Consider the following 71,603-nt stretch of genomic DNA (forward strand, 5'->3'; position numbering starts at 1 on the left):
GCATGTGGGAACAGATACAAAGTCCCGTAGGCAGACATTATATGAGGAGAGAATCCTTAGAACACACAGCTCCAAACAGAATGTCTCCACCAAATCCCTCCCCTCAGGGATCAGAGAACCTGCAGAAGAGGAGACAGAACGCGTGGAAGAGCCAGAGAAGATGAAATCACCAGAAGGCCTGCTAACTCAGTTGAGCAGGCCTCATACTGACTCACAGACACTGAGGCAGCAAGCCCATGTCTTCACTGGTCCGAACCAGATCCTGTGTGTGTGGTATATACGGACTCAGGAAGCTAACCTGAAGGATACACGTATTTTTCTGGGACCCTGAGTGTGTGAATGAGTGGGTCTCTGATTCTTGTGCCCTTCTCCTTCTTTTGGGTTGTCTTTTCCAGCCTTGATGTGATGGTTGTTTGGGTTTTTAATATTATTATATTTTATTTTGTCATGTTTGACTGTTAACTCCTAGAAGCCCGTTCATTTCAAATGAGAAACAGAAAGGGAGAGGAGACAGAGGGGAGAAGTGGGCAGGGACTGGGACCAGCAGAGGAAAGGAAGACTGTAATCTGGATATACTATATGAGAACAAAGAAAAATCTATTTTCAGCAAAAGGAAAAATATTAGGAGGAGGGGGAAGAAGAGGAAGAGGTGGTGGCGGTGGTGGTGAAGAGACTGATGAGGAAACATGGAAGCTTCAGGGTGCCGAGAACGGTGAGCTGTTTCTCAGCACATACAGGCTCAGGGTTGACTCGTTTGTTTTCAGGAGACATGGGTAGGTTCAAAGACGAATTCACCCCTTCATGTACCCACATAAAAACAGGAGATTATAGTGAGTCCGCTGTAAATATTTAGCAAACAATCTCTGGAATTGAAGCTAACCTAAAGGATACATGTGAGTGAGAGGCTTCCTTCACACCTGAGATATATCAGAAAAACTCCCAGGATCCACTGACTGCTGCCTGACAGCTCAACGACAGTCTTTAAAGTGCCACGGAAAAGAAGAATTATGGTTTGTCATTGTGACGCAACGTGGGATCATCTGGGAAGAGAGTCTCATTGCAGAGCAGAGGCGATTGGCCTGCGGAGGATTATCAGGTGGGAAGATCAGTCCACAGTGGGTGGCATCAATCCCTAGGAAGAGAATCTTGAACTGTTTAGAGAAAGCTAGCTCAGCTCTGGGGTGATTTCTTATGCTCTTCTTGTGACTACGGGTGTCATGTGACCTGTTGTCTAGAGCTCCTGCCTGTGGCTTCCCTGCCATGATGGATTTTTAACCTGGATCTGTGAGCTAAATAAGCCATTTCTCCCCTAACTTGCTTTCGCCAAAATATTTGACCATGGCATTAGGAACGAAACTAGGATAGAAAGGAGTGAGCTGTCACTCACCTTTCAGAATGTCAGATGAATGTGTTAGTGATGACCAAGAACATCCACAGAACACTACAGTGTGTGCTCAAAGTGACTTATGAGTGTGTACAAGGACGACATTCTCTATCACATAGCCCTGCACTTTAGGCATAAGTTCTGGCAAAGTACATGAAAAAGATGGCCGTGGCCAAGCCCTAGCTCAAACACCCATGCACAGGCCGTCCTGCTTGAATAATATATTAAGCAGGAAAGAGCTGAGGCACAACAGTGGGACTTGGTGAGTCCTTCTGTAAATAAATGTTTACTTTCAGGCTGAGAAAAAGCCATTTCTTCCTAACCATCTGGATCTCTCCAAGATCTCTCTCATTCTGCTTGTAATGTTATTTGATGAAATGTTAGAAGTATGCGTTTTCGACTTGGTGTTTGCCTAACCTGCTTGTTTTCTCAGATCTTCATCCTCTGACTCTCTTCCCACCCAATTTGTTCTCATGTTTTACCTGGGTGAAGTCACATGCTCCACACGTGATGACTGTAAACAGCAGGCCATTACAGCCAATCTCCTAAAAACTGCCCAGAGCATGTCAGGTAGGATTGGGATGGCACAGCACTTGAGGCAAGTCCTGACTTTTCTAAGTACTTCTATGTCCTGTTTGCCTGTGACCTTGAGTCAGCCACTTACTTTAACTAATTTTTAATCTTGCTTTTGTAAAATAATACCAAACCCAAACCAAATATTTATAAAAGTCATTTAATTCCACAATAAAATATTTGGAAGGTGAGTGCACAGGTGAGGAGAACTTTCACTTAATATTCTCTATATTGGAGTGGAGCCAGGTGGCTCCACAGCCTTCAGTGCCTGGCCCGCCAGGAAGGAGTGATCTCCCAGAAGTGCTTTCACTCACGTCTAAGCACAGAGGTGAGATCTTCACCTTCTCTCTGGAGGGGAACATCTAGGCCTACACTGGGGGATATGATAAGTGGAGCTGCTGGGACAGAAGTCTTCCTGCTGCCATTTGCACCAGGGAGCCAGGCAGCTAGACGGCCTTCTGTGCACAGACCCTGCCAGAAAAGAGTTGGTCTCCCAGGAGAATGGACACAGGCTTACAGGCCCACAGGAGGGACAAGCTCCAGCCAAAGATTGGAAGACCAACTAATACCAGAGATAACCAGATGGTGAAAGGCAAGTGCAAGAACCCAATCAACAGGCTACTCGGCAACATCAGAACACAGTTCTTCCACCACAGCAAGTCCTGGATACCCCAACACACTGGAAAAGCAAGAGTTGTATTTAAAATCGTATCTTATGATGCTGATAGAGGACTTCAAGAAGGACATAAATAACTCCCTTAAAGAAATACAGGAGAACAGGGGTTAATAGGTAGAAGCCCTTAAAGAGGAAACACAAAAATCCCTTAAAGAATTATAGGAAAACACAAAGAAACAAGTGAAGGAACTGAACAAAACCATCCAGGATCTAAAAATGGAGGTAAAAACAATGAAGAAATGACAAAGGAAGACAACTCTGGAGATAGAAAACCTTGGGAAGAAATCAGGAGGTCATAGATGCAAGCATCACTAACAGAATACAAGAGAAAGAAGAAAGAATCTCAGATGCTGAAGATACCATAGAAAGCACTGACTCTACAGTCAAAGAAAATGCAAAATGCAAAAGATTTGTAACCCAAAACATCCAGGAAATCCAGGACACAATGAGAAGACCAAACCTAAGGATTATAAGTATAGAAGAGGGCAAAGATTTCCAACCTTAAGGACTGAGTAAATAGCTTCAACGATATTATAGAAGAAAACTTCCCTAACCTAAAGAAAGAGATGCCCATGAACATACAAGAAGCCTACAGAACTCCAAACAGACTGGACCAGAAGAGAAAGACCTCCCGTCACATAATAATCAAAACACCAAATGCATTAAACAAAGAAAGAATATTAAAAGCAGTAAGGGGAAAAGGTCAAGTAACTTATAAAGGCAGACCTATCAGAATTACACCAGACTTCTCACTGGAGATGATGAAAGCTAGAAGATCCTGGGCAGACCTCATACAGACCCTAAGGGAACACAAATGCCAGCCCAGACTACTATACCCAGCAAAACTCTCAATCATCATAGATGGAGAAATCAAAATATTCCATGATAAAACCAAATGTATGCAATATCTTTCCACAGATCTAGCCCTACAAAGGATAATAGATGGAAAATACCAACCCAAGGAGGGAAACTACACACTAGAAAAAGCAAGAAAGTAATCTTCCAACAAACACAAAAGAAGATACCCACACAAACATGAAAATAACACCAAAAGTAACAGGAAGCAACAATCACTATATCCTTAACATCAATGGACTCAATTCCCCAATAAAAAGGCATAGACTGACAGAAGTATTTTTCATGTAAATCTTCAATTTTATTAAAAAAATGTTTTTAATTCCTCTTCCAATTAATTTAGTAATGCTTTTATGTCTACCATTTTATCTGTATTATTTTCCATGATAATCTTCAATTTTAACATGTTTTTCTATATATTTCTTCAATTTTATCAGAAATATTTTCCATGTAAATCTTCAATTCTATCAGAAAATGTTTATAATTCTGCTTTTAATCAACTTAGAAATATTTTATGCCTACCATTTTATCTGTATAATTTTCCATGAAATATTATGGCAATTTTAACATCTTTTTCTACATATTTCAATTTTATCAGATATTTTCCATGTAAATCTTCAGTTTTATCATAAAGTGTTAGCTGAGCAGTAGTGGTGCACGCCTGTAATCCCAGCACTTGGGAGGCAGAGGCAGGTGGATTTCTGAGTTCAAGGCCAGCCTGGTCTACAGAGTGAGTTCCAGGACAGCCAGGGCTATACAGAGAAACCCTGTCTCAAATAAATAAATAAATAAATAAATAAATAAATAAATAAATAAATAAATAAATAAATAAAATAAATATAAAATGTTTATAATTCCACTTTCAATCAACTTAGACATATTTTTATGCCTACCATTTTATGTGTAATTTTCCATGATAATCTTCTATTTTAACATGTTATTCTATATTTTTCTACAATTTTATCAGAAATATTTTCCACATTAATCTTCAATTCATCATAAAATGTTTCTATTGCCTTTTTCAATTAATTTAGCAATCTTCTTTATGTCTATCATCTTACTCTCTAATTTTCCATGAAAATTGTCAATTTTAATGTGTTCTTTATATTTTTTCAATTTTGTCAGAACCATTTTCCATTTAAATCTTCAATGTTATCATAAAATATTTTTACTTTTTTCAATAAAAAAAGAAAGAAAGCCGGGCGGTAGTGGCACATGCCTGTAATCCCAGCACTCTGGGAGGCAGAGGCAAGTAGATTTCTGAGTTCAAGGCCAGCCTGGTCTACAGAGTGAGTTCCAGGACAGCCAGGGCTACACAGAGAAACCCTGTCTCAGAAAAAAAAAATCCAAAAAAAACAAAAAAAAAAACCCCAAAACAACAACAACAACAAAAAACCAAAACCAAGTTTTCTGAAATAGAATCAGTTAGAGGACCCAAACTTCTAATGTTAAAACTTTCTACAAGACAGAGCTGCTCTGACACAGAACAGACATCTAACAGAATGGAATCCAAAGCTATGCCATCTGATTCTTGTTGAGATTGACAGAGTCATCTACTAAAGAAAGCAATATTATTTTGTGGTAGTTGACCTCAGTTGCCAACTTGCTTGGCATACAAAAGGTGACAGGTTCTTGCAGATGTATCTGGGATAAGGTTTCCAGAGATGAGCTGAAGGGATGCATCTTCTCCTGAACATAGGCAGCATCATCCTACGGGCTATGGTCCCAGAATGGATATAAAAGGAAAAGGGAGGCAGCCAGCTGAGCTCAGACGTCCCTCCTGCTTCCTGATGCTCTGAGAAGTCGCCCTATCCCCGCTGCCGTTCATTCTTGTCCCCTCCTTCCCCAGCCTGAAAGACTGTAGCTCCTGAACCATGAGCCAAATTAAGGATTTCCTTGCTTAAGTTGTTTCCTGTCAGAGGCTGGTGTCACAGGAAGCAATACCTTTAACAAATGCTGCAGGATAACTGTGCACCCACAGAAAAGCATGAGGTCGAGCTCTCTGCTCACAGGGAATAGTAACACCACAAAAATTCATCGAAGACATTCAAGAGTCAACGCTATAAAATGTAGGGGAAAAATAGACATGATTCTTCACACTGTAGGAAATGATATTTTACATACAACACCAACTACATAGACAAAACAAGAATAACTTGAATCGTATCAAAACAAAAAATTTATGCCACAATGGGTAACCATCAAGACACTAACAGATAATGTATAGGATGGGAGAAATATTTAACTGGCACATCTCTGAAAAGGAATTTATGCCTAAAATACATCTTAAAAGCCACATCTCAATAGCTAAACACACACACACACTCACACACACACTCACACACACACACACAATCTAATTAAAGCATGAATGAAGGAGTTAAATAGACATCTCTTGACTACAGGCAATAAATGGCTAAGGAGGATATCAAAAGATGCTCATCATTAGTTATTAAAAAATTAGTTAAATGGTTTAAAGGCTTAAACCATAAAAAAAAATTCTCTAAATTTGGAAATTTTTTTACCATCAACTGCAGTGAGTTAGTCGACCGCATTCGATTTCTACAATATTTTGCTGGGGAAAATAATCCCAGTATGAAAATCTAGAGTTTCATGTCCCTAAAGCCCAAGTCTGTCCTGCTCTGTGATACTCCTGCTGCAGTATCATTGATAGCATAGTAACTGGACACTTGTAATACAGACCAAGTTGTGAGAAGACAGGGCTATTTTTATGCAGGAGTTGTCAGTTTAGTGGGATGGCTGAGACTCTGCTCCTTCTAGGCTGGAATCTAGGCCCACACCAGCCACCAGCTAGGACCCTGGGTAATGTGTACCTGCTTCTGATTGAGAGAAAGCCACCAGGCTTTTCATCCAGGGAAACCTGGCAATAGTCCAGACCTAGCCATTTCTAGCCAGACAAGTATGTTGTGATTGAAGGTACCTTAGAAAACCAATAATAATAATAATAATAATAATAATAATAAATCACTTCTAGAGGAAGTCTCCATGAAGAGAAAGTTTAGATCAAAGTCAAGAGCCAGAGAGATGACTCAGAGGGATCATACCTGCTGAGTAAGTGTGGGTACCTGACTTCAGATTCCCAGAGCCTCCATAAAGGCCAGACACATTAACGTCAACCTGCAATCCCGGTGTTCCTAGGATGAGCTGGGAGGAGGAGGCAAGAGAATTCTGGGAAGCATATTTTGCCTGGTGTACACAACAGAGACCCTGCCTCAAACATCGTAGATAGACAGCAAGATGCTCACAGACAAGTGCTGGTCTTCCCCGACTTCCACAAGTGTTCTACGGTGTACACATGCTTAGATCACACATGAAATCACACATCATACAAAGAGAAAAAGAAGGACAGCTATGGAGATAGCTCAGTGAGTAAAAACACTCACCACCAAGCCCCACAGCTTGCTCCAACTAAGGACAGCCATAGGAGGAGGCGAGAAACAATTCCTGCAAGTTGCCCTTTGGCACACAGGTACACAGTTCACAGGCACACATGCAGTCCAAGGTTTGACCCCGAGCCAGAAAACCAGTAATAAATATACCTAAAACCTGAAATAAAAGCCAAGTTTGAACATCGGTGTCCAATCAGTAACCATGGGATCAGAGTCACTTCTACGACCAGTTTCTCAGCTACAGGTTCTGTAACAACATGCCCTGCATCTTCTCAAAATAATCCAATTCAGGTAGGGTCCTGAAGAAACTGGTAAGTTTTCAAAAGCAAAAGTGAGAGAGATCATGTTGGAGAGACTTTAGCAGGACCGGAGGCATTAGTATGCCTCTGAAGTGTATGTAAACTGTCCGGTTTCGTTGATTCCTCTGGTAAATATTTGAGCACCTGCTCCATCCAGGTCAACACTCGACTACAGGCTCTGATGAGGGCGGGGCTGTGCCCTCAGTTGCTTAGTAACCCTGACTTCCTCTCAAGCGCTTGAATGGATTGTGTGACTTAATAGGTGAGTGGAACTGTGCTAAGTAAGCTCTGGGAACAAGAGGAGACACGCAGACCACAAACAGGAAAACTGCAGGTGTAGTTGAATGAGATAGATCATTTACTGATGGCTTACAGTAGCTAACCTTTGTGCTAAATCTGGAAGGAGGGCATACGACAATGCCCTTCCCAATTCTGCTGCCCTTAATCTTTGTAATTTATAGCTTGCAAATGGGACAATATAGACTTTGAAATGAGGTTGGGGTGGATTAACCAGTGTGATCAACATCATCAGAAGGGTCCCAGTTGGGGGAAGAAGAAGGAGGAGGAGGAAGAGGAGAAAGAGGAGGAAGAGGAAGAAAAGGAAGAAGAGGAGGAGGAAGAAGAGGAGGAAGAGGAGGAGGAAGAGGAAGAAAGAGAAGGAGGAGGAAGAGAAGGAGAAGAAGAAGAAGAAGAAGAAGAAGAAGAAGAAGAAGAAGAAGAAGAAGAAGAAGAAGAAGAAGAAGCAGCAGCAGCAACCAAGTTCTGTCAGAAATACAAGTATGAGGGGAGGGGAAGGAGGGAGGCAGAGAGGGAGGGAGAATGAGGATTTGGTGATGATCCACTGTTGGCCTTAAAGATGGAAGAACAAGTCCAGCGTGAACAACCTAGACACCCTGGAACAGCAACTGAACAGGTTTCCTGCTTCAGATTCCGAAGACCAGCTGACACCCTGATTTTAGCCCATTTTGGATATTTTATTTCCACAATTGCACAAATATTTTTTCCCTTTTTACTATTTTAAGCCACTACACCTCTGGTATTACAATGGGCTTCACTTCCCTTGTCATGTTTTGGGTTTCCCCAAACCTGTGAACTAGTTAGTATCCCTTTACCAGCTGAGTCTCACAGAGAAAAACAGAAAATAGCTCAGAGAGGGTTATTTTCAGTATTGCTTACATGTAGGAATAATAATACATTGACTGTACTGGGTTAAGTAAAGTAAATAAAACGGATTTTGTTCTCTTTATGTGGGTCTGTGCATGTGAGAGCAGGTGCCCTCCAGTCCTCTGGAGCTGGAATGACGGGCAGTTGTGAGTGGCCCATTGTGGGTGGTAGAAACTGAAGTGTATCCTCCTGACCAAAGAGCAGCCTCTCCAACCCTCGTTTACCTGTGTGTGTGTGTGTGTGTGCCCCTTGTGTCCTCCAGATGAGGTCAGGAGGTCAGAGGGAGCCAGTTCTCCACATTCACCCGGGTTTCCAGAGATAAAATGCAGGTCATCAGATTGGACAGCAGGTGCCTTTGCCAGCTGAGCCTTGTCACCAGCTGAACTTTAACTTTCAGTGTGGTGCTACAAACGTACATTGCACATGCGCCTTGCATAGATTCCTAATGGATAGTGCTCACCAAACTCTTATTCTCAGTAGTTTTTCTCATTCCTCATTTGACTTTTTAAAATAAATTCATTAACTAATACAGAAAAGGTATGATGTAATATTTTGATTAGTGGATTCATTTAAAATGTTCAATTCTTAATTTTATGTGCACTAGCATGTGCCTGCATGTATGTCCATGCTCCACTTTCAAGGGGCCCTCGGCTCTCCTGGGGCTGGGGTTGCGGATGGTCGTGAGCCACCCCGTGGGTGCTGGGATCCTCTGCAAAACACCAAGTGCAAAACACCTCAGAGCAGCTTTCCAGCCCCGTCAGTTCATGTACACGACATTTAATGTTTATTAACATCGGGCTAATCATTCTAACTCCTCAAACATATTTTTTTTTTCTGGTGAAAAACATTAAAACTCCTCTCTTCTAGTTTGTTTAGTGGGGTCTTAAGTGTGTGACAGAACCTGTTCTCATGACTTCATCTTTGTTTGTTTGTTTTTAAATAAGAAGTATCTATTCTGGGCTGGAAAGTCAGTTTAGCAGTTACAGTGCTTGCTGCCTGAGTTCAGTTCCCAGCGCTCAGGAGTGGCTCACACCTGCCTCTAACTCCAGCTCCAGGGAACCCAACGTGCATTCCAGGTGCCAAGGGCACGGCATTCGTGTGCACAACCCTCCCCCCAACACACCTACAACAAAATGAGAATAAAGCTTAAAAATTATTAATAAATTAAAAACAAATACATAAAAGCATTTTAAAGTTTAGCATGTTTTTGCTCGATGTGGTGGCACATTTCTTCAATCTCAGCATCGGGTGGGCAGAGGCTGGTGATCTCAGAGTTCTGAGCCAGCCTGATCTACATAATGAGTTCGAAGCCAGCCAGGACTACAAAATGAAACTCAGTATAAAGAAAAGGGAGGAGGAGGTGGGTAGGAGATGGAAGAGAGAAATTTACTTTGGAGAAATAACAGAGAAAGAGCAGAAGGCACGGGGTATCCAGCTAACCTTAAGATTTTCTGTGAACTTTTCTTATTTTGGGAAAATTCAGTATCTCCAAGTCCAAACTTTTAAAAGACAAGTCTGATAGGTAGCATTGGTAGCATTTAAACGACGCCTTGACTTGCAAAACGCTCCAACAGCGTCGGGGGAGTCTTCGTTAATTAGCCATCTGCTTTTTTCCCTAAGTGTTTCAGAAAAGAAATCTCAGACTTCGGGGTTCTATTTCATAAATGTGGTTTTGGAAAAGTTATGCCTCATTTAAAAAATAGCCTTGGAAATGGAAGTGCAAATATTGTTTTAAGAAACCTTTCGAGGTTGTCACGTTAACTACGTGGATTTATTGTTTTTTTCTGTGTGCAGACGGCAGCTTCCGAGGCACCCTCGGCCGCGCCCTCCTCGCGGAGGTGGGTCGCTGTCAGCTGATGTTTACGTCCGGTAGGGGTGGATCCGCCCCTGCAGACACACCCCCGTCTTCTGCGTTGGTCGCACAGCCCTAAACTTTCCGGTTTTAACCCTGGGGAAGGCCAGCCGCCTCCAGTTAACTCCAACCCGCCCACATCCCCGCTCCTAAACAAACTTCGCCCGGGACAGTCCCGGAGCCTGGAGCCGCCTCGGTGCGCGCGCCCGCGCAGCCCCCTCGGCCGCGCGCCCGCCCCCTCGGGCGGAGACGCGCAGGGGCAAGCGCGCGGCCGCGAGCCCCGGGCGCCATTTTGGATTCTGTAACTGGGCCGCTGCTCACCGAGGGCGTCTCGGGCGGCGACGAGGAGGTGCCGGGGCGAAGGACGCAGACTGCGCGGGACAGAGAAGGGAAGCTTTCCCCCCGGGCAGCCGGAGCCGCAAAGGTGGAGCCGCGTCGGCGCCCGCCACGGGACCAGCGTCTCGGATGCGGGCGGAGCGCGGGGGGCCGCGACGGCGGGAGCGCGGAGACGGGGCCCCGAGAGGCCTCATGTGAGAGCCGCGGGAGCCGCCGCCGCCGCCCGCGCAGCCCGGGGTGGTGTGTGGGGGAAGCCGCCCCCGGCAGCAGGTATGGCGGAGGTTCGGGGCCGCAGCCCGGAGTCGGGCGGGGAGGTCGGCGGCGGCCGGGGGCGCGCGCGCGGGGCGCGACGGGAACGCCCCGCCCGGGCCTCGGTACTTGTCAACAAGGCGTGGCGCGCGCTCGGCGGCCGCGCGTGGCGGGGCTGGGTGACGGGCTCCTCCGAGCCCTCGGCGGCGCCGGTGCTGGCAGCTGGGAAACCCGGGGGCCGGGGCAGGGCGTCGGAACGCGTCTGAGAAAGCCGGGGCCAGGGAAGCGCGCAGGGGAAAACTTGGTGAACTTGGGTGCAGCCGCTTGGGTCGCGCTGCAGACCTCCACCCAGAAGCAGCCCGGTCCGGGCATCTCCGAGCCGCGAGGTGAGAGCGGGCGGCGTTTTGTTGGTGATGGTGCCTATTCTACTTGCCCAGATTTTTTTTTTTTTTTTTTTTTGCTTACACGAAAAGGCTGGTTTCTAAAATGTCCCTGAATCCTTTATAAAAATGTCTGTAACTCTAAAACTCTCACCCACCCCGTGTTATCTGTGTGCGGGCTCCCGGTTATGTCTGTCCGTGTGTCCAGTCCCAGTTAGTCTATTTCCACTGTGCTCTCACCATTCTGGGAGTTAATCTCTCTCATACTGTCCGATTTTTGTTATTTCAGTCAAACAATGTGTGTTAGGTTTCCCTCTATGAAAAGCAAAGCTGAAGGGCATATGCAAATATAATGCCAGAACGGACTTTTAAAGCTTAAGTACAAGTGTTTTTTCTTTTTAATTTTTGCATGTCCAGAAGACGTAAATGTCTAAGACAGTAAGGAAAGTTTGGCTCTTCGTTTCAGTTTAAGGAAATGTTTGATTGGCTCACTAATTCTTGGTGATGCTCAAGTCCGTCATTACTTTGCCTATTGGACACTTGATATGAACACTAGCAAAAGTTCTTGCCACCATAATTTCTTTGGGTTCTTGAAACACTGCAATAAATCAAAACTGCCAGAGCCCAGGTTTTCTGTGCTTAGAAAATCTCATTGATATTTAGTGTCCTGTTTTGATACACCACACTCCTCCTGCTCAGAAAGGGCACTTTCACTTCCACTAGAAGCAGCATAAAACCTTTTGCTGCAAATTAGTCATGTGCTAGTGAATGCTCTGAATTGTTCAGCTTTGTTCAGCAGAGCTTCATTTGTAGATAGTTAAAAACACTGGAAACTTTGAGTTAAAAAGACAAACAAGGAAAAGCAATATTTAAAATGTTATTAGGTATTTATTCACCAATGTTTTTGTTTTTTTTTAACACCCGATAGTACACAGCACATTTTAACATTTGGTCTGTTCATTTTCTAATAGTGATATTAATTTCATAATGCTTATGATAATCCATAGAATTTTTAGCTATTCATAAACTAATAAGTACTAATATATACTTTATTGATCCATGTATTCAGTTTATATTTAGATCAAGTATAATCATATACCTGATCTTCCTTAGTGTTGCTTTTACATTGTCTGATTTCCTCTTCCCAAACTTGAAGGTGGATTGAAATATACTTTATTTCGATAGGACTGTTTTGGAAGGCAGAAGCAGTGGCTCTCTGATTCCCAGGCTGGCCAGGCTCACATAGTGAGCCTGTCTCACATAAAATTGTATAAACTTAGGGTCCTCAAAGTGTCATTTAAGTATTAAGGCTGCCATCCTTGTTTTGGTTTTGAATCTGTGCACTTGACTGTAAAATGAAGTGTTTAATCTTTATGTTCTGGCTTTAGAAGATCTCTCCAGATACAGCAGAACATCCTGGCATAAGGTCTGGAAGATTCTTTCTTGAATCGCTATCTAGAATTCTGAGTAGTTTAGTCTGTCCTTAAAGTTTGAGTCCTAAGTAGCAGACTCTTTGTTCTTTGACCTAAATTGAAATGCTAAAATTAAAGTTAAGCCTTCAGGATAAGTTAAAGTTGGAAAATGGGTCATAATGACACACTTACCCCTAGAAAGACCTTTTTTTTTTTTAATTTAAAAAAATGGCACTTTTGATCATTCTAACTTTTCTCTGAGCACACTTAAAAATCTAGTCATAGATTCATAAATAAGCTTGAATGTTCCATAAAGCCATCTTGTCATCTGTCATTTTGTTTTCTGAATTCTCCTTTTACTCAAGACTATGCCCTTTTGTGTGTGTGTGCAAACAGTCAGATGCAGGAGCACAAAGGAGACAGTTCCTCTTTCAAGGTCTCCTGGACTGACAGTGTAGGGTTGTGCCTCTGCCATCTGCTCCTACTCTCCAGCCCTCAGCCTCAGCCTGCCTTTGCCAGCCTCTGGATGAGGAGGTCTGTACACATGCAGGTCCTTCATACCACAGAGGGACTGGATTCTTACGGCGTGATTTGTCCCAAGTCGTTTGGAGTTGAGCCATTCTTTCGAGTCTTGTTTGGACCAGTGCCTTACTAGAATTGCTCTCTAAACAATCATTGTAGATCCTAGACTAAATGGTAGTGCCAAGGAGTGGTCCAGGTTAGTATAGAGTGTACTGGAAATCGAGTAGCAAATCAAAATATGTCCTTTGGAACTTTGATGACATGAAATAACTCTATACAGTGTAGAAAGAAAAAGCATATTGGGGAAAATAACTGGCGCTCGTGTGACCCCACTGCCCATTGTCAGCTCTGACACATAAGTTAGTGATGCTCTTGCCAGTGTGCATCTCTACACCACTGCTCCTTATTTGAAAGAGAAATTAAATTGTTCTTCGCATTCTGGGGACAATCACTTCTTTGTGTGATGGCTTTCATACTAGGCAGAGAGGTCAAGAACCCTGTATCTAAAGATCACCATTTGGCAAACTGAAGCATCTGACAGTCTTGTAATTTTCCAAAGCCATGGTGGTACTTTGAAGTGTAGCTAGGATTCAGACCGAGAGCGCTTATGCTACTGTTTGTCATGAACATGTCATCTTTCCAAGAAGCAAATGGCATGAAGTGGGTAAGAATATGTAGAAAACCATGGAGGTATCATACAGAAAATTGGCAGGAAAAGCAGTGACAGCAACGTGTTGGGAGAAGAAACCATGCCCCAGCTGAAACAGCAGCGCTCAGGTAGACTGCTGTAGTCAGTCAGTGTTTCTGCTGCAGCAGGCTGAGCTCAGGCCTAAGGTATTTCAGGCCAGGGCTTTACCACTGGGCTGTACTCTGTCCAGGTTTACTTACATTAAGCAGAGGTTGGGTATGCGCAGCAGTAACGCCACATACCACAGCTGTTCAGTGCAGGTCTGTTGACCTCTCATCCTCTGTGGAGGATCATGCGGACCTTCGTCTACTTCAGATTTGACAGAAAAATTGGATACTATCACTGTAGCTCTCCTTTATAGTTGACTACAAGTTTTGAGTTACAAATTCATGGTTGACTTGAGTTATATGTAGTTTTAAATGTAAATGTTTAAAATCACCTAAGTATTCATATCCACCAGCAGTTTTCATTGTATTTTTTTATATTCTCCTTGAATTGTTGGTTGAGGTTTTCGTGCGTATTTCTGTCTAAATCCACACACATTTATCAGTGACAGAAGATGAATTTGATTAAAAGTTAAGTAGGATGGGGAAATGATGGATTGTTTTGACTAGGATGAAACGAGGAGGCCGAGATAGTGACCAGGACTCAGCTGAGGAAGGCACTGCCGAGCAGCCTAAGAGACCCAGGACAACACGCGCGTCCGCACAGCCTTGTGACTGGGGTAACCTTCTGCAGGACATCGTCCTCCACGTTTTTAAGTATTTGCCTCTTCTTGATCGGGCTCACGCTTCACAAGTATGCCGGAATTGGAACCAGGTATTTCACATGCCTGACTTGTGGAGATGTTTTGAATTTGAACTGAATCAGCCAGCTACATCTTACTTGAAAGCTACACATCCAGAGCTGATCAAACAGATTATTAAAAGGCATTCAAATCATCTACAGTATGTCAGCTTCAAGGTAATACCTTAAATCCTTCTGTTAAAAAATAACAGCATTTGTACTGACTTTAATGTCATAACCAATACAACTTTTTATGTCCTTAAAGTATTTAACTTTTCAGCAAAGTGCTTAAAGTTTTAAAATTATTGCATGCTTTAAAAATTCTTTACAAATAGTTTTTGTATTTCCCAGAACTAAAATAGTCCTTTAATTTCTTAATTAAAGCAGCCACTAAGTGAGCCTAAGTAAGTGACTGAAGTTTTAAGTTAATGGTGAATGGTTGGCAACAAATTTAAGGAAAGAGAAATGTACAACAAACATTAGGGCAGTGGGTCTCCACCTGCGGCCAGACTCTTTTGTGTGTGTGTGGGGGGGTCAGTTACTTTTTGAAGTAACAATAAAATAATTTTATGGTTGGGGTCATCACCACATGAGGAACTATACCAAAGTCTCATAGCCTTAGGAGGGATGAGGACCCCTGCGTCAGGGGTGGTTTGGTTTGGGGGTGTTGTTTGTTTTGTTTGTTAGTTTTGGTGGTGGTGTTTTGAGACAGGGTTTCTCTGTGTAGCTCTGGCTGCTCTGGAACTCACTCCGTAGACCAGGCTGGCCTAAAACTCAATTACCTGCCTCTGCCTCCCGCTGCCACCACTGCCAGCAAGGGTTGCTGGCTTTGGTACATTTTTATTTAAAAAACCAACAAAAGCACTGAAGATGATATAGAGACTAATTAGTTTGAGTGTATTTTAGAAGGAAACAGGAGGATTTGTGGAAAAATACAAGAGACCTGTTTGCTTCATTTCGGTGTTACAAGGGACACCTAAGTCTCAAAAGTGATGAGATGGGTGAAGGAAGGTGGGGACATCTTATGATCCAATAGTATTAATCACTGTAGCTTGTGTGAGAACAAAGGTTCCTCACATTTTATTTTAGAGATGATGAAAGAAGTATGGGATGCTTGCTGAATCCTTAACATTCTTTTCTAATAGGATTTCTAAATGATAATTATTGTTAAATGATAAAAATAGGCCTGGTGATTCACTCATGTAACTCTAGGACTTGGGAGTCTGAGGCGAGAGACTTAACAATTTAAGGCCTTCCTGCGCTATATATATATATATATATATATATATATATATATGGCCTTCTCTCTTAAAAATGTTAAACATAAAAACCAGAAAGCTGTTGTAAAGGACAAGGCTTGCCCCCATTTGCCTCTCTGTCCTGTTTGCTAAAGGGGCCAGGGTAAATCTGTACCAAGCAGTGGTCCTGACCTAGAACTTCATGCTAGCTAGATGCTATCCTCCTTGTAAGATAGGAGAGCTTGGTGATAGATGTGGTTGAATAGATTGTGGTCAGAAAAGTACTAGGTCATTAGGAATAGGATTGCTAATCACAGCCAAAGACAAAATAGTTATCAGAATATCACCTGTTAAGACCAGCCTGGGCTACAGAGTGAGTTCAAGGCTAGCCAGAGATACTTAGCATAAAGGACCCTGTTTCAAGAGGAAAATAAAGATGCCTAGTTAATTCTGAGTTTATTTTCTTCACCGGTAACGATTAGTGTAGATGTATCCCAGACATACTTATTAATACAAAGTATTGTTTTGTTTACCTGATATTCCAGTTGGGTATATTATTTGTTTGATAAGGGGTAGGACTCAAATGTTGTGGAACTCTTTACCCTCTTCTGAGGAGGAAACCTGAAGTGTTTTCCCTTTGATTTTGGTCATGTTTGAGTTGCCTTAGAGTATTGTAATGGCAAATGCTATAGAGAGGAGATTGTAAAGATCATTCCTACATATAGTAGGTCAGCTGGGTCCTGGGTGTTCCTTTAGAGTTCTGTGACACGACAGGTGTGTCCAACATATGTAACTCATAAAACCAGTTGTGCTGAAGTTTAACATTTCTTGTTACAGATTTATTTGTGTGAGGAAGTAATTTCTAATTTAGAGAGCAGAGACACGTTGCAGGGGTTATTCTGGCCTCCTGGTAATATTTAAGTGGTCACTATCAGCTGAAAAAAACCTTATAGTCAGATTTATTAGTCTAAAACAGTGCTTTTCAAAGTGTTCAGTAGACTCACCAAGGGCAGTGAGTGTAAAGGCAGACCGGGCTCAGCCCCACTCAGAGTTTCTTAGTTACATGGAGTAGGCATAAGAACTTCAGTGTCTTCACTACCTGGATGATTTTCATGTGATCTGGGAATTTCACTTTGTACAATTGGTACATTAGTTTTACCTGCAATAGTACTTAAGAGCTCCTTTGAGAATTAATAAAACACAAATTAAGAAAAAGAGTAATGGTATTATATTTTAACATTTTTAGTCTAGAGAAAAACTAGTGTTTCCCCTTCCAAGGGTTGGTATTTAGTCATGTTATTTTCTTCAGGAAATATTTCAGCAGGAAATATGTAAGAGCAGCTGCTACTATTTTGGTTCAGATTAGTTAGACACCCTTATTTGACTCTATATTTATCTTTCTATTAAAAACATTAGAGAATTTCAGGTTGTGCGGTTCATCTGAAAATTCTCAACAAATAGATACTGGTTTCTGTTACCCTGAAACAATTCATCATAGACTGTGTTTACATGTATTATTTGACTTAACTAAGTACAAATTATTAGTTAAAGACAATTGATTGATTTTATACAGTTACTTTGAAATAAGTCAAATTAGTTGTCTTTCAGCACCAAATACATACATACATACATACATATGTGTGTGTGTGTATATATATATATGTGTGTATATATATATTATAATGAACACAATCTTGAAAATTAGACTGAGGTTAAGGAGGAGGAATGATTGAAAATCAGTGTCCTTTAAGTGATAGTGCACTGAATTAGTATATTTCTTGCTTTTATAAAATTAAGATACTCAGAGAAATGTGAGTGTATATGTGGATAAGCTGTGTTTTCTTTTAAGGTGGACAGCAGCAAGGAATCAGCTGAAGCAGCTTGTGATATCTTATCGCAGCTCGTGAATTGCTCTCTGAAAACACTCGGGCTCATTTCCACTGCACGGCCAAGCTTTATGGACCTCCCGAAGGTATCTGCGGTCTGTTTACTCCCTTCCTTTGCAGAGGAATCCAGTGAAGGGCAGCGTTGGTAGTGGGCAGTGAGACGGAGAGGGCAGCAAAGCAGTGTGTGCAGTGGACGTCTGGGGGTGGTTTACAGTCTTGATAAATAGCATTTAGAATATGATTTTAAGGAGTTTTTAGTGTGTGTGTGTGTGTGTTTCCCTGTAAGTATGTGCATCTCATGTCTGATGCCTGCAGAGGCCGGAAAAAGGTGTTATATCCCCAGGAACTGGAGTTAGTGGCAGTTGGGAGTGAGCATGTAAGTGCTGGGAAGCAAACCTCAGTCCTCTGCAAGTGCTTCCGTGGCTGGGCATTCCAGCAGCAGTGAAACCAGCTGTCAGGCAGTTCCTCGTTCCTCCTGGGCAGAGACTCGACGGCAGATTGTCTAGTAGAGGAAGTGCTAAAAGAAAGAAGGGAAACTGAGACTAGCCATGTCAGAAAAAGAGAACCCGGGCGCTGCTGCTTTCTAGACTTTCAGATCAGGTGGCCGACAGCACCAGTGCTGGGCAGGGAGAGCTGCTTAGTATGTGAATACTCTGGCTGGCGCGTTCAACAGGACTTTAAGCAAAGTTAAGGTCTATAGAGTTTGGATTATCTACCATTTAATTATTCTTATGAGGATTTAACTAGTGTTTGTGTTAGTCCTAAACGTAAAGAGCAGTCTACCATGCAACTAATCTTGTATGTAAAAAACTTTTTTTTTTGTTACATTTAGTTGGTGTGTGTGTGTGTGTGTGTGTGTGTGTGTGTGTGTGTGTGTGTATGTGTGTGGCAGTCAGGGCAGCTGACAGGAGTCGGTTCTCTTTTTCTGCCTTGTGGGTTCCAGGGTTTGAACTTGATTTGTAAAACTTGGCGGTAATTGCCCTTACCCTACAACTGTTGTCTTTGAAACAGAAAAATTATCAGAATCCCTTCTGAGAAAAGCCAGGAAGCCAGGAAGCTACTCTCTGGTTTGCTGATGCTCAGGAGGTTATCATCCAGTAGTGGTGTGGTGTGTGTGTGTGTGTGTGTGTGTGTGTGTGTGTGTGTGTGTGTGTGTGTGTGTGTTACTGAGAATCTCATCTGTGGCTTTACAAGTGTCCTAACCACTGAACTGCATCTCCAGATCGGCTAATTGCTATTGAAAAAGGATTTTTTGAAAGTATGCCACAAAGTAAAATATGTAGGTTAAAGAAAAAAGCTTCATTTTTACTTTAGGTATATAGTGTTTTTTGCCTACATCTAGGTATATGTACCATATATGTGCCTGATGCCTATGGAGGCCAGAAGCACATTGGATCCCTAGAACTGGAGTTGCAGACAGTTGTGAGCTGCTGTGTGTCTGCTGGGAACTGATCCTGAGTCCTCTGGAAGAGCAGCCGATGTTCTTACCTGATAAGCCGTTTCTCCTGCTCCAAATATGTAGACTCAGCTTCATTTTACTAGAGTGACTCAGGAAATAATATCAAGTGTGAATTGTAACTAGTAGACAGTTGTTCGAATTGAATAGCAGAACCCAATACAATATTTTGAGTTTAAAACCTCTTAGTTTCAGTAATCTTGTACATTTTGAGATAGATTTTTTTCTCATGAGCAAAGAAGAAAAATGGAAAAGAGAATCTGTTTAATGTACCTAAGTCAGTTGTCTCTTAGATCTGGCTGTGCACAGATTTGGACTCTTACTCCTGTTCTAAATTTGGCTGAGGCCAAGTCTTCTGTGGACAGTCCAGAGGATTCCAGTAAACATAGCTGTTGAAGGCATCATGCTAAGAAACTGAGTTTACACAATGTAGGGCCATCTTCTTCAAGCCTAGTGGGAAATGAAACACTCTGATTGTTATCTTTTTTTTTAATCTCCCATTATTTTTAAAATTTGGCTGGGTAATGGTGGCACACCTTTAATTCCAGCACTTGGAAGGCAGAGTCAGGAAGATCTCTGTGAGTTTGAGACCAGCCTAGACTACAGAGAGTTCTAGGACAGTCAGGGCTACATGGAGGAGACCCTGACTTGAAAAAATAACAAATATTTATATAGACCAGACCATTATAAAGTATGTTGAACATAATTTGATTTTTTTATTATCTGGATTCTCATTTTCATATATGCAGTGCTAATTTAAGAACTATTGGTGTAGCTGCCTTAGGTGCTTATTGTCCTTTTTATTGTTTGCTTTTTAGAAAAGATTGAAATAAGATAGTCCTATATTTTGGCTATTCTGAACAGAAGAGAAAATAGAAGAAATGTATGTGACCTACATCAGGACAGAGAGGAAAGAAGTTAGTATATAGTCAGGGGCTCACTAATAAAGAACAATGATCATGGAAGATTCAGTTGTTTGATTTAAAGATGTATGATATTAATGCTTATGCTTCTTAAGCACAATTTTAGAAATCACTTGTTTAGACACAGTGAAGAAGCAGCAAGTGTAGGATTTTGACCAGGGAGGTAGTAGTTCCTTATATTTGGTTGTCTGTTACCATGGCTTCTTCCTCTGATTGATACTGCTGTGGAGACTTCACAAAGGCAGGTAGGCTGAGGGTGACTCTGTAGATGGTGATGAAACTTGGTCTTTCTTTTCTTCCCTGAATAATTCGCCCATCTCTGTTCTGATTCAGAGCTGTGTGCTTTAAATATGCTGTAATTCTTGTTTCTGTAGAATTCCCTTTATCAGATCTGTGTTTAGTAGATTATAAGTAAAATACATTAAAATCAAGACTTAAAAATTTTTTTAAAGATTCAATGTTTTAATTTGGGATTTTTCAATGGATTCTGGTTGTTTTAAAGTCTTTGTATGTGCTTCCATGGTCCATTTGAGTTACAGCTCTGAGTTGACTGACATAATCTTGATGGTTGTCCAGTAGTTTCTGGGTTGGTGCTCTTTCTTATGTGACACAGTGTCCATGACATTAGCTTCCAGATATTGTGAGGTGTGTGAGACTCAGTCTGGGTTAAGGGTTCCTCTTTGATCTCTGAAGTTGCTGGGATTTAGGAGTATTCTCAGTTTTTTGAAGTGACCCTTTCTTCCACAGGTACAAAGGCTTTTTCTCAGAGATGGAAATTGCTCTCCTCTTTAACTGTACTTTGGTGACCTCATGCAGGGGTGCTGCCTTTTAACAGTTATAAAATTCTTTAGGGTGCAGACAGACATGCATGGTAAGGAAACCTTGTAACATGTTATTTCTGAAGAACTGAAACAGTGTTTTAATCTTTTGTCTTTCAGTCTCACTTTATCTCTGCACTGACAGTTGTGTTTGTAAACTCCAAATCCCTATCCTCACTAAAGATAGACGACACCCCAGTAGATGACCCATCCCTTAAAGTCCTAGTGGCCAACAACAGTGACACACTCAAGCTGCTAAAAATGAGCAGCTGTCCTCATGTTTCTCCAGCAGGTATGTCATGTTTTTACCAGACATATTTTAGTAACTATATTGTTTCTCAAGTTAAGAAATTTGTTTATTTAATAGTTCTGCAAATGAACTTGTAAATGAATTAGCAAAACAATTTCTTCTTCAAAAAATTTCAGTGTTCTAACGACAGTAGCGTAATATCTGCAGTAGTCTAGCCTAGACTGACTTTCATCCTATTGTCTAGTCATTTTCTGTGGCAGATTGAGCATCGCATCTGTTTGAAAATGGATAAATAACATAAGAAGAGAGGAAGGTTTATTAGCTAGCTGTGGGGGCAGAGTGTTTGACGGTTTAAGGATGGATAAGTATCTCTTGGCTCCATTTGAAAGTCCTAGTCCTGTGGTTGGGAAGGTCCGCTACAGGACCATGCTTCATGGATCTTCTGCAGCTTTGAAGGCTAGGTGAAGTGGAGCCAAGATCAGGCCTCAGGGAAAGTTGCACAGCCTCCTAAAGCAGCACTAAGAGCTGTGACCAAATGTTCGAGCATGAGTTTATGGAGACATTTCACATCCAAACCACAAGTGATGCTGTGAGCTCTGCTTGACCTTGGTGAGATAAAATAGAATTCTGCTAACATTAATTGAGTTGTAGGTGTCTTGGGTCAGAACAGTGACAAAGTTACTTCTTACATAGAGGTGTGCTTAAGTATGGTTGCCTTTTTGAGAGAGAATGCTCTTTAAAACTTAAATTGCAGAAATAACATTGCAAGAGGTCTTTCCAACTACTTTATGTAGAATTTTCTAAGTGTTAGTACATTGAACAGATTGAGGTTTTTTAAATTACCAGTGATTTGTACTGAAAAGTATAAATGCGTCCTCATACTCGTGCGATGGCTCATTGCTGACTCCTCCACTGTTGAAATCCCTCCGTCTTCAGCTGTGTTGTCCAGCAGTTTGTTAGTGCTTGTTTGTTTGATTTTCTTAGTATCACAAAGGATTGGAATTCCCTGAAATGGTGTCTACATCATGATCACTGAATCTTAGAACATCTTCATTACTTGCCTGTCATGCCACCCAGTCTAAGCAGCCACTGAACTCCTTGCTTGTTCTCGCAGACCGCCCACAGAAGGAGGGTGTGGTTCTGGGACGAGCTAGGCACACTGCCTGCCATGTCACCTGTGCCTCTGCCTCTGCCTCTTCTGCATAGTCACTGAAAGGATTGCAGACTAGAAGTGGAGAAGACACCTTGGCAGTTATTTTCTATCTGACCTTAATCACATTTTATTGTCTGCTGTGAGTAAGATCTGTCTTCCTCAGGTTCATAGAGTACAAGGTCCTTTGTCCCTAACCTCCACCCATCTGTGCGCCCTTCACTCTCATGTCCTAGGAGCTGTGACTTGTTTTGACCTCCAGTCAGCACTGTGCCTTGTGAAATAGTCTGTACATTTTTTTAACCTGCTCATCAATGTATCATCATCATAAAACTTTTATGGAAAAAGAATTTATGAGCCAGGTGTGGTGGTACATACCTTTAATCTCAGCACTTGGGGGGCAGAGGCAGGTGGATCTGAGAGTTTGAGGACAGCCTTGTCTACAGAGGAAGTTCCAGGACAGCCAGGGTGAGATTATACAGAGAAACCCTGCCTCAAACAAAGAGAGAGAGAGAGAGAGAGAGAGAGAGAGAGAGAGAGAATGAGAGAATATGTGTGTACTATCTAATTCACAATTCGTGTGACAATTTATTGACTTTTAGTGTGCTGATAAAATAGCGCCTACATCATCACTCTGAATCTTCATTATGACAAAAGGAAGCATGCCTGCCACACTGCCCAGTTCTAAGCAACCACTATTGCATTTTCTGTCCCTGTAATTTGTCTGTATTGGGTAGTTCCTACACATGGAATTGTGTTCTCTCTGTGTGTGTGTGTGTGTGTGTGTGTGTGTGTCTGGTTTCTGCTACTTAGCTTGTTTTCAAGGTTGCTGGTGCTGTATGAGCCATTAGCATTTCATTCCTTCTTGTTGCTGTGTAAAAGCCGTTTGTCTACCTGGTCATCGGTTGCTGGATATCTGGGTTGCTTTTTACCTTTCGAGTATAACAGATAGTGCTTGTGTGGAAATCCATGTAGTTGTGTGGACATACGGTCCTCTTGGTGTCTAGCTAATGTTGGGGTTGCCAGGTCGCACAGTGGCTCTTCACTCACGGGAGCTGTGCTGCACGCCACACACTGGCTCCGGGAGAGTCAGGTTACCAGAGCAACAGGAAGTGGCAAATCATGAAACAAAGACGGGCTCCGGGAGTTCCAAAGGAAGATGTTAGGGAGGATTTTCCAGAACAAAACTGAGTAAACTCAAACGTAGAATGAGGGTAAGAGAAGTGCCCTGGCATATCCCTCCATCGTCACTAATGCTTCTTATCTTTCTCATCCTACCCACCCCAGCTAGTGTGGACTAGTGTATCATTGTGGTTTTGATTTGCACGCACACAGCCCATTGCAGCCTCACTGTCACCCTTGCAGGGCCTCTGCCACTCTTGGAACTCACTGGATAAGCCAGGTTATCTGTCAACCCATGGTGAGCCTCCTGCCTCAGCTTCCCAATTTCCAGGATTACAGGCATGCACCATCATCCCTAGATGCATTTTCTTCATGATTTTGTCGCTGTTTTGGGCAGGGTCTCAGTATGTAGCCCTGGCTGGCCTTGAGCTCTCTGTGGCCTCCCTCCCTCTGCTTCCTGAGTGCTGGGATCTGTGGCATGTGCTCTCGTGCTGTTTGATGATTTTTTTCCCATGTCTTAATGGACATTTGTCTATTTTCTTTGGAGAAATACCAATTTGGATTTTTGCCTATATTTTTCCTGCTGCTCATTTTTAAAATTGTTTGTCTTTTATTTATTGGTTTGTGTTTGTCACTGTGCGGTTATCTATGTAATGCCTATAACTGGTGCATTAGCCTGTACTTACATCTGCTTATCAGATCTATAGTTTTGTGAGGCAGAGTTTTAGGTAGGTCTCAGGTGGCCTCTGGGATTAGTGTCTGTCAGTCTGGACTCTATCAGGAAGCCCCAGGGAACCATCACTTCCACTGTCTGTCATATGGGGGTGAGTTTGTGTTGGTGAGGTGCATGTGCCAGCATCTCTTTTCTCTCTCAGGTTTGTGTGTGTGGGGGGGTGGCTGTTAGGGTCTCTTGCTTAGTTTTCTATTTTGACGATTTTTATGTTTGAAAAAATAACTTATCTAATACTTGCTTAACTTAAAGCTAGCAGTTAGCATCTTAAGTCCCATTTGTGCTCTGACTCTGACTTCCTTTTCCTCAACTAGAGAAGAGTAAACTTGAGTCTAAAACAGCTCATGTGCTTAGATTAGAACTGATTTATCATCTAAGGCGAGTTGTGTCATACCATAATACAGTGATAGGCGTGGTATCCCTTGCCATATCCACAGACAGTGGAATGTAAGATCTTTGGGGGAAGAGGGCATTTTGAGAGTTATGATGGTGGCAGCTCCTTTAGTAGTTTCTTTTGTTCACATCTTTAAAATTTTCTGAATATTTTCTCTTTGTATTAAGATTTTTGATGTTGCAGAGATGTGGTTAATTAGGTTATTTTACATGGCTAGGGCATATTTCAAAGTATGTATGCATCTAGAATAGAAATGTGTTGTGGCTAATTAACACACTCTTATTCAATTTTGTCTGAGTCTTATTTTGTGGGTCACTTTGTCTCTTTTCTGATTATATTGCCTGTTTTTGTCCATTCCTGTAAATTTTGCTTTATTGGTGTCTTGCTTTAAATAATATTTATATGCATGAACTCAGAGTCTCCTTTTATATTCTAGCTTTGCCATCTTTAGATAACATAACTTTAGTTTTTTCAAAGCCTGTTTTTAATGATGGTTCTTAAATGCTTTAACCTCCCTTGTAGCCCACCAGGGTTAGTAGGAAAGAAAGGATAACAGAGGAAGTGGAGCTGTTTAGAAAGGTTCTTTGGAGCAACTCCTGACTGTGTTGTCTGGAAGTCAGCAGTTCAGTTCACAGGTCGGCAGGCAGCGAGCGGCAGCTCCATCCACTCGCAAAGACTTCATGGGCTCAGCAGCAGTCCAGCTGGGTGGAGTCGGGTTAGTTCAGGAGGAGTTGTCGGCTGTGCCTCTCCCAGGAAAGTGAAGATGAGCAGAGACACAGACTCACAAGCACAGCACAGCTAGCTGTACAACAACCACGTTCTGTCAGTGTCACCCTCCAAACAGCCGCGTCCTCCACGCTCTGGCCTCTGCACGTGCATCCAATCAGCTGGAGTTCTTGGACGCAGCAGTAAACGTCAGCCCACCACTAGAAGTTTGTTGGTGTGTTTCTCTTTGGAGTCCCGACAAATGTAGCTCAAGTATGCAATGTAAGGCGGATCAGTACATGCATGATTTTAGCAAAGGATCCTTCACGTGTCCCTTCACGTGCTTGCTTCTCTCTCCTCTGTCTGCTTCAGTGAAACATTCCTTCACACGTCTGCCTGAGCCTTTCACCCCGTGTCCACTTTAATGAAAATTCCTTCACATGTTTGCCCCAGTAAAACACCAACTGACTTTCCGAAAAACTCTTAAGTTCCCACTTCAGAGTTGTCTCTATTTGAACTAGAAATACTATTTATATTTAGCTCCTTAGATTTTGAGTATTTGTGGTAGACGTATTTAATGCCTAGCATAGCTTGTGAAATATATAGTAATGAAAATGTGTGTTCTGTTAGCCCTGCTCCTTTCTAAATTATAAGAAATGGATTGAGTGGTCTGTTTGTTGGCTAGTTTGGACACTTCTGGGGCAGAATTTTCCTATAAAGGTACTTTGAAGATCAAATATTGATCTTTGGTAAAGTCATCTGTTACTGTGATAATAGTTTGGACAAGCATGTCTTGAGGTTGGGAGCGTTTAAGAAATTGTTTTTCTTAGAGCTCAAAGATCTTAACATCTTTGCTAATCTAGTGCCTTTGATTCATTTAAGAGTGATAATTTCACATATTCCACAAATTTGATAAGCTTATTTCATACTGATAGTAAACTATAACCGTTTGATAGAACTTTTCTTACTTTGTAAATATTTTGTTTCATTTATATGGTTCTATCTGATCCCTTCTTTATATTATAATTACATTTTGAATTTCAGAAACTATCCTCTAGTCTCTGTTCTAGTTAAACACAAATTTTTTCTAAATCTGTGAGTTTAGGGGAATTTTTTTTTTTTTTTTTATGATGTGGCATCTGGCACTCCAAAAGACTGAGTTTGAAGCCAACCTTGGGCTACAGAGTGAGTTCTGGAGAGGGAAAAACAGAGTGACACCATAAATTTCTAGGATAAATCTTACTTTGTTATAGCTTATTTTGAAAATGACAGTTATAATTTTCTTGAGTTATAAATGAGCAACAAGAATATCAAATTTGTTTTATAAGATAAATAGTATAAATGAGTCTAACAATCACAACTGAATTTTAAAAATTGCATTAATTGGTGAAAGGGAAATGTGGCTGTTTTCTAGGATATGCACTTGATGAAACAGTTGAACAGATAAGTTTTACTGTGATTTATGAATAATTGTTTTTGTTTGTTTTCCCCAGGGATTCTGTGTGTGGCTGATCAGTGTCATGGCCTCCGAGAACTGGCCCTGAACTACCACTTGCTAAGTGACGAGTTGTTGCTCGCACTGTCTTCAGAAAAGCACGTTCGCTTAGAACATTTGCGCATTGATGTCGTCAGTGAGAACCCCGGACAGACACACTTCCACACTATTCAGAAGAGCAGCTGGGATGCCTTCATCAAACACTCACCCAAAGTCAACCTAGTGATGTATTTCTTTTTATATGAAGAGGAATTTGACCCCTTCTTTCGTTATGAAATACCTGCTACTCATCTTTACTTTGGGAGATCAGTCAGCAAAGATGTGCTTGGCCGTGTGGGCATGACCTGCCCAAGACTGGTGGAACTGGTGGTGTGTGCCAATGGCTTGCGGCCCCTTGATGAAGAGTTAATTCGCATTGCAGAACGTTGCAAAAATTTGTCAGCTATTGGGCTGGGGGAATGTGAAGTCTCATGTAGTGCCTTTGTTGAGTTTGTGAAGATGTGTGGGGGCCGCTTGTCTCAGTTATCCATTATGGAAGAAGTGTTGATTCCTGACCAAAAGTATAGTTTGGAGCAGATTCATTGGGAAGTGTCTAAGCATCTCGGCAGGGTGTGGTTTCCAGACATGATGCCTACCTGGTGAGGGACTGCGGGACTCGCATGCTGGCTGGGCAGCACCTCCATTTAGAAACGTGTTCTGATGGAAGTTTATCTGCTCTAGAGCTGATGCAATGCTACTGTTTTGTGGCACAGAAATTTGATATCTTCGGTGAGCATATATAATGAATGATGTTTGTCGGAAGACCTACAGTTTGGTTCAGATAACTCCTTTTTTTGTAGCCTAATAGCAATCAAATGTTTAAAATTTAAAATGTGGTTTCATATTTGAAAGTAATATCCAATTATGAAAATGAGATAATTCATAGTCTAAAGGAAACAACCTGTAATTGTAATATCTCAGAAGTGTACTAATAGATTTTCTGAAATGTTCTCTATGCATTTTTTAAAAAAATGTAAACTTAACATTTTAGGGTCTTCAGTTATATATACACCTGTTATAAGGTGTTTAATATAGCTCAGGAAAGTGAGCATTTTGTGAGAGAAATGTATGATAGTGCTCATAAGACGCTGGTTGAATGTTTTCAAACGTTATGAAGCTGTTTTAAAAATAAAGATATAAATATCACAGTACTTAGAACACTGATAAATGTTGCAGTGGTTATTAAGGAGGGCACACAGAGCCAGGATCAAATCTAGACAAACCCGTGGAGTAGGAGAGAGGTAGCACTTAGCTTTGTACAAACTTTAGGTTTCTTGTATAATATGCTAAACCACATGCATTCTTTTCTGTTATGTTACTAATGTCCATGGTGCCTGAGGCATTGTATGTAAAGGAATGCTTTAATCTCTTTAAGTCTTTATTTAAACTATTAATAATTTAAATGAAAATTTTACTTAAAGGCCAAATTGAAATTATTAAAAGTAGAATTTTATAAATTATTTATGAACAGTTTCATGAAAGAATATTAATCTCCAGTGAACTTTATTGATGGCTCGTGCTTTAGGTTTGGAATTGCATAACTACAATAAATAGCAACTTTAAAGATCAAAGAGTATCTGTACAGTTCAGAAACACTAAATTTAAAGGAAGATATATATCATAATAATTTGAGTGAATGTTACTCAGTGAACTGGAACATTTTAATAGGAAAATACAGTTTTGTGATTGTCAATTTGGTTAAAACTGGTATTTTATATTATTTAAGTTATGTAACTTTTCATATTACTTTCATAAGAATAAAGGTAAATTCTAGACTTTGTAGAGTATAAAATATTAAGTTTTGGTTATATATAGTTTTGGGTTTTTTGTTTTGTTTTGTTTAAGATAGTCTATGAGCTTGGATTCTGGGCACCATTGTAGTGTTAACAGAAGTTTCTCCTCCCTGAGAGACAGTAGAAGTGACTTACCCTGCAGAGTGCTTCCGCGCCTGGAACCGCTTCTGAGACTTTTACAAAGTGCCCTGATATACGGACACTAACCGTCTAAAAATAGATAAGCTCACTTACTGAGACTAAAACAGAATTTGGCTTTCTACACAGTTTATGCTATTCAAAAGTGATGGTATTTCCAGGCCCGAAGGAAAAGACCCACCAGAGTCCACATTAAAGGCAACTGTTGGATATTTCACTCTTACTAAATAGTAAGAAGCTTTGTCTGCTTGTGCTAGTTGGCTAGGGTTTGTTTTTTGTTTTTTTTTTTTAATGTTTTTGAACAACATTGAAAAATGGATTTGATGATATATAGTCAGTTTTACTAACCAAAGCTTTATTTGAAAACTTACTTTTTGTACAAATTAAATTACATGCTTGAATACTTTAAGTCACTTTATAAGCAAAATGCATAGCACTTAATTTGTTTATACTGTAAAATATATGTTAAATGGTTTTATCAATTTGAGAATAAAGATAGTTATTAATGCGGTTGTATTTTTATACCTTTAGAGAACTAATCAAACATACATTACAAAGCTATGACTTCAGTTTCAGAGCCATTATTTGGTAGTCTTTTAAGCAGTGGTGGACTTTTAGTGTTTTAAAAAGTAGTTTGAAGATGCGAAACTAGGCACATTGATTCTGTTCCGGTGCTCTAATACCTGTGAAGCTTACCATGAAATGTAAATTCTTTTATGATTAAAAATAAGGAATAGGTTCTTTATGTATTCAGAATGAAAGCTGTACTCAGGAATGTGACTCTCAGGTTCTAGAGGTGGCTTGGGTTAAAAGCTGTGAATACTCTGAGCAGTTCTCAGCATGCATTCCAAGACTGCTTGTAACTCCAGTTCCAGAAGATCTGATGCCTTTGACGGCCGTGGACCTGCATTCATTTACACATATATACCTAGACATCCACACATAATTAAAACATAAGGGTAGATACTTTACAAAACATCGAGTTTCCTAAGCAAATCTTTATTAGAAATCTTTAGCCTAGCAAGTCATTTCAGAAATCTCTATATAGGTCAGAATAGTTTTAAAACAATAGAAATTAATTATCTTAAATAGGTTTCAGGAAACAGATCCAATTTGCTATAATTGGTAATCTAGGCTATCTTTTTAAAGTTACTGCAATCTGTTTGCAAAACTTTATATTTGAGGCAGTATTAGCAAAAAGAAAGAAAAATATGACCTGTTTGCTGGCCTTAAACTCTCCTTTAAGAAAAAAAGCATTTTTCTTAGAGAGTAAAAGCTTATCCTCAGAATTAATAATCAGCTCACCAAAATGTAAATCTCTAAATAATTCCAACAAGGAAGAAACTCTTGAAGGCACTTGGAAGCTACCTGGACATTAAAGGGTAAATAGAATGTGTTTCTTTTCAAAAGTTGGCTGGGTGTAGTGGAACAGACTTTAACCTATTTAGAAGGCTACGCCAGGAGAATTGCATGTTCAGGGCCCAAGTGAGCTATTCTAAAAGGCCAGCCTGGCAACTTAGACCTTGTTTCACAGTTAAAAAGGATTGTGGGATATAATAGTTGAGTGGGAAAATGCTTCCCTTCCTTATGTGTGTGTGTGTGTGTAAGAGAGAGAGAGAGAGAGAGAGAGCACGAGAGCACTCCCTTCTATTTTCATGTCTTCCCACCTTTACCCCTTGGGATCTACAAAGCTTAATTAGACATGCTTGCGTGAACTGGGTGGGAGACTTTGGAAACATGGGCAATTTAGGATCAGCAGCACCAGCAGAGAAACTGACTTCTCTTCCCCAGTGTACAGGCTGCCAGTAGTTTGTGAAGGGTGTGGCCTCCTGAGCCCCACGCCCATCCATGACGTAAGGTTTACAACCCCTTGTAGGGCAGATAAACACAGGCTGAGCTGCTGTGAGTTCCAGAGTGCAGTCGCCAAGGCCTGTCCAGATGGCAGCATGTCATGGCGCCCTGTACCACCCCTGGCACTTAGGATATTTCTGCTGTCTCTTCCATGCTCACTGCGCCTCAGAGGGAGTGATGATCGACGTCGTGTTTAGAGCTGAGCACTAAACTGTTAACTCTTAGAGCTTGGACCCAGATATTAGAGTCTTTGGGTTTTTTTTCCTTTTGATTTGTCTAGAGAGCCACTATTGAGTGGAAGTCTGAGTATTTGGTAGTTATTTCTCCTTTAGCGGTGTGCTTTCATCCTCCACAGTAAAGTACCTGCCAGTGAGCCAGAGAATGGGTGACGATGGTGCACTTATTCTGAAGCCCTAATATCCTAGCTCTAAGTGTGTATAAATAGTACAAATTTATAACTTGAACTGACATAGAAATAGAAACACACCATAACTCGTGGCAACCGAGCTCAATCTGTCGATCTCTTTGATAAAAAGCAGGAGGTAGAAACTGGCCAGGCAGCTTAGGGCGGAAGACCTCAAAGGTAAAGGTTTTCTTGGCTTAAAATCTGAAAAACGTGCTTCGCCCTCTGCACGGTTTCTTCTCTGCCAAAGCCAGAGATGGCAAAAGGGAGACCCACCTTTCTCCCTTAATGGGCATGCGTGTCTGGGATCTGTAGAGCAGTTCCTTTGGACTGACTGATGGCGGAGCCAATGGGCTCAATCGTTCCCCATGCTCTGGTGTCGGCTTTAAACCCACAAAAGCCCCTAGACTAGTAGTTCATGTTATCCCAGTCTACTCTGCCACACACGAACTCCCTCTTTTAAGCTCCCACTGATCTGAATGTGTAGTGAAACCCCTTGCCTACGAGTTGCATTCTTTTGGGTTACATACAAGAACCTGGGAGCCCCTGACACAGGAAGATTTCTGTGACATGAGCTTCAGGTGCCTGGAGTTTCAGTCAGACACCCCATTCTGCTCACGGCGCTTTGACTTCCCATCTACTGTGTGAAAGATGTTTTGGATCACCTGCACCTCAGCAGCGTTGCCTTACCTGGTAAGTCCATTTCACAGCTTGATAAACCCTTGGGAAGTCATGTGACTTGTGCCTCTGCCATCACCACCTGACTATACGGCTTTCACAAGACCCTCTCACTAACATTCTCCACAAGGAAACAGAATGCTTTTCCTTTAAATTTATTTTTTTAACTCGTTCACTTCACATCCTGCTCACTGTCTCCATCTCAGGCACCCTCTCCCCAAATCCTTCCCATCCCCCATCCCCTTCTTTTATGAGCGGGTGGGGCCCCTCTATCCTCCCCTCATCTCCTCAAGGCTAGATGCTTTGCCTTCCACTGAGGCCAGACAAGGCAGCCCAGCTAGAAGAATGTATCCCATGGACAGACAATAGCTTTTGGGATAGCCTCCCCACCCCCCTGCTCTTTAACACAGTAGAATCTTATTTTAGAAGTCAAGTTCCTTGCGCGGGCCCCACACCTCCCTTGCTACAAACCAAAGTCTGTGATTTCGGTATGATATTCTTGGAACAAAAATCTCAGCTTGTCACCTCGGGGCAGCTGGGAAATTCTTTTTCCACAGTAACTCAGTATGGTAGTGTTGCCTGCGTTTAGCCACTAGATAATAGTAACATGAAGATTCACTCTAACACCACATCCTGAAGACAGAGGTCAGAGGCAGCATTGTTGGGTTGGTCCTGCCTCTTGTTATGGTGAACAGATAAAATTGGAGGCACTGGAGGATGGGTCCTCCCCTCCGTGAAGACAAGTCTACCTCTTCAGGGCAGGTGGGACCCTGTAGTGTGTGATCGGCCAGTCATCTGGGGTCACCTTGACTTTGTGGGGTTTATACTTTTAAACAATAAAAGTAAATTACAAGACAAATAAGATCAAACACAAAGTCTAATCCCTGGTTGGTTTTTTTTTTTTTTTTGAGTTTTTTTGGTTTGTTTGTTTTTGTTTTTGATTAGACCGAACAGAAACAACACAACACTGGTAACATTTGGTGCATAGATCTGGTCTAAAGGCCACAATCTGAAAGGCATCCATCCAGTGCGTCCTGAGTGAGAACGCAATTCCAGGTCACTTTACCTCGCTAAGCCCTGACATTGGGGCCAGCCGATACCTAAGATGAGGCTTCTTAAGACACTTCAACAGTAGTGTACTAACCTCTCAAGGAGCAGCCGGCTACTAGGTGGAAATCAATACCTGGCATGTTTCCCTACTAAAAGACCTTTCCATTACTGTGCTAGTGTTAAATAGAGAAAACAAACAAAAAGAGTTCAACTGATCAAAATACAGGCCCCCGAGAGCCTGTCTGATGCCCCTAACAGCAACACAGCGAACTGACAAAGGTCCTTGACAAAATTCGGTCCTTTCCAGGAGAGTATGCCCTCTTTGATGATGGTGGGAGAAAAACCAGAGGACACACACAGGAAGTCATGTCTGGAGCCAGATCCTTCCATGGCCTCTACTGAAGAACTGCTGAAGCGGTGAGTTCTGTCCATCGCTCAAAGTCTCAGTGATTACAAGACCCAGGAATGGATGGCCTGTAATATACGTCAAGAAACTCAAGGATGACGGTTGGTGTTCTTTTAGTCCCAATGCTACCATATATGCACTCAGTGTGCCTTCCTATGCCTACGTAGGTGCCCCCAATCTCCATATTCCTGGTAGAAGAATCATTTTGGAGGCAAGGACACAAATCCATAGATGTTAAGTTGCTTCTATCATAACAGCCAGTGAATTGGCCAAAAATTCTTCAGTATTTGCCATGTCGAGAGGCACTGCTCCAGTAACGGAGTCCAAACAAGGCTTTAAGGTTATGTGAATAGAAAGTAGTGCTGGGCGGTGGTGGCGCACTCTCAGCACTTGGGAGGCAGAGGAAGGCAGATTTCTGAGTTCGAGGCCAGCCTGGTCTACAGAGTGAGTTCCAGGACAGCCAGGGCTACATAGAGAAACCCTGTCTCAGAAAAAAACCAAAAAACCAAAGAAAAAGAAAAGAAAGTAGTTAGACCTGGACCCTAAGGCTATAATTTAGATGTTTTATAAAAACAGCTATTCTTTAGATAACCAAAAACAAAACAAAACAAAAAACAAAAAAACCCCAAAACCCTTAAACTAAGAATCAGCACTGCTGTAACAGAAAAAAGCAGCCCTTTTATGGAGAGATCAAAAGCTCTCCATAGCTGAGATCGAGTAATTCTCAATAAAATAAAGATTACAACCCATTCACTCTGGCCAGTACAATCATGGTTTCTACTTCTTCGCCAGAGTCTTGAAATGCCCGTCTACTGCACTTCCGACTGAGCCCCCGGAAGGGAAGAGGAATAAAGACCCTGGTGTAGACACAGCCTTGGGAGGGCATGGGTGCTGGTGGCCAGAGAGCAGCAGAGTGGAGGTTGTCACAAGTCGGTGAGTGTCGCGGGTCTGGTAGGTAAAGGGATTTCCTCGTATGTTATTTTGACAAAGGGGGGTTTCATAGGTAGAAACCAATACTCAAAGTTATAAAACAGGTAGAATTCTCTGTGTATAATCACTGTATCAAAAATTTTCAAGAAATTCAACAGAAAATCGTTGGTTGATGAGTATGGTTTGAAGGGACCGTAAAATTTTTTTATGGCCAACGCAAGAGTCTTGTTTTCCTTTGGCCCAAAAATAGATGTTTCATTTCCCAAGTAAACCGGTTCTCCGCTGTACAGAAATATTTTCGTGTAGTTTGTTTCTATCTTCTTGAATTCTGTTCCAAGTTCAGCCAATTTCTCATATGTCCTTAAGACAAAATTTGAACAGTCGTAGGACTCGAACCACATCTGTGCCCCTTTTCCCGGGCCGGCCCGGACCGTCCATGTCTCATAATAAATGCCAGTTTCATTGTCCCGCTTCACCCACTCGGCCACTTTGTTAAATGTGTTTCCTAGTTAAAAAAAAAAAAAAAAGAATCAAAATAAGCTGCATATACAATGTTCTGATGCGGTTAAGACCAGGACGGATGAATAAGAAATACTTTAAAACTGCAAAGCCTTGCTCCCCGACAGGACTGCAAGCCTGGCCGGCCTCACTGTCTTCCACTCCTAAGGCCTTTGAACTGCAAATAAAAGATACAGGGGGGGTGGAGAGAGGACTCCTAAAATTCCATAGATATTTACACTGAGGTCAGAGTGATAGAGTGTCGACAGACATATTCCAAAGCCGTTCTTCTCTGTTCAAGTCCTGGATTCAGAAGCAAAGGAGAAAAGGGAAGCAAGGCCCGGAAGTGGGGAAAGAGGAAAGACAAAGACAGTGCCACCAGCAAAAAAGCATGGGAAGCTTGGTGGGAAAGGCTCCTGAGGAGCAGCCATCCTGTCCCATCCCGTCCCATCCCGTCCAAGCGCCAAGCATCCTCACACACATGTGAAGACCAGCTCTCTATCCCCCTGTACTGTGCTGGTCCGGACGCCACTGATCACGCCCCACACAAATCCCTCTAACCAGTCGACCAAAGTGGCCACTGTTTGTGCTGGCTTCACGGACGGACTACACAGACTCTGGGTGGCTTACACACTGGGTGGCTAAGTCTTCTCCTACCACCTCGAACCAGATCAGAAGAATCTCTTCAAATACTCAAGAGAATGCTGGTTTTCATGCATCCTGCAGCTCCTACCTGGGCTTTTGTAGACACAACAGATCTAGGCCCCTGAATCTCACTACCAGCGAACCGTTCTTGGGTTACGCCGGATTGAGTTCATGAAGTAAAGAACTCATCATCGAGTGAATCCACTGGATTCCTTTACTACTTTCAGGGACATAAAACTCAGTGTTAGAAAGTCTGCTTTAGAATCGGAGGCTTGGCTCTTTGGAAGTCACTTGGGAAAAGCTGGACTTCCAAACACTGTCGTAACATCCAGAGAAGGTCCGGGGAAAGGGGCCAAACATAGGCACGATGAGGAATGAACGTACAGGCTTAAAATTCTAGCAAATGGAAAGCATCTTACAGACAAGAGCGACCACTGTTTGATATGATTATCAGCTTTCGTGAGGGAGAAAGGACGTTAAGAACTGGCTCGGGCTGGAAGACAGAAGCCACAGGGTTTACTGACTGTGGCTGAAAGAGATGGACTTTCATGGTTGGGACATTTGGGTCATGTGAATTAGAAAGTAGAAGGAAGATCAGAAAAGTGGTGGCCGTGTTAAAAGATAGCAGGTTATTGGGCTGGAGCAGTGGCTCAGTGGTTAAGAGCACCGACTGCTCTTCCGGAGGTCCTAAGTTCAATTCCCAGCAACCACATGGTGGCTCACAACCATCTGTAGTGGGATCTGATGCCCTCTTCTGGTGTGTCTGAAGAGAGCAACAGAGTATTCATACACATAATAACTAAAATAAATACTCATATATATAATAACTCTTTTTTTAAAAAAAGACTGCAGGTTACATTTAGAAGACCGCAGCTACCGCTGTGGCTTGTCCAGCTCTGTGACTGTGAAAGTGTCCGTCAAGCCACTGCACAGAAATCACCTGTATCGATCGATTCCTTATCTGTGAAAGCCCAAGGGAAGCCTTAGCCTCCCCCACAGAATTGTGAGTTAAAACATCTTAAAGTGTTGTGTAAAAACCAACAAATAGCCAGGCGTTCTCCTCCAGACCTGGGGCTTGTGGGATCATTAGCATCACAAAGAGTGCTTCTGTTTCAGCACTCAGTTTTGGTGGACAACTAAAACTATAAAGGTTCATGCACATAAGGTCTGAGCAGGCCCTGAATTACCCAGAAGAGGCAATGGGTCAGGAAGGTCAACATGGCCCAAGCGGCTGACAAGAGTTCTGATGGCAAAACAATCGGCAATACATAACACCAGGAAGGCAAAATGAACTGTGTCATCAACTTCCCAATACAAAAACAGCAGAAATGTACTGATGTTCTTAAGAGACTGCCCGTAAGGCTCTCCTGCAGGGCTGGGAGTCCCACTTATTGTCTGGATAGCTTTAACCTCGGTTTCTCCATCTGCACAATGGGGAGAACTGCTGTAATGACTCTCTCTGGAGAGCTGGTAAGTGATCGAAGTGGGGTGCTCAGAAGGAAGACAGACCCAGAAGCAGCAAATCCTTAATAGTTCTCCCCGTAAAAAGAAGTTATAACCACAATTCTTTTCTGACACAGTTAAAAGTTAAAAGACCTTCTTTTTTTTTTTCTTGGATTTGTTTTTTTTTTTTTTTTGAGACAGGGTTTCTCTGTGTAGCCCTGGCTGTCCTGGAACTCACTCTGTAGACCAGGTTGGCCTCGAACTTAGAAATCCGCCTGCCTTTGCTTCCCAGAGTGCTGGGATTACAGAAAGTGGTCTTCTTAATAGGGCATTTTATTGATCCCCTGACTGTGATCTTTAGGATACCAATTTAGCTATATGCAGCCTTTGTTTCCCTGATGTTTATCATGGGCAGAGCGGAGGGGCCACACATCTAGCAAGGCTCTACATCAGGACCCCGCTGGCTCAGTGTGTGATGGCACCAGCAGTGCGGACTACAAGTGATCACCACGGGGCAGAACGTGCCTGAGGTCTCGGCGAACGAATGGAATCTTCCGCGTGCACACTGATGAGGCCATCAAGCCCTACATTGTTGTCGAAACTTACCGGATATGGTCGCAATTAGCGACAACGTCCCGTTTTCCTTCCAGTGTTTGTCGTCAATTCCTTCATAAAAGCAGGCTGCCCCTTGGTTACACCAGAAGGGGGCGTTCATCTCAGGCCGGAGGTGGGGGAATGTGCAGTTGCCAAGCTGGAAAAGTTCATACCATTCGACCGTGTAGTTCCTGCCGGTCAGCGTGCTCCTGAATCCCACGGCGTCGTGCATAAGCTTCTGTGTCGGGAGAACAGGTGGGAGACCGTCTGAGACAACCGTGGGCCCAGGTCACCCACGGGAGAGAGTTCGGTACATCACAGATGCGCACCAGGCACACAACCGCTCAAAGGGGCTACACTTCTGTGTCACCATCCTGGTGGTGACACCATGGGCCCTCAAGATGTAGGCACCCATCACTTTGGTTTTGGCAACAAGGACTCATTTTAGCAGGGATGTGAGTTGTGTAAAGATACTTGAAATCCCCTCACAGCTAAGTGATACAGTAAGCATGAAAAGCCTTCAGGACTGTTCCAGGAAAGAGTGTGCCCGCCTCCCAGGGTGATTCACAGAGCAGGGGAAGGGCCTACAGCAGAAGTTGGTGATCAAGAAGTGACTCCTGCCTGTCCTGCCCTTCTTCTCATTCCCAGGAGCTGAGTTCGGAAGGAGAGTTTAGATCGTTGCAAAGTAACTCCTCCTGAGAACACATGGACTCTTAAAGCCAACAGAAAGTCTTTATTCACGGGACAGGGCTAATTTGGGAAATTTGTACAAGTGTGTAGCCATGAGCCTTACCAACCTTACCTTTACACACACACACACACACACACACACACACACACACACAAACTGCACATACAAAGTTATCAATAAACATGACCTAGGAACCATCTGATTACTTATTTAAGTCAAAGTAGCAACTAAATTACTTAGGCAGAGTTATAAGATCAAGGTGCATTCTTACAAAGTGTCCCAGGAGGTCTCCATATTTAAATTCCCAAATCGGGGCTTGTAGTCTGAAGACTTCGATGGTGTCGTTGTCCTGCAGAACTGGGATGGGAGAACCAGTGGGACAGAAAGTGTACTTAGCTTGACAGTAGGGGTCTGTCTTCGGGCGGAAAGAGAAACGCCTAGTAAGAAAGAGAACCATCCAATTACATCAGAAAAGGAACTGCTCTTCTAACACACCTTAGAATCGCAAAGCTCGTTTCAGGCTCAGTTCTCTCTCTCTCTCTCTCTCTCTCTCTCTCTCTCTCTCTCTCTCTCTCTCTCTCTCCCTCTGTGTGTGTGTGTGTGTGTGTGTTGTCGCATGTAATATGATTGCTTTATACTTTTACTTTTTGAGACAGGGTCTGTCACTAGACCGGACAGCCAGTGAGCTTCAAGAATTCCCCTTTAGCTGGGCAGTGAGGGCACATGTCTTTAATCCCAGCACTTAGGAGGCAGAGGCAGGTGGATTTCTGAGTTCGAGGCCAGCCTGGTCTACAAAGTGAGTTCCAGGACAGCCAGGGCTACACAGAGAAACCCTGTCTTGAAACAAACAAACAAACAAACAAAAACAAAACAAAACCCCCTTTCTCTGCGTCTCCTTCCATAAGGTTAGAGTTACGGGTATGTACTGCCTTGCTAGTTCCTACATATGCTGTGGGCACTGAGCCATCTCTTCGATCCTCAGCAAATTTTTTTTAGGGAAAACATTTAAAGCTTAGATCATGGTACCTAAATATAAGTGCACGCTTGCCTTGCTTTCATATACACACTTCCAATGACATATTAAACACGAAATCATTAAGTAGACTTTGTATTTAAAAATAAACATTTACCTAATACTTACTGAGGCTCTACCATGTGCAGAACTACATTGAGGAGAAGGGGTACAAAAACTGTGACCCCGTTCCCTTCCTCACCAAACTTGGGGTTGGAACTTGGAAGAGGTTTAAACAAGTCAGGAGGGATCTTCCGTAAGAACGAAATTAAGGACATAGAGACTGACGGCGCAAAGGAGGAAGAAACCAGGTTCAGCTGTTGGAGACAGGTGGAACTATTAGGCAAAGGTACCAGAGAAGAGAGCTGCGCCAGCAAAGGAAGAATTAGTGTAAGACACAGAGGAAACACCTCAGTGGTTCTTAAAGTTCCTCGTGCTGCAATCCTTTAACACAGTTCCTCATGCTGTGGTGACCCCAACCATAAAATTATTCACCGCCACTTCACAATTTTGCTATTGTCATAAACCATAATTTACATACCTGATATGCAAGATATCTTATATGTGACCCTTATGAAAGGTTGGTTTGGCCCACAAGTTGAACGGCTGAAATACCTGAAAAGGCTACAGACACGAATTCAAGAGAAGAGCAGACGGAGGCTCACGGTCCGTCACGGCATGTATGAAATGGCATGTTACACAGCCCCTAACACGGGGACCCTGAGCCCTGAATGAGCTCTGAGAACTTTAAAAAGCAGATCCGATCAGACTGAATACAGAGAGCCTTCTATATTTTATGGATCAGAAGAGTGGCCGGGGGTCAGGGGTGGGGCATGGGGGGAGGATGGGAGGAGGCGGTGGGGGTGGGGGGATGGGGTGGAGGGGTGAGGGTGTCAAATTGAGGCTGCCGCTGGTCCACAGGTTACAATGCTCAAAGCAAAAGACACAGTAGGACACCTCAGCTGGAACAGACTGGGACCATGGCTCAGCACACTTGTCCCCTGTCACCTCTTTTGCCTAGCTGCACTTGTGCAAAGGAAAGAGGAAGAATTCTGAGATCCTAAAGGTTCCTGCACTGCTGCACTGTATACTTTAACAGTCTTAACACAGGGACAGAACCTTCTGCTCTAGCTTACATCCATACATACATCCATACATACATCCATACATACATTCAGTTGTCAGGTGGGAATGTCAAGTCGGGGCTTTTTTAGAAACAAACGATCAACCGGCCTGGTATTAAATAAAATATTTAAGAATTACAGTCTTTCTTGTTTTATTGGATATTTAGGTTTTTTTTTTTTCTTGTCAACATTTTCATGAAAACTAGTTTCAACTCTAAACTTTTTCTCATATACATTTAGCAGAACCACTTCATGAACAGAACACACCATTACTTAAGTTTGGCGACAGCTGGTTTTCACCAGAAATGAGAGTGCTGCTATTATTTCCTGTTTTCTGTTCAGGGCATGTGAGCATGAAGATTCTGAGTAACTTTCCTAAGACCTCACAGAGGATGAGCAGATGGAACTAGAGTTGGTCTGCAGCCTTCAGAACTAAGAACTCCTTAGAGGAACACGCCATCATGCCATGACCCTCTCTCCCTTTATGCCATTTAGCAAAGCATTTGTTTTCAAAAGCTGTAGCTCTTTCCACTTCACGATGTCCACGCCCCCCACCCCTGACCGCTGTAACCCCGGATCCCGTGCACTTCGTGTTTCACAATTCCTCACAGGCTTTCACAACTTAGCAATCATTCTCAGGTCTGGAGCCCTACCCACTCCAGGTTGAAGTGGACCGACGAGGTGATCCTGACTAGCCCAGGGGGAGATTCCCCTGGCTTGGTGTTTAGATCAGTAAGGACTCACAGGAGCAAGCAGCTTCCCTGGAAATTCACCCCAAATGTTATGCAATGGCAGCTAACGATAAGGCAAGGAAAAAAAAACCCGCAGCGTTTAAAACGTTTTAACCTGCTCTCTGAGTCAGTACCTAAAAGTCACTCCATGTAGTAATGTCCCTCGCCATTTCTCCCAGGTCTCTGAACTGCCCTGCACCGGTGAGGACCCCAGTAGCCAACTATTTAGGAACTCCGCTCGCAGTGTCGCCCGCCCTGTGCCCCGCGTCCCCGAGCGCGCTGGGGCATCGGATCCGAGCTCTCCAGATCCCCTCCACGCCCCGCTCCGCCTCACTCACTTGTAGGGCACCGGCCAGCGCTGCCCAGACGTCGGGGACGCGCTCAGCGTCGCCGCCAGCCCGAGCAGCGCCAGCGCGAGCGCAGGGCGCCAGTGCGCTCCGCGTGGCCCGGCGCGCGGCATCCGCGGCTCGCTGAGGTCCCGGCGGCTCCGGGGCCCCGGCGTCGACCCGGCGTGCGCGCCGCCGCGACGAGACAGCCAAGCGTGAGCGCCGGCTCGGGCGTGTGACCTCCGGGCGCGTGACGCCGCCACCGCCACTGTCCGCGCCCGGGCGGAGCGCCTCTGCTCCACCGCGCGTGCGCCGGACGCTAAAAAAGTGCTGTCCTCCCGGAAGGAGCTTGAGACTGGTGTTGCAAACCTCTCTCCAACCCCGTGGGTGTGTGTCACGCCTCTAGCGCAAAGGTGCTTTCCGCCCTCCCTGCAGCCACCACCAGCCAAACTATAACAATTGGACACTTACGAACTTTCTTGACCCACACGGCCCAGGTCAGTCTCCTAACACACATCTTCTGCTTGGAGACACTGGATGCTCAGAGGAAGAAGAAAAAAATGGGTACATTACAGGAAATGATTGTCCTCACCTGACCTGAGAATGTCGCAAAGGTCAGCTATAACAATATGCTTTCTGTGCTGCCATCGGCATCACCAGACTTGGTCTGCTCCGCTCCGGTTCTGCCTTCTGCCACACTTTGTATTAAGCTGTGCTCTCCTCACTGTCAGCCCACAGTCCAGGCTGTCACTGCCTGGCTCCACTTCACACTGATGCTGTCCCTTTAGTCCGTGACTTTCAAAGCTTAAGACCGATCGATAGAGCTAGATCGAATCCATTTACCCCCGAGTCCTCCTTTGTCCAGTTAGTATAAGATTATTTAAAGCATCGCACTAGAAAAGAAACAGAATCGGGCTTTTCCCGGCCACTGTGCCAGGAACGCTCCCGGGGAAGGTGGAACCTAGGGAGATGGGACTGAGACAGGCGGTGTTTTGGCGTTCTCCTAGCAAAGCCACTTTGTGTGTGCACACGGGAGCTGCGTGAGGTCTGAACTACAAAGCGAACCTAGGATTCTCTTTGCTTGCAAATTCCCAAGTTCAGGAAGAGATAGAAATGTCTATCCAGAAACCCTTTATCAAAAGCTTTGGACCTATCTGGGTTATAGTGAGACGCTGACACTCAAGAGATTTTTCTGCCAAAGGTTCTAGCTGTTTCGTCCTTGCTGATATATTTTCGAAAAGAAAAAAAAATTAAGGTGGGCAGCCTTCTAGGTGTGCTGCCCACAGGTGTGCAGTCTTCCAGGTGTGCAGCCCACAGGTGTACAGCCTTCCAGGTGTGCATTCTATCAGGTGTGCAGTCTTCCAGGTGTGCAGCCTTCCAGGTGTGCAGCCTTCCGGGTGTGCAGCCTTCCAGGTGTGCAGCCTTCCGGGTGTGCAGCCTTCCAGGTGTGCAGCCTTCCAGGTGTGCATTCTATCAGGTGTGCAGCCTTCCAGGTGTTTTGCCTACCAGGTGTGCAACTTCCAGGTGTGTGACAGATTTTATTCTTTAATAATAAAAGAACAAATTTCTTTCATACATCCTACGTACAGAAGAAATATAGCTTGTTCTAGCCAATCAAAACAAAACAGAAACAAACAAACGAAAAACAAATTAAGTCCATTCCTTACTATTTCCTGCGTTCATATGAAAAAGCGAGACTTTTTTCATTGTGAGACCCAAAGTACACATACGGAGCGCAACTGCATATTAGCCACTACTACTTTTTTAAGACGTAGAAATGTTGTAAGACTCCTAAGGCATTCTTTGCCTCCCGGTTTTGGTGAAGATGAAGCAGAGACACCCCCTCCTCCAGACTCAGTATTCATACTCAAAAATACTTCAAGTTCCAGCTTTGGAACCTGAGCTACTCAAAATTTTATTGGGTAAAATTAAAAAAAAAAAAAACGAACTGAAAATGCTTGTGTACCAATATTGACATTCTTTTGTTCTGAAGTAAGTTCCGTGGAAGTTACTGTCTACAGTCCTGCAGAGAAGAGAGCCCATTTATCTCCTTTGCCATTTCTTTTAAAGATTATCCTCCCCAACCCACGTCTTTTTTTTTTTTTTTTTTTTTAGATTTTTATTTTTATTTCTAACTTTTCGGTCTTGTTGGATATTTCCTTTATTTACATTTCTAATGTTATCCCCTTTCCCAGTTTCCCCTCCGGAAACCCCCTATCCTGTCCCTCTCCCCCTGCCTCTGTGAGGACTCCCCCACCCACCCACCCTCTCCCCTCTTCCTGCCCTGGCATTCCTCTACACAGGGGAATCGAACCCCTTTAGGCACAAGGGCCTCTCCTCTCACTGATGCCCAACAAGGCCGTCCTCTGCCACATAGGGAGCCATGGGTCCTCCATGTGTACTCCTTGGTTGATGGCTTAGTCCCTGGGATCTTTGGGGGGGGGTCTTCTTGGTTGATATTGTTGTTCTTCCCATGGGGCTGCAAATTCCCCCAGCTCCTTCAGTCCCTTCTCCAAATCCTCTATCGGGACCCCTGCTCTGTCCAATGGTTTGGCTGCGAGCATCCTCCTCTGTATTTGTGAGGCTCCCGTAGAGCCTCTCAGGAGACAGCCATATCAGGCTCCCGCCTGAACCACGTCTTAGAAACGAGTTTATGCTTCTCTGGCGCCCTCTACCAGCAGAAAAGGAAATGACAGGCTTCATAGAGTCCGCCGGGTTCACTGGCACGAGGTGAGCTAAGGTGGGTTCAAAAGGCGAGGAGCACAGGCGTACCTGTGCAGCCGCGCTCACGTCTTTGATTTTTCTCTACCTTGTCTTGTCGACCGTAGCCAACACTTGGCTCACTGCCCACACCCACTGAGAACTGAGCTTTAGAGAGAAAGTGGGTAGGAAGGGGTCCAGGGTCATTAAGGGCACAACCAGAAACCGGTCCCTGCCACATTTCACATTCAGCAGCCGACAACATAGGGCTCTCCAGCTCCTCTCTGCCATCGCCTTTCCCCTTTTCTTTCTCTTCCTTCTGCTTCTTTTTGGTGAACTACACATAGCATAAGGCTGTAACTGTTTTAGGTGTGTAAGATCCAGCAGACTGCTATGGTGCCCCACCATCGCCACCATACAGTTCTAGAAGTTTTCCACTGTCCCCAAATGAAATTGCGGCATCTAGCTGTGTGCTTTCTGTTTCCATGCATTTGACTTTTCTGGGTAATTCACAAACCAGCCATATGCTGTTTTGTTTTATTTTGTGTGTGTTTTGTTTTGTGTTTGCATCTAGCTTCTTTCTCCAAGTTTGTGTCTTCAAGACACACTTATGTCAAAGCGTTTGAAAAATTAATTCCTTGGGATTAACATTTCTGCAAACAAATGTACAAATACAAATACACAGACACCTGTGAGCCTGTTTTCCATTGCTCTGTGTACATGCATAACTCCTAATTCTATTGTAAATACTTATCTGTATATATAAGGCCCCTATCTCTTATTCCTCAAAGAAACTTCTCTTTGCAACAGATGGAGATCAATTATGGGAAACTACAACTGATCAAATCTGACATATCTACAGCACAACTACTGCACCAAAACCTCAGGGATCACCAAGGAGGAAGGGGTGGGACAATTCCTACGAATGACCTGGAAGCTACACCCTGGATGACAAGAGTAGGAGAGATCGGTTTTTCTCCAAGGTAAAGATGGGTTATCCAGGGTAAAGGACACCGACCAAGAAGTCAGCCCTGACTTCTTGTATTCATATAAATAACATTATACAGCCTGCACGTGTGCATGTAAAACAGCTAAAGAAAGCGAGGCTACGAATTAGAGAGAGAAAATGAGGTAGATGGGAGGGGGCAGTTGGGTATCATTATATCTTAATTTTAAAAATAAACAATTATTTACAAAACAGACCCATCTATTTATCTATCGATCTCTCTGTGTAACATCCACCCTTTTTGTGACTGTCTTGTCTCCTTTCTGGAAGCTAATGTATAGTTCTAATTTCCAATCGCTCTGGAGGGCACTTCCACATTCTGCGGTGCGGCTGGATTGTGATACTGACAGCTGGTGTGGCCGAGAGACATTCAGAAGCATTTAGTGTTTCTGATTGATTTACATGGGTGTTTCTAATTTTCAGGGTGAAGGCACGTATTCCCAAAGCCAAGCAGATACACCTCCTTAATCCCTTGAAAGAGAGCAGTGGCGAAGAGGAGAGCCATGTGTGGGAGGAAAGTGTCAGGAGAGGCCGTGGGGACTTGGGGACGCGTGCACAGGATGTGGCCGACTTTGACGTCCCAGTGCGAGCTGCTGTGTCTGTACCTGTCGAGTTAGCCTATAGTGTGACCGGTTCGTTTTAATTGATGCTCGCAGACTTTAAAACCGTATTCTGGAAAGTGCCACATGCTCACTTGACTTTTTTGTGTCCTTCTCTGTTCTGCCCAGGTCTGCGGTGCTCTAACTTTGTGGCACCTGAGAACCAACTGGGGTGCTTAAAAAAAAGAAAAAAAGGGGGGGGGGAGGTGCGTTACAGAGATGTTTCTGTGGTTAAGAGCACTGACTGCTCTTCCAGAGAGTCTCAGTTCAATTCCCAGCAACCACACGGTGGCTTGCAACCATCTGCAATGGATCTGACGCCCGCTTGTGGTGTCTGAAGGCAGGTATAGTGTACTCACTTTTTATTTTAAAGCACATTACCTAGCTCACTCCTGAGGCCATTTACCTCAAACTTTCTTGGATGGAAACTAATAATAATGCTTTCTGATGAGCCCAAGGGGACTGATTCCTCAGTGCTCCCTTGGCTTCCAAAACCAGCTGGAGAGGATGTATAGTGTCACCTGCAGATGCTGTCCTGAGTACCTAACGGTGGTGACATGAAGGCCACACTTTGAAGTCTTGAGACCTTGGAAATCATATGGAATATTTGAGGTTTGGGGTCCCCTTTCTGTGCAAGCATCACTTTTTGATCTATGGGGTCACTTCCTCAAATAAAAGATTTATAAGTGTCTTAGTTAGGGTTTCTATTCCTGCACAAACATCATGACCAAGAAGCAAGTTGGGGAGGAAAGGGTTTATTGAGCTTACACTTCCACGTTGCAGTTCATCACTAAAGGAAGTCAGGACTAGAACTCAAGCAGGTTAGGAAGCAGGAGCTGATACGGAGGCCATGGAGGGATGTTTCTTACTGGCTTGCTTCCCCTGGCTTGCTCAGCCTGCTCTCTTATAAAACCCAAGACCACCAGCCCAAAGGTGGAACCACCCACCAGGGGCCCTCCCTCCCCCCCCCCCTGATCACTAATTGAGAAAATGCCTCACAGTTGGATCTCATGGAGGCACTTCCCCAACTGAAACTCCTTTCTCTGTGATAACTCCAGCCTGTGTCAAGTTGACACTCAAAACCAGCCAGTACAATAAGTGTTTCAGATAGTTTTTGCTTATTTTTTTTGGCTTATTTGCTTATTTTCTTTTTGTGATACAGGATCTGACTATGTATAGCGCTGGATAGCCTGGAACTCACAATGTAGATGAAGTCAGTCTTGAACTCAGAGATCCACCTCTGTGGTCTGTCTCTGCTTCTTAAGTGCAGGGGTTAAAGGGGTTAAAAGTTACTTTGGAACCTCATTCTTACAATTTTAAGACACCCTGGATGTATCTATCCCACAGTGAGAATTGGAGGAACTCGTTATGCTGTAGTTGGTCAACTTTTAGACTGGCCTGGAGGGATCTCTCCGGGTGGGCTTTTCCAGAGAGGATCAACTGAGGTCAGGAAGACCTACCCTCAGAATGGGAAGCCTAAGGTCTGAGGAAAACTTGAGTGAACCTGCCTACCCTCTCTTCCCTGAGTGACAGGGCACACGGCAGACACTGCCTTCCTCTGCTAGTGCCAGATGCCAGCTTCCTGGAACTTCGATTGTGTGGTCTCCACACCAGTGGCAATACAGAACCCCAGGCCTGCGGTGCCCGGTGCCCACTTGGACTGCTGAGGCAGCTGCAGACTGTTTCAGTCTCCTTTGCTGTAGTCTGCATGTGGCAGTGAATCTATATTCCAAGAGAGATTCTGCAAGGAACTCCTTGCAAGGAGTTTTCTTGCAAGGGCAAGGGAAATAGGAGGCACAGTGGGACACCATCTTTGAAGAATCACTCAACTTTATAAGTATAATGTAAAGTCACAAAGCTAGAGAGAGGTGGAGATTTTTTGTTACTGGCATTTTGAGGCTTTCCCTCCATAGCAAATAGCATCAACGTTGTTGAGACTGTTGCTCTGCGGGCCAGACGCTGAGGCGCCTGCTTTCCCGTCTAGGACAGCATTATCTTGTAAGCCTCAAAACTAACCTTTAAAAGATTTTTATTCCAGCACATAAACATAGCTCTTTGGTTTGGTTTGTTTTTATCTTATTTTATTTACAAAATAGGAAGTTATCTTAAATGTTTTTGGAGAATATAGTTTTACTTTTTACCAAACTGGGACTATATATTATCTTTTTGCCATGGGTAGCCAAGTTTGTGGTTTCAGGATTTTTTGTGCTTGATGAAGACTTGCTATTTCTATCCTTAGGTTACAAAAGTTCTTTCTGTCTGTGGTCCACTTGGCACTGAAGCTACACAGAAGCCATGACAATTTGCAGTGCTTCCTGTCTTTTATTATGTGCCACAGGTCCTCTACCAATTCGGTGTATCACAGGCTGCTCTACTGACTCTTAGTTTTGAGATGATGATATAATTGCATTTCTCCCTTGCCTTTCCTCCCTTTAAACCCTCCCCTGTACTCATCTCCTCTCTCCAAATTCATGACTTCCTTTTCTCACTAATTATTACTATAATCATATGATGATGTATATGATGATGTATATGTATATGATGTTTATGCATATGATAATGTTTATGTATATGATAATGTTTATGTATATGATGATGTTTATGTATAATGATGATGTATATGATAATGTATGTGATGATGAATATGTATATGTTGATGTTGATATGCATGATGATGTGTATGTGTATGTATGTGTATATGTACATGATGTATATGAATATGCATATGTATATGTATGATGTATATGTGTATTCATATGTATATGCTTATGTATATGTGTATGCATATGTATGTGTACATATACATATATGTATACGATGTATTTGCATATGCATATGTGTATGTATATGATGATGTATATATGTATATGTGTGTATGTATATGTGTACATGTACATGTGTGTGTATGATGTATATGCATATGTGTATGCATATGTATATGATGATGTATATATGTATTTGTGTGTATGTGTATGTATATATGATGATGTGTATGTATATGATGATGTATGTGTATGTGTATGTATATGTATATGTGTATGTATGATGATGTATATGTATATTTATGTAGATGTATATGATGTATATGTATATGTGTATGTATATGATGATGTGTATGTGTATGTGTATGTATATGATGCATATGATGCATATGATGCATATTTATATGATGTATATGTATATGCATATGCATATGTATATGTAGATGATGTATATATATATGTAGAGGGATATGATGTATATGGTGTATATGATGCATGTGTATATGTATATGATGATGTATATGTATATGATGATATGTATGTATATATATGATGTATGTGCATATGCATATGTTGATGTTGATGTATATGATGAGGTATATAGATATATGATGATGTATATATAAGTATATGTGCATGTGTGTATAGATGTAGATATAGATGATGATGTATACAATGATGTACACAATGGTGTATATGATACTGTACATAATGATGTATATGATGTATAGGATGTATATGTATATGCATACATAGTATATGGTATATATGTATATTATATGTATATGTAGTCTTTGATGCATGTATAGTATATGACATATGTGATATATATGATGTATATGATGATGTGTAAAATGGTGTATATGATGGTGTAGATGTAGATGTAGATGTAGATGATGTATATGTATATGATGTATACGTATATGTGTGTATATATGCACATATTGATTCCTATATATAGCCTACTCAGTCTGTATAATGTTGCATATTTGTATGCCTTCAGGGACGACCACGTAATATTTGATAATGATTTTTTTCATGCTCTTCCCTAGGGAAGACCATTTTTCCTGCCCTCCTTAGTTGCCTGTAGTTCTTTGTGGACCACTGAGACCTCCTGCATATAAACTTTTTTAAAAAATGAATTGATTAATTCAAAGCTATAGTCAACTCTAGGAGACATTAAAGAAATGATATATTTTAATCATGGTACTGCCCATATAGACTCTGATTATTTTTTAAATTAGGAATATGGATGTTTTTGCCTGAGTGTTTGTCTGTATATCGTGTGTGTGCTTGGTGTCTAAGGAATATAGACCAGGGAGTCAGGTCCTCTGGAACTGGAGGTAAGACAGCTGTGGATACCGGGAATTGAACCCAGGTCCTTTGAAGAGTAGCAAGTACTCTTAACTGCTGAGCCGTCTCTCCAGCCCACCCCAGTTCTCATTATTTTCAGTCTACATATTTATAGAGCACAGTGTGGCAATCCCACCACATCCCCTCAGTTTTTGCCTAAAAATCTGGATAGACCCTTCTCATCACCTGCCTTCATTAACCCTGGCTCCTCCTGTGTTCTCGGGTGAAGTGACTGACCTAGACGGCCATTGGCTGGCAAGGGCTGCACTGTTCCCGGTCCTGTGGATGGTCCTTCACTCCTTCCCGCGTGCCAGAAAGACCCTGAGCTGTGGCTCCAGCCTGACAGCTGTATACTTCCTGCTTAGCAGTCAGGACTGTGTTATAAAAAAATAACCCAGGGGTTGAATTTCCTGACAGGCAAGAAGCCTCGCCATACGTTATCCCTTCCTTCCTTTCCACATGTAAACATAACTGTTACTCTGTCAGCACGACCCATTAACTTCTATTACAGAGCTAGAGTATAGGGTTAGGTCTTGGGTGGGTGTGGCGTCGTCGATGAACTGCGTTTTAAGGCGATACGAGCTGGTTCACTCTTTCAAAACACACTGGCTTTCTCGGTAAGAAAAAAACGTTTCATGGAGTAAATCTTTTGTGTAAATTAAATCTGATTGCTTTAACTATTTCCCACTGAAGCCTGTGTTCATTTACCTTGTTAGCTGGGCATTTCAATGAAAGTTATGTGTGCGGGGTTTGGGAGTTTCTGTGCCTGACACTGTGGTGTTGAGAGCAGAGGAAACCTGAACCCTTCTCCCTCCTCACCAACATGCTGTCAGATGCCCAGCAACCCTTCTCTCGCTTACACTCCTCTCTTCTGATAGGCTGAGGATCCTGGGCAGAGCACAAGATGTAAGCAAACCCCAGAGGGATACTCCCAACGACATGGCGCACTGCTAAATATGTGTTCATGGACCCTTTGGGATACATACTGTTTTTAGTGAGACAAGAAGGAATACGGGCGTTTTATAACATGTTTAGAAAATGATGTCTTAGAGGAAATAACTGGAAGAAGCTGTTGAGGTAAAAATATCTTCGCTCTGACTCTATAGCTTCATAGGGATAACAAGTATGATCTTGGTCATACCTGGGTAGCCATCACTAAATTACTCAGTCCATGCATTTTCTGCATAAGCATGCTTCATTGTGAGCTGTCACTTTCAAAAGACAGAAGCAACATTGTCTTGGGACTATGGGCTCCTGGCTCCTCTGGACACCCCCTGGAGATCCAGAGGTAACTGGCACTGGCTTTGTGATCTTAGTAGGTTCTAATGAGAAGCAGGGAGTATTTGCATTATGCATGAGCTGGAAGACTGAATTAATTTTAGCTCTCTTGTGTTCTTCGGTGTTCACATAAAGTCACAGCACTTTTAGGAGTTATGTATATTACGTTGTTTCCATACTTTGTAGACTTAGAAAGAGTTGGTGCCCAGAATATTGTAAGCACTGGACTAGATGCTAGTAAAACACTCAGCTGTTTGGGAAATATATCAAAGTATTACTTTTTGTCAACTCTCAGATGCCATTTTGTCTGTCTGTCTGTCTGCGCATTTATTACGTGTGCATCTGTACATGTGTGGAGGTCAGAGCTTGCTGTTGCTGATTTCCATTGCCCTCTATCTTATTATGAGACAGGATATTGCACTGAACCCATGGCTTACTGGTTTAGCCACACTGGTTGGCTCGTGAGCTCCCAGGGGCTTTCTGCCTCTGCCTCCACAGTGCTGGGTTACAGGTGCAGGCGAGCATGCCTGGATTTTCCTGCAGATGCTGGAGATCTGCACAAAGATGATCCTCGTGGGCTGCGGTGAGCTCTTTACCCAACAAGGCACCCCCTAGCCTGTATTCTCTCATGTTCATGTGCGGCTGAAGACAGGATCAACAAAATAATGTTCTTAATGATTAAAAAAGATTCCCAACATGTACAGTTGTGGGTGGTGGGGAAGGACCCCACGTGTGTGTGTGTGTGTGTGTGTGTGTGTGTGTCTGTGTACACATCACAGGCTTGTCACATCCCCGCTGGAGTACTGACTTCCTCTTAGTTTGACTGCCCTCTAGCCTTGCTCTGTGCTGGCTCCTGCTTGAATCAACCAGGAAGCTACATTTCCAACGTGTCTCAGGTTGTATCACAGCCCAGGAATTACAACTTTCAATTGCATTAAGGGAAGGCTCTCCTACTTTGGGCCCTGAGCACACTCAGACGCTGACAGCCACACCATGATGGGAAAGAGGCAGTGGCGCCTAACCAGAACAGGCACAAAGGTGGCTCCTTGTCCAACCACACTCGGGCGTGGGCTCCTGGGAACTGGAGGTTAGACTTGTTTCATTACCTGTACTTTGTACATGCTTTGGCACATATGAAGTCCTCACTTCATGTGTTAGTTAAATTACAGGCTTGCGTTTATCTATATTTCCTGACGAGGTTTCCCATATAAGCTACTGTAGACTTTATGCACACAGCCACGAAGGGAGGGGAAGAAGGTACTGAACTCCAAGTGGAAAATGATCCAAACCCCTCAAGTAACAGAAGCCAAGTGCATGTGCCTGTTCATTGTCAGGTTCTGATTGTATGAAATCTGCTGAAAAGACAAAACTCTATTTAAAAGCTTGTATTGGGCTAAGCACTAGAGGTAGGCATCAGGACTTAGGTCAAATAGATGTGAAGGAATCTTCAAAGGTAATGGTAGTATTCCAAAACTCAATTATGGCAATGAGATCACAAATTTATTCTATGTCTTTAAATGTTATACTTCAAGTAGGTGATTAATAAAACATCAACAAAACTGCTAAGCATTTTTAAAAAGAGCCAAGTTCTAACAATCTTGATTTTCCCTAGCTGGGGCACTTATTGCTTAACTTTTGGTTCCTTTTATTTTGGAACTGTAGATATTATACTCAAGATTCTATCAGTTTATATGGTGATTTCCAAACATCGTATTTTCTTTGTTTGTCATTCCCTCTTTTTTCTTTTCTTCCATTGTATTATCACTTTTCTAATTATATTTTCTACTCCTATGAACTGAGAGCTGACACATTCTGCTGGAGTTCTCAAATGGTTACCCATAATACTTTCCTGAGAATGCTTGCAAGTCAACATCTGGAGCTAAGAGCCTATTCTCTTGAAAACATCAGGAATTCAGAAGCTATTCAACATAGTTGCTAATATGACAATCTGTATGGTTTATAGTTAATATTTTCATTACTCACACATTTACAGTTTTCTCATTTTCATTTTATTGTGTCTTCAACTTGTCAAATTTTCTCAACATAATTTTTTTTTTTGAGCCAACAGACTATCTAATACAAAGAGTGAAACTGTGACTCTGGCGCCACACCGCTCCCTACCCCAGCACAAACTGACTTGTCTGCAGTGAAGCTTAAGCGGAAGGATTCTTGGCATACTCAAGGCTGTGTGTAGAAAGAAAAAGAGGCACTGTTACTCCCTCCAACCAGCCATTGCAGAGGAGGGCTGGGCGGAGCCAACCTATCTGCATAACTGTGGGCGGAGCAAGCTTGCGCCTTCTGCAGCCCTCCACCTGCACGGTCCACTTCCTCTACATCTGTGAAGTTCCCAGAGTTAATAACTAGTTCCCCAGAAAGATTACAGGCAGACAACAGGTGACTTAGACTTTACCCCTGTGAATACATCAGATCCTGTGTTGTTTGTTTCTTTGATGTTATCTTGGAGGTAAAAGGAGTGGCTCTACAAAACTTACGAGACAGAGACTCATCTCTGTTTCTGGACTCTCCATCTTGCTGTGTTCATGGCTGGGCAAATGGAGCAGGAAACCAAGCCATTGTATCTCTTCCACTGTGATGTTGTTTAGATATTGGTAAGCCTTGGCAAAGTGGTGTGATGGAATGAGAACACACCGGATGGTTTTGAAGCCTCGTCTTGGACAGAGGGTCCTTTTAGAAGTCTGGTTAGCACGGCGCAGTCTTCTAGATCCTCTAGCGTTTCTACTACCTTTATAAGGCTTTCCACCGTGTCCCTGCATAGCATCTTTGAGGCATTGGCTCGGAACTTTTTGTGCAGATCCTCCTGGCTCAGTGGTTTCCTCCAGTGGCCGTAGAAGGTGTCAGAGCGCTCGGTGAAAGTGGTTCCATCCTTCAGAGCGACGCTTATTTCACAGTATAGCGTGTTGAAGCTTGGCAGGTTGTCGGGAGGATGTTCCAGCTCCACCTTCTTGAGCAACTCTTTCACCTGAGGCCTATTGACCTGCTCGCTGTAGAAGGATGGGACGGTGACGCTACCGTCGAGCAGCATGGCACAGGCCATGTACTGGAAGGAATGACGGGCCTCGTGCTCTGAGTCCGGGAAGGGCCTGTTTACATACTGGACGTCAGGGATCCTGAGCACGATTCTCTCAATGTGGTCAGCAGGGAGCATGGCTCTTTCTGAAGTCACGAGGTGCTTCCTCACAGCTGCTGCTGCATCTGCTACCCAGTGGGTAGCCAGATGTGCCGGGAAGCTCTTAAAGGCCACATCCTGCTGGTCCAGCAGCCAGATGTGAGAATCCAAGTCTGGAAGGTCTTTGGGCGAGTAGTTGGCATAGAAGGCACCGAACCCTGACCCCAGGTCCAAGATCTGTTTGTTTCCTTGGAGGCCAAGCATTGCCAGGAACGTGGCCTCCATCCCGTGTTTGGCTGCGTTGCCAATATGTAAGGGCTTGGTCTGAGTGGCAGCATTTGCTATGGGTGCCCCGGCATGGGACACAGCAATAGCCAAGGCCTCGCGGCACTTTGTCAAGCTGAGTCCCAGAAACTTGGATGCAGCAGCGGCGCTTCCCAGAGTCCCCACCACCGAGGGAGGATGGAACCTGTAAGACAAATTCAAGAAATTCAACGGATGGGTGGATGGGTAAAAAAAAAAAATGTCATACGTATAGATGATGGGATATTACTCAACTGTAGAGAAAAAAAATCATTAAATTTGCAGGTGATGGGTGGAAGTGGAGAAAACTTTATTGAGTAAGGACACCTATGCCCAGAAAGATAAACACCACATATTATCTCTTATATATGAATCCTAGCTTTGAATCACTTGCTTAGTACGCATAACTTTGAGTATATGTGGATGCCGGGATACTAGAAACAGGCCACTGGGTACGGTCACCTTAAGGAAGAGAGAATAGTAAAATACAGGTAGAATGAAAATAGAGAAGGAGCTGGGGTCGGAAAGTTTCAAATATGGAGGCCCCGGGGAATGAGGAAATAAGATGTTAGTAGAAGAGATAATCAAGAAGAAGGCCACAAGGAAAAGCTGTATGGAAACGGTCAGTCTTGTCCAACCCGAGGAGAACAGCCAGTTAGCGGGGACAGTAGGACCCAAGGGATGAGAGAAGGGGAAGGATACCCAGGTTCAAGTAGGGAAATGCAGCCTGGGGCTGCTTTAGCCAAAACTAAGGATGCAGGAAGACACCTTATGAGCATCCATTTCTTTGTATAATATCTTATAAATAAAGGGAGTTTAAAAAGAAGTACTCAGCATGGGCAGACAGTGCTTCTTCCAGTAGTCATGAGTAAAATCTCAGCATCAGGCAGGGGATACCTCCCTATGAATCAGAGAAGCCACGAAGGGACCCACGACAATTCAAGCCATGGATGGCTATTGCTCTTAGTTATACACCACAGCTACACTGTAACACCCTGTAGCCGAAGATATCAGTCTCTTTAGATGCAGGACACAGAGATGTCTACCTCACACTGACCAGGAAATTCCTTCTCCCTCTCCCTCTCCCTTCCCTACACCCCTTCCCCCTCCCCCCTCTCTGACAAGTAGCTAGTCCCATAAGGTGCTACGTGCATTGCTGATACAAAGAGACATCCTTGGTTTTATCCAGCCTTGGACAATGAGCACAACACTAAGAGACCTGCCGGCAAGATTTGCCCATTGGTGGAAGAATCCAATGAAAATCGTGGGAGTAACCAACTGCCCCACAGTTAGAAGCCTGGTGGAAGACCGTGACTGGGGAGGTCACAGGTCCTGGGGAAGGTCAGCGGGTTGTAATCTGCTGTTGTTGTTGCTAAATGGTCACAGCACTAAACTGCATTCTAAGCAGTTGTGTCTATATCTACAAATTTGTGCTGGCATCGGAGAGGCTTCTTTTCGAAGGAGGCAGTGGTTAAGGCAGAGACGCGCCACTGGTCAATGCGATGATTATAAGTAGCTCTGGGTGTTGAGCTGTTAACGGGTGAGCCTTCTTCACCAACTTCCCACTGTCCGAGGCTCAGAGAACTTCGAAGAGGATGGGGCGGGGGAAGAGTATAAGAGCTGGCAGATGGGAGGGAAGCCATGGAATGTTGACTTGTAGACATGACACGTCTGACACACACAGCACATACCAGCTCCCAGCAGCTGAACTACTCTCACAAGACCAAGCCGGAGGTGGGAAAATGAGACCCCGCCCCCTGGAGGTAGGTTGCAGCGGTAAGGAGTGATGGGAGTCACTCTCCTTTAAGGATATGCCTGTTGGTAGGTTGCTCATGCTCTAGCACATTTGGGTAGCACTAGTTAGACTCAGGGTTACTAATAAAAATAAACACAAAGTAAGATATTCAGCTGAGAGAAGATGAAGTGGGGGAATTGGACAGAGGGTGTGACCAATACACAATGAATACATGGTGAAACTTTCAGAGGATAAAAATCCAATTTAAAAAATTATGGGGGCTGGAGAGATGGTCCAACACTTAAGAGCACGTATTGCAGAGGACCCGAATTTGGTTCCAAGACTTGCAATGTGTGGCTTACAATTGCCTATAGCTCCAGCTTGAGGTCCGGGATCCAGTGATACCCATAATACTCCTGCGTGCAAGTGATAGGAGTTGCCTTGGAATGACCGACCTGCAAGTCACCTCACGCTCTTTGTAGCTAGATTGGATTTACAACCCTAAGGGAAGTTTTCACGATCATTTCCAAATGGCGTCTTGCTATAGAGTCGTGGGGCTTGTTATGTGGCTGATAAAGGTGTATCTTTCAGCTAGCTGTAAGGGTAACAGTTTCAGAGCCAGCCTCTAAGCCGACAGCTCTACACGAACAGCCTCTGACAGGCAGGGGGCAGTGTGGCGCACAGCTCTGCACCCACAGCCTCCGACAGGCAGGGGGCAGTGTTGCGCTCCTTGATGGGCCCAGGCTCTCTGTACCTCTTTGGTATATCCTTGGCTTCCTTGGAGAAGTGCATTAACCGTCCTTGTACTTCAATACCAACATTGAACGCCAGCAGCATGTCGAGGCCAGAAAACTTCGGAGTCTGAGGTAGGGCTTCCGATAACGCCGTGAGGACAGGCAGGACAGCTCCTGAAGGGTGGGTGGCAGGGTGCCACGTGTCATCGAAATCCATGGAGTGAACCTGGGTGAATAGATACAAGTCCCCTCAGAAATACCCTTAGATGCCTTTTAGTTTAGCAATGATCTTGAGAATTTGGGGGAGCCCCATTATCTGAAATTATACCCTAAAAATTGACTGTGATGATTTCAATTTTTAATTATTTTATTTAAATATGTTAAATGTTTAATTATTTTAATTAATTTTATTGAAAAATTCACAGAATATGTTTTGATCATAGTTCCCCTCTCCACCCACTCCCAGATCCTTCCCACCTCCCAATCTATCCACCTGTCCAATTCCATTCTCCCTCTCTCTCCCTCCCCCTCTCTCCCTCCCTTTTTCTCCTTCCCTCTCTCTCCCTCCCTCTCTCTCCTCCCTCTCTCTCCATAACCCCCCTCAAACAAACTGATAAACACAAAAACTAAACAAACTAGAATTTCAAAAGTAAGAAAGAAGAGAAAAACAAGCTAGACAAATTGATATTGTTTGCAAAGGAAAACTTAGTTTGTGTGTTAGTCACACCTAAGGGTAAGTAAGCCATGCCCAGCAGTAACTGGTTATGGTTCTTGACCTTATGGTGGGACAACAGTTGTCCCTGCTCCTCTGTCCAAGGACAGCAGGACCTTGGAGAGTAGCTAGGGATTTTCTGGAGGATGCTGAGACCAGCCCTGGAGACCAGAGCTCCTGGGAAGACCGAGACTCTCTCACAAGGCTGCCTTTTCTTCTTCCTTTACCTTTGAAACAGGACATACTAAACAATTAATATTGTTTATTATATTATGGGCCATATATTTGTGTGTGTGTGTGTCAGTCATGAAGTAATTTAAAAGTTGTATCAAAGCTGCAAGAACAGCAAAGAGCTCTCAAACCTACATTAGCTATTAAGCTGTATTTTTAAATGATTATCTTAAGACCTAAGGTTTTGTCCTTTTTCATCTAAGCCCTTTATTTTTTCCATATGTGAAACAGTTAGGAATAATCAGACAATTATTTCAGCATAGATTTTTATGTCTATCTGATGTGGCTGTGCATGTTCTATTGCCTGAAGAATGTGCTGTAACCTTACTTCCGTTAGTCTGAGGTATAGCCCCCAAACAACAACTTAATACAACTCTGAATCCAATTCTCTCTCTTTTCTCTCTCTCTCTCTCCCTCCTCTCTCTTTCTCTCCCTCCTCTCTCTTACACACACATACATACACGCACGCTCACATGCACACAAACAGATACATAGACATACACACACATACATACACACACACACAAATACACACACATTCATACTCACACATACACACACACTCACACACATACACACACTCACACACATACATACACACACACACACACACACACACACACACACACACGGTGTCTTGCAGTCATTCCCTGATACACAGGAAACAACATAAAAATTATCTATTAGATGAAAAGTTCTAATTTTCCCCAAATTCTTCATTGAGAAAATAGAAATAGTATGTGCCCATCTTTTCTTCCTGAATAAACACCTGGTGACTGATACTGTACTGGGAGTCATAGCAGAAGACATCGAGAAAGCATTATGTTTGGATATCAAATTACATACATATCATATATTTTGGGGACCATGTCCACTCAAGGTCCAGAGTTATAATACTTTATGAGTATTTTTAATCTAGAGCCTCCATGTCTTCTACTTTATAATTTGTGGGAGTGCAAAGTACCACTTTATTGTGGAGACAGGACAATGAGGAGGAAGTGCAGGCCACGTCAGATTTCTGAACCTCAATGATCCCGATCCTGCCTCTGGAGATATAGTGATTTCATTAAAGAGAAGACTGACAAACTTTCTTACAGCAACGCCATTAACAAAAGCAGCATATGTGGGTGGGAGCCTGACATCTGGTCGACCCCAAACAGTGCTGGAGGTGTTGGAGCTGTAGATCTGGAACAGAAGAGCACCAGTTAATGCAACAATGCTGGCATCCCAAGAGTTACTCTTCATCCTGGAGGCTCTGCGTCAGGTCTCACCGGACCCCTGTGAGGGCAGCCCAGGGGCTGTGACACTCTCTTCCTTGCAGAGGAATATACAACATTAACCTTGTAACAGAGAGGATATAGATATGCTTATCCCCAAGTCACGATCTACAAGCTCCATGCCCGTGACTCTGAATCCATTCTCATTTGATCTTGGGTAAGTACTGGGGGTGGGAGGCATGAGGCACTCCAGGTGCTATTGAGAATGCCTGCTCCAGCTCCCACGGACATGCCCACTTTCTGCTCAGAGCACATAAATAGAGGTTTCTCCAGAGAATAGTTGCATGAAGAAGCTGTCTGTGGTAATTTCAGAAGTGGAAAAAATTCACTTCTGAAATTTTCAGGTTGAGATACAAATAAATAGCTGTGAGATATTACCAATGGATGGCGTTAAGACCGACTTACTATTGGATAGGCATGGACTTTAAGAATGAGATTATGAGGACTCAACGGTTAAGAGCACTGACTGCTCTTCCAGAGGTATATACAGTATATATATATATATATATATATATATATATATTATATATATGTATATATATAATACTGTATATATATATATAATGTATATATGTATATATTATGAGTCCTCATAATCTCAACGGTTAAGAGCACTGACTGCTCTTCCAGAGGTATATACAGTATATATATACTGTATATATATATATAATGTATATATGTATATATTATGAGTCCTCATAATCTCATTCTTAAAGTCTATGCCTATCCAATATTAAGTCGGTCTTAACACCATCCAGAGGTATATACAGTATATATACGGTATATATAATACCGTATATATACTGTATATATACTGTATATATATAATAGTATATATTATCATATATAATAAAAATCTTTTTACAAATGAGATTATGAAAAAGAGGGACTGATACAAATGTACAGAACAATGCTACACATGTCAGATGCAGTCCAACTAAGTGGAGTGAGTTGAAAACAGGTACAGCCTTCGGGAATACGTCTGCACATGCGTGTTTGATTTAATCTTGAAAGCAAACTGGAGCTCTTACTTTACTATATTGGGTGACTTTATGGAACACTTCTGTGCTTGTCCCCAGGAAACCAACGCCCAGAGAATCCAGGATCATCCTCTTGCTCCTCTGAATGACTCCATCTGTCAGGTGGTCCACTTTCAAGCCGTGAATCATACGGGCAAAGCTCTCTGTGACAGACTTCAAAGAGAAGAAGGTTAGAACCGCGCGCCCACTCTGCATCCACTCGCTTCTTTTGAGATCCTCTGGTAAAGAATTTTCCTCCATGAGAAGAAACCTGCTTGACGTAATTGAGTTTCCTTTCTACAAAATGACGCATACTAGGCACCTGCTACGTTAGGCATGAGGAGTTGGAAATACGCAATAATGAAGTTCTTTGCCTGGCCACCCTGATAACGCAAGCTGCTTGGCGGATGATGTCAGCAAAGAATGATGGGAACCTAGACAAAGGGGAAGATGGAAGGACAACTGCCCCTTGGGGACATCTGGACAGGAGGTGCGTTCAGGTTGCTGAGCACTGCCCTTACTGATTTGTGTCAGGTACGGTAATGAGTGTCCCAAGCACATTGTACATTGTCACCCACGTTGATGTGGAAATATGCAGGCTGGTCAGCATATGACAACAGAGGTGATGGAGAACACTGACTGGAAGGCTAGACCGAGGAGGGAGGATGGGAGGGCATTGTGGTTTGTGACCATCACATGTGATCAAACCTGATACAAGCCCTCAGGGTGATTGGTGTCTCCAGCCATTAGCAGAGGACTTAGCAATTCCTTTAATTGTCAAGCTCTTCAATGCACAGGTATTCATTTTGATTCTGTGTCCTTTTACAGGAAAATATAATTTAAAAATAGCCAACTGGAAGGGACTCTCACCACATGCCTAGCTTGGAGTTCTTTCGTGAACTCTTAAGTAATTTTCCTTTCCACATCCGATAATCACATTATTGCTTAACTTCCTTTCCACCTCTGACTCTAACATCGCTCGTTTACAAATAATAGCCAGAAGACTTATCAGATTGGAGAATCAGAAGAGTCTAAGGCCTCTCACTCTGGACTCAATGCCAAAGTAGAGGCACAGAATACAACCTGCATCTCCAGGGAAATCTTCCACCTTCGCTACCCATCAGCCCTTTTCCCCTCTTTTCCTTTCTTTTTCTTTCTCAGGCAGGGTCTTTCTACGTAAACCTGGTTAGCCTGGACTTACTATGTAGCTCAGGCTGGCCTTGATCTTTTGACAATTCTCTTGTCTGAGCCCTAACCCCATTCTTAGAGTCTTCAGATGTATAGGCCATATAATGACTGTCATTTTCAAGAGAATGGAACATTTGTCACACTTTTAAAACGTTGACAGAAAAACTGAGAACTTGGAACAGGAGAAAGCCGGAGACAAGACAGCCTGGAGAGTAAAAGGCGCCACCACAGTGGGTGCTCTGGTTAGGGCTGAGGAAGACAGTAACACCACTTTTCACACTGGTAAATATCTTGACAAGCATTTATATGCAGAAGAGGAGGGAAGGAAGGAAAAGAACTGACTTAACAATAATCATCCAGCTTGATTTACAAGCACCAGTTGAACACTGGATGAATAGCAGGTGAAGAACAGCAGCATAGACCTCTGAGGCCCGGGAATGGCGTTGCTTATGTGATTTATGGGCGTCCCTGACCTGATAGTGCTGAGCATGATCTGAGGGCCAAAGAGCAAGCTACCCTCCCTGACTGACCTTGAAGGGAGAGATCATAAGGGGGAGCACCATAGCTCCGCCCAGATTTCTGTGGGTCATAGCTCATCTACAAGTCAAATGTCTGACCGGCATAGTGCTTGACTTTATAGTGGCATTTGTGTATCTTTTTAGTGATCCTGTGACTAATGTATAGATTAAAGTCATTTTATAATAAGTGTCAGGAGCCCTTGGGAGTTCCTGGGCACAGCTCTCTAAACTGCCAAACCAGTAAGTGAGGGCATCCAACTTAAAAAAAAAAAAACCCACCAGGAGATGACAGGGAACATGAGAGCAAACAGACAATTACAGATGTGTTCCTCTCACAGATGTGCTCCTATCCCACAGATGACACACATAAAATCAAGAGGTGGAGGGAGGTTCAGTGAACTTACAATGCCTGGCTCTCTTGCTAGGGGTAAGCAATGGGATCATGTGCATTTATTTGTCAAACACTGAAGAGAACCAACAGATAACTAAGCAGGCAGCTCAGAGGCCATAAGAAAAGTTAAGATGTCCTTTCTGCAGCAGAGCAGTTAGCCAGAAAAAGACCAACTGATTGAGAGAGGAAGAATCAAGCCAGAAAAGCAGTTTAGACAGTTCCATCAAATGCTACAATACCTTGAGCATCATGCCGTCCTGGAGGGTCACTCTGGTCCAGGAGTGAAGGGCAGGAGCAGTTGCTGGCTGTGTGCCTTTATACACAGTCATTCTCTTCAGGTCCTTCCCTTTCACTTTTGTTTCAACCATGGAATTTCCACCATTTCAACACCTCCCCAATGACTTCACATCAACTTCCTTTGTAATGTTCTGTAGAGCTCCCCTATAGATGGGGGACTGATGAGAGGAGGTGCTATGGTGGCCATAATCTGATGATTCTTCACAGATATAAGAAAAAATTAATTTGTGATTAAAAGGGATGGACTGTCCTAGCTAGGGGCATAGGTGAGAAGATCATGCACTCTCTTTAGTAGGCATCTGACCCCTGAAAACTTATAAGGAAATAGCAAGAATATGATAGAGGAAGAAATGTCCCCAGATCTGGAGGGCAAGGAGTCACTCACAGCAGCCCACTGTCACCATCCAACTGTGAATTAGCTTCTGGGAATGATGCAAAACCCCCTGGCTGTGTCTTACTGGACTTAGAACCTGCTTACTAGAAGGAAATCCATGCCTGGTACTGTGAACGAAGCCACTAAGTACATCATAATTTTGGAGGAGATAACCTAGAGGTCACTAACGTAGTCCCTAAATATGCCATAACCTTAGAGGTCGTAAACCCTAGAGGACAACCTACTACTGCTAAACCTAAACCTAGTTGCATCCTAAATTCTCATCCACAAATAAGCATAGCCCTTGCCCCTCATCAACGATGCTTCCTTTTACAGTAGATGGAGACTACTACAACCATCTACAACCAGTCAAAATGCAATGAGTAAGTGAGCACGAGTGCCAAATCCTAACTGGTGTACCAGCAGCGAAACCCCTAACCCAAGGCTCAGAGACAGCTGAGAAGGAGGAGGTGGAAATTCTGTAAGCACCTCAGGACTGGGATGCCTGCTGCAAGATCTGTCTAGACGTAACAGGGAGGCCGCACCCATGAAATGTCAACAATGTGTTTGCCTAAATAAGTTTACATACTAATAACACCAACTGGCATGCTAGCACGGATGGGGACAGTTCCTAAGATTCTCCCCAAATGACAGGCAGTCAATAGCTTCTGAGAGCAGGACCATCAGATTTCTCTGATGAACTCCTTGAGGTTATCTAATGAGAAGTGGTCAACCCTAAACACATGGACATATAAGTAACATTAAATGGACTCATTAGGATATACATACATATATATATATATGTATATGCATATAATAGGTATGTGTGCATGTGTACGTGTGTGTGTGTGTGTGTACGTGTGTGTGTGTGTGTGTGTGTGTGTGTGAGAGAGAGAGAGAGAGAGAGAGAGAGAGAGTAATAACTAAAGAGGCCATGAATTTGTGAGGAATGGTGACTAGAGAAGAAGGGGGGTGGAAATTTTATAAATACATAAACAAAGTAAAATCTCAAAAAAGTAATTAAAAATATTTAAATACATACCACACAGACACATGCACTCACACACACACACATACATACACCATTCAACACAGACACACAGACACACAGACACATGCACGCCACTCAAGTACACACATTTGGCTAATCAGAGACCACCTGGTTCAGTGTAATAGAGGAGAACTCTGGAAAATCATCCTTCACAGATTGTTTCTTGGAGGAGAGAGAGAGAGAGAGAGAGAGAGAGAGAGAGAGAGAGAGAGAGAGAGAGAGAACAAGAAGGAGGAGGAGAAGGAAGGAGGGAGGGAGGGAAGGAGGGAGGGAGGGAAGGAGGGAGAGAGGGAAGGAGGGAGGGAGGGAGGGGAGAAAGACTCCAGAACCTCCAGGTGCTCAGGCAGGCAGGATTCTCATTCTCCACAGTCCTCTGGTCCTGACCTGTGTCCTGGCCCTCACATGTCCCCCTCTTTGCAGAAGAGGAAGCCTAAAGATAGAATTCTGCTCCCAGCTGGATCCCTGGGAGCCAGAAGCTTGGCTCCCAGACATTTGTCTGAGAAAGAAGAATGCCCTTATGTTTTTGGAGAGGAGACAGACTAGCTAACAGTCTTGCCACACTGAAGCCTTCTGCCCCAGGCAGGGAGCTGGCTCAGACCGGCCTCCAGGCTCTGCCTGCAGCTACAGGTTGGGGGATTCAAGGCTCCATATTTTGGCTGCAAAAGGTAACTCATTTGTGCAACTACTGGGACTACCCAAGATGCATTGCTCCAGAGACTTGTAGAAGTTTGCAACTCAGGCCTTCAAGACCTGCCAGAGGTCTTGCTATGCTTGTTACCCCTGTCAATGATTGCTCTGTCAGGGATTGCTATTGACTGGTACTCTAAAGCCCCTAACAGCATTTGAACTGTCATACTTGCCAACAGTTTTTTGGCTGTCACCCTGAAACCTGGTGAGAGCACAGGGCTGTAACACTTGTAACTTCTGGACTAGGCACCCTGAGGCCTTTTGAGGACATGCAGCTGTAACACTCACAATCTTTCTTAATTTGCACCCTGAAGACTGCTGGGAGCACAGAGCTGTGGCCCTGACACGGAATCTTGGTTGGCCTCTTGCCGCCTCCAAGTACCTCAGAGGAACCGCTTCTGTGTTTGAGTTTTCACTGTCCTCTTTGAGTTGTTTCAACATGTCACATGCAGTTCCCTCATTTTCCCTTTGCGCTCTACTTACCTCATTATTAGAAGATGTGCAAGAAGCTGATACTGGAGAATTAACCATCTCAGTCCGCGAATTGGCTGGAAAGTCAACAAAGCTTCGGTGGTGGGAACCCATGGGACGTCAACAGGAATCATTGCAATCAATGGAACATTTTTGGAATGCGGAGGGAGAGACGGGCTTTGTCATGCCTCTGTTGTTTGGAGTATCAATGCTTTATACGTCATGGTACTTCTTTAGACCAAAATACCAGGACTCTGTAAGCAGTTTCAAGGTGATTGGCATAGCTGCCAGTCTCCAGTGTCAGAAGCTTGCTGTAATGAGCCCAATTAATCAATTCTCCCTGGTATGAGTGTTGATCTTGTTTCTCTTGAGTTTCCTTTTATAGATAGTTGCTACCCATCACGAAGGGCTAAGGTAAGGTTCTGAAGAAACTGAAGTTTTCTGGTAGGCGTGGCACCACACTGTTACTAGGAGGTGTCCTGACCAAACAGGTGTTGGGCACAGAGACGTGCATTTTATTTTCTCCTGTCTTTTCTTTTTTTCTTTTCTTTTTTCCTTTTTCTTTTTTGGTCCTTTGGCACAGGACCAAAATCTTTTGTCTTGTGGACCTCTTGGTTGCTGGCTGTCACATCTGATGCAGAAGGCACTGGGGACATGGGGACATTACAAGCTGTGCACCTACAAGGGGTGGAAAGCTGGTGAGTCTGCTGGAAGACAGAGTTCCTGTGAGCCAGGCACAGAGTTTTACAGCAGGTGGGTGCATCACACAGTGATGATGTAAACCCATCCTATTTTCTTGAGGGAGGTAAGAGGTCTTCCCCTCATGCGTATCCAGGTTGGTCTCATGGTACTGTTCTGTGCAACCCGAAGCCTTGGAGACAATGAAGGACAGCAGCTGGGAGCATGCATGGTCTTGAATTCCTTCTTCAGGAACCAGAATCATTGATTATCCTCCGTGGGGATGGGTTAGTCTGGAACCCTAACAAAAGTTGGAAAACTAAAAATTCCAAGGGGTTGTAATATTTTCCATTGCTCTTCTTCAGGTTCATTTTTTTCAAATATCTAAAGTGTATTTGTAATTAACTTGGGTGGAATTTGTTGACCTGGATTTGGTGACTCTCAGGGCACTTGGTGGTATTTTCTCTGGAAATATGTTTCAGATGAGTGTTAAAAGTTCTCCTCGAGGATTGCTGTATAGTAGTTAACAGATGGTGGAGCCTATGTGTGCATTGGGGTTGAATCTGAGTGGTGTTTCCTCAGGGAGGCGTCAACATTGGTCAATAGGCTTTTCGATAATTCTAGAAGGGATTCTGCATGAGGGTGTTCTCTCCTGGAAAGAGAACACAAGGAAGAGCATGTTCCTCTGTGTCCACATTGTCAATTCCTCCAATAGATTACTAGGTTTCTCTAAATCTTCCCTTCTCACTAAGAAATAGGGTTCCCTCACATACAATAGGCTATCCCAGACAAAACCTAATCTTTTAACTACTTGTGAAACTGAGCATAAGAAACCATAATTATTTTGCTCTTGTTCAGACTTTGCTTAAATGTTGCATGGAAGATCAAACTCAAAGACTGTGAAAGTGTCGTTTTGAGTATTTAACTACCAAAGTCTGGAGACCTAGGAGGGCAGAGGGACTAACCTGGCAGTCAGTTCTTGGTGCTTGCCCTTTGAGAACAATTAGGAACCAGGGCCCAATCGGATCCTTTTGAAAGACTCCTGTTTTGATAAGTTACCTGTCCTTCTCATCAGAGAGGCCATAAAGAATCCCAAGGCTGGTCTCTAGCCAATGTACATCCTGCAGAGAGGAAGCTAATGGAGAAGAATGTTCTCTATGCTTCTAAGAAAGTCATACAGAGGACCATGGCCCATCCCAGCAGATGGTGTACTTGGGAAAGGAACAATGGAATTACTCCCAGGTCCTTGAAAGTAACTCTTATTAGATTTTTTAAAAACTTGGTTTTAGTGGGAAAATGTTAATTCTTGACCACTGTTCTCTTAAACATTCAGCATGAAAGTATAGTGAAAGAACAAAGCAACTGCAAAGGAATTTGGGCCTCCGACTTGAATGTGCATTTCTACTGCAGAGGGATCTTCTAACAGTGAAATAACAAGCTGAGTACTGACACCTTGTTATGGAAATTTTAACTGGGTGATTTTCTACAAATAACTGGAAATAGACCAGAGCTTTGAGGTGAAGTCCTTTGGGTCTTATCAGATGACTGATGGGGGCTTTAATTAAACACACTTCTTTTTCTATCTACTCAGATGTTCAGAGGTCTTAAAGATGGTCAGAGGGTCAGGCTTGAGCCAAGATCTTGGGCTCTGACTCTACCAGGGCTGTTCATGTGCTCACTGGTGTTTTAGGTTTCTAGCTTAGGCTGAGAGGGACTGTAGGATAAAGAAAGAACTTGGTGACCAAAAGATCTACAGCTTACCTGTGAGAAGCAGTTGTGGTCACTGTTGCTTGGTCCTAGAAGCCACAAACTATTGATTTGTATGACAATGCAGTGATGAATTTATTCACTTGTTCTAATTCAAAAAGACTTCCATCTGCAGATGCTGGGGAGTTTCTTTTCATTGTGCCCCATAATTGACGTAGCTCCTAAGAATCTTAATCTTTATTGAAGATTCTTAAATTTAAAATTTAATTATACTTTTTTCCCTAACTCCTCCTACACATTTTTCACTCCTCTTTTACACACACACACACACACACACACACACACACACACACACACACACAAATACATCAATACAATCTGCAGGGTATGTCTATTGTTGCTTGTATGTATGTTTTTAGGGCCATCCATTTGGTATTTCATCTTGGATAAACAACTAGAAGGCTCATCTCAGGTGACACTACGTCTCCCTCTTTCAGCAGTCATTAGTAACCCACATTTGAGTGCTCCTTCACAGCAGACATCAGGGCCAAGCAGAGCACCCTGTGCACTGGGACTGAGCCCTGATATGGGAGGATGCGTCTGGCCCCTCATAGCCTGCACTGGATTGCAAAACCATGGTTGCCATGCAAGCTACATAGATTCTTTGGCAGTGGTAACTCTCCAAATTGGAAGGAAAGTAGACCTAACTGCCTAACTGCTGTGGGCAGGGCTATTCTTCCTCCTAGAAGACGGGGTGGGAGGTGGGGGGATGCTGCATAAAAGAAGAAAGAGTAACACTTAGTGTCCCTTGCAAGAGTGGGCCTGATTTATGAAGGGTTGTGCTGTTCTAATCTAGTTGTCATCTGAAATAGTCTAATGTACAAGTCGTCCTGAACGAAGACCATCTTTGTTGAACTGCACGGCACGTACAGGAACATACAGGAATAAGGCGCTTTTGGCTTAACCAATCTTTTTACAGGAATCTTATAGGAGAAAAAAATTGTTTCTTTGCTGTTCTGACTCAGAAGAGAACACAAAGGCACAATAAGATTTCAACCTGTGTGTTGTTTCCAGTGTATTTCGTGGGGGTGTGTGTGGGGTCATTTCCAATTCCTTGTTGCTGTTGACAAATGAGCTCAGATCTGCTCCCTGCATCTCTCACACACATACATTGTTCTGAGTCAAAGGCATGAAAGACTCACAAAGGAGAAATGCGAAACACAATACAATCGAAGCTGTGCATTCAGCTAACTTGTTGGAGTTAATTACATTGCAGAAGTATAGTCAGATGGATTACAAGGCTCACTTACAGGTGAGTTGATTCTGAATGGGTTGGATTTATAGTGTGTAAGGAGAATGGGTACAGAGTCTTAGGGCACATGAAATTTATTACAGGTTGAGTGAATGTTGGATTTGTAAAGGCAAGCATCATGTAGTAGTTCTCAGAAAACCCATTCCCACAGGAGAGAATTGTCTGCGTGAATCGACGAGGAATGATTGAGGGTGTGCACAGAAACTGACAGAGTGGCTTCCTCTGTCTCCTAGCAGAACCATGGGTTCATGGTTCAAGACCTGGCACTGAATGTCCTGACTGCCTCCCCTCACAGGGCCTTTAGAAAATGCTCTTTAGTGTTGCTCTTTAGTACCACTATTTATTGAGCTTCTTAAAAATTAATCTTTTTTTGACTAGAATAGTACAAACTTGAAATGGTTATAAAGATTCAACCCCCTGTAGAAAGGATGTTTGAAGATTCCCCCAACTGCTACCACCTTAACTACGCCTTGTCCTAACAGCAGATAGGGTTACTTCTTCAGAATGGGAATTGTAGAGGTTGGAAGGGTCCCAGAACCCTAGAACAAGGTGCTGTTGGCAGAAGACTGTCATTTGGCACCTTGCAGTCCTAGCTGTTAGTAATGTGGCTTTAGGGACTGAAACAAAAATCTCAACTGAACAAAAACTGACAGGAATTCCTCAAGCACACTTGGGGGCAGGGAAGCAGACTGCAGTCCACAGGATTGATGGTCAGATCACTAACAACGAGGACTGTGAAAACAGCTACAGTAGCTTCTGGTAGAGCTCCTAGGAACAGCCTGGGTGCAGAGGTAATAGTAGTCTCACCATAGCGGCCAGAAGCTGATGGAAATTCCCAGAGTGGATACAGAAGAATCCATTCTCTCCCTTTGCAATGGCAGAAAGCAGTACCTTAGTGGACTCGGTGCTCCCTTTCCTTTTGCATCTTATTTGTGGGAATACACATTCACATAGAGCCCACCTGGTTCTACACAATGAGGAGAGGAACTGGGGGATTCGTCTGCCCAGGTCGTTAGATAAGGAAGAGAAAGGAGGCTTTACAAGGAGTCTGGCTCTTAACTAGCTCCTGGCCAGGGGCTTATCTCTTGGATCTTTTGAGAAGGAAGATGATCTTCAAGACTCACTGGTGATAATTTCTGCCTCTGGCAGGGCCTCAGCCCACCTCCAGGACTCAACCTGAAGGAAAGGCCATCCTATAGTGGATTCCAGGTCCTAAGACTCAGCACTTCAGAAACCTGTGGTTCCAGACTTTGAAACCTGCTTCTCCAGAGCCTTACAACTCCAGTCTCCACACCAGAGATGGGAGACCGTCCTCTTGCTGTCATCATAGGTAACCATTTTCCCTCTAGAATTCTCTGCCAAGAGCTGCTCTTCCCTGACACCCTGAAGCCTTCTGAGAGCTTTAGATTTGTAATACTTTCTAATTATCATTCCGATGTCACTGGGACACCTTGTGGGAACATAGGGCTATCGCTTTTGGAACCTCTGGGCTAGACACCCTGACGCTGCTGCAGATTGGATGCTGTGGTATTCACTCCTCTCCCAGCTGCTTCCCAAAGGCTACTCGGATCACAGCACTGTGCCAAACACCTTCTTGATTTTCACCCTGATGCCAAGGCATGCAGAGAGGAAAATGTGTAAAAGAAAGAAGCTTGGAGGACGATCAGGAAAAAGTAGGTATTCTGGTTATCCTAAGTACTCAATGAAGAGTCAAGGAAAAGGATTTGTGGTCATAGGTCAAGGACATGGCCATGTTTAAGTGTTGCTTATAAGCCTGAACTGGCATTCCCAACCACGGTCCAGATTGGGGAAGCTCAAAGAGAGGTTCAATATCTGCTCCATTGGTAGCTGTGGACATCAAGGAATCATCTCAGATACGATTTGTACAATATATGTGGACTCCATACACTTTCCAGTGGAAAGGTATGTCCTTGTTCTCAATAAACAAATATTGGGGTGGCTGTGGGCAGAGGTTATGTTTAGAGGTCCTTGTGTAGAGGACCATATTCTATGATTCCACGATTTTCTATTGGCGAGTTATGTAGCTGGTGTTTAGAGTGACCTTGATGCATTGAAAGGAAACAGACATCTATGTTTTTCCCATTACTTTTGTACGTGTGGATGTGTCTGTGTATGTCTATGTGTGCATATGTGTGTATGTGAGCACACACATGCCATGGCGCTTGTGTGGAGGCTAGAGAACAACTTTTGGGAGGCAGTTCTTTCCTCCATCCTTCATGTGGGTCCTCGGCATTAAACTCAAGCTGCCAGGCTCAGTAGCAAGTGCCTTTACCTGTGAGCCACCTCCCCAACCCCAGGATTCACAGATTAAGAAACAGGCAGGAGAAAAAAAGGAAAGGGAAATGATGTAATTACATTAAAATTTTTTAAAAGCTAAGGGGAAAAAACTCTATTTCAGTTTGAAATTCTAACTTTTCCCAGCTTAAGTGTCTATATTCATTCCATCTATTTACATACACTCGTGTTGTAGATCATTTCACTTGTATGAAGAAATTCCATGAATGTTATCACCACTATTACTATCAACAGTTTTCATTGATTTTTGAGACAGGGTCTTGCTTTGTAGCCTAGGCTATCCTCAAACTCCCAATCCCTCTATCTCAGCTTTGTCTGACACTTCCAAAATGGATAGGAGAAAGCCAAAATTCTGAGTGAGGAGTATTTTTGTGGTGGTTAGTCGTAACTCTCAACTTGACACATCATAGAGAGAGTCTCTAGGGGAATCATTTAGATAAGGTTATTTGGTGGGGATGCCAGCAGAGGGTTAATTGTTAAGTGAGGTGAGAAGACCCCCCTGAAGGTGTGTTGTTCCATTTCATGGGCTGGGCCCTGGAGTGGGTAAGAGTGCAGAAAGCTAGCTGTGTCCTAAGCCAGTTCCCCAGACACGAAGCGAGCCTAAATTTTTTTCTTTCTTTGCTTTTCTTGGGTTTGAACGGAGCACAGCTGCTTGCATTCCTACCGTAACTTA

General features: G+C 43.3%; 3 protein-coding genes across 6 annotated transcripts; 1 reads left to right on the top strand and 2 right to left on the bottom strand.

The window, feature by feature from the left end:
* Window positions 1-10,349: 10,349 nt before the first annotated feature.
* Fbxl3 (F-box and leucine rich repeat protein 3) lies at window positions 10,350-27,946 on the top strand. 4 transcript variants are annotated; one of them, XM_052190768.1, is made up of 5 exons: window positions 10,350-10,819; window positions 14,415-14,763; window positions 17,674-17,796; window positions 21,028-21,199; window positions 26,752-27,946. In XM_052190768.1, the coding sequence occupies exons 2-5, from the start codon at window positions 14,416-14,418 to the stop codon at window positions 27,393-27,395; spliced, it is 1,287 nt and encodes a 428-aa protein (XP_052046728.1). In that variant the 5' UTR covers window positions 10,350-10,819; window position 14,415; the 3' UTR covers window positions 27,396-27,946. The 4 variants fall into 4 exon arrangements, with proteins under 4 accessions (XP_052046728.1, XP_052046727.1, XP_052046729.1 ...); XM_052190767.1 differs by having other exon boundaries at window positions 10,549-10,637; XM_052190769.1 differs by lacking the exon at window positions 10,350-10,819 and adding an exon at window positions 10,997-11,184 and having other exon boundaries at window positions 14,415-14,619.
* A 1,044-nt stretch (window positions 27,947-28,990) lies between these two features.
* Cln5 (CLN5 intracellular trafficking protein) lies at window positions 28,991-41,388 on the bottom strand. The gene is made up of 4 exons (XM_052190770.1): window positions 41,118-41,388; window positions 38,184-38,349; window positions 37,234-37,459; window positions 28,991-34,546 (listed from the first exon to the last, which is right to left on the bottom strand). Exons 1-4 carry the CDS (start codon window positions 41,237-41,239, stop codon window positions 34,035-34,037), a joined length of 1,026 nt encoding a protein of 341 aa, XP_052046730.1. The 5' UTR covers window positions 41,240-41,388; the 3' UTR covers window positions 28,991-34,034.
* An 11,058-nt stretch (window positions 41,389-52,446) lies between these two features.
* Window positions 52,447-62,370, bottom strand: Acod1 (aconitate decarboxylase 1). The gene is given in 6 exon segments (XM_052190764.1): window positions 52,447-53,461; window positions 53,463-54,399; window positions 56,723-56,928; window positions 58,741-58,830; window positions 59,954-60,115; window positions 62,278-62,370. Coding segments are annotated over 6 exon segments (1,605 nt in total). The 5' UTR covers window positions 62,368-62,370; the 3' UTR covers window positions 52,447-53,341.
* Between the last annotated feature and the right edge of the window lie 9,233 nt (window positions 62,371-71,603).

This window comes from Apodemus sylvaticus, chromosome 8 (assembly GCF_947179515.1).
Source record: "Apodemus sylvaticus chromosome 8, mApoSyl1.1, whole genome shotgun sequence".
Classification (NCBI taxonomy): Eukaryota; Metazoa; Chordata; class Mammalia; order Rodentia; family Muridae; genus Apodemus; species Apodemus sylvaticus.

Bases quoted from the DNA above. Each gene is read 5' to 3' on its own strand.
- Cln5 (XM_052190770.1), bottom strand. From the start codon at position 41,239: ATGCCGCGCGCCGGGCCACGCGGAGCGCACTGGCGCCCTGCGCTCGCG. The intron at 38,350-41,117 runs GTGAGTGAGGCG...CTTTCTTACTAG, and splicing joins CGCTGGCCGGTGCCCTACAA to GCGTTTCTCTTTCCGCCCGA. The intron at 37,460-38,183 runs GTAAGAATGCAC...CTCCCGACACAG, and splicing joins GAGACCTCCTGGGACACTTT to AAGCTTATGCACGACGCCGT.
- Fbxl3 (XM_052190768.1), top strand. From the start codon at position 14,416: ATGAAACGAGGAGGCCGAGATAGTGACCAGGACTCAGCTGAGGAAGGC. The intron at 17,797-21,027 runs GTATCTGCGGTC...TTTGTCTTTCAG, and splicing joins GCTTTATGGACCTCCCGAAG to TCTCACTTTATCTCTGCACT. The intron at 21,200-26,751 runs GTATGTCATGTT...TGTTTTCCCCAG, and splicing joins TCCTCATGTTTCTCCAGCAG to GGATTCTGTGTGTGGCTGAT.